Raw genomic sequence first — 72,089 nt, 5'->3', positions numbered from 1 at the left:
CTCATATACCATGTTTGGCATAGTTTATGCGGGTTGGATTAACTCTTGGTTTACTCTTGTGTATAAGAACATTTTGGTAATTACGCAAGGTTACATAAGGGATAGTTGTTGGGAACCTGGGATTACTATGTTCCCATGCCCCAAATCTTGTAGAGTGCACACATCTATCCCTATGCATCTCTAAATCTATCGTAAGAAAATAAAATGGCAATAAAAACCTATATTAACTATAAATATAGAGATATGAACCCCATACCTAGATCTGAATGTTCGAAGATCAATTCCTTGTAGTGAAGAACATGTTTGAATAGTCTAGAGGTCTCGTACACCCAAGATCTTCAGCCCGATGACTTGAACCATAATCTTGGCACTCCAAGGTGTGGGCTTTGGAAGGGTGAAAACTTTGGTTATCTTTTTTTCTCTCTAGAGGTGGAAGACAACTAACTTAAGTCATTAGGAAGCCCTAACCCTTTAAGGGGGTATTTATAGAGTTGCCCACTAGGCTTAAGTGACTTGAGCCCATGAAGACTTTGGTCACTTAATCTAGCCCAAAACGGGTCCTCATTGATTAATTAACCACATAGAACCATCTAATTAATCAATTAGCCCAATCTAGAGATCTTATTCATTATTCCCTATGCAACCTTACGTAATTACCAAAACACCCTTATGCACAAGAATGAACTTAGAGTCAATCCAACTCTCATAAATTGTGTCATCATGGTATATGAGCTCAGAGCAGGGATCACGAGGAACCATAAGAGTACTAGCTCCCTTAGAATCCAATTCTGAAGTTGATTCAACATTCCACTAAAGAGAATCAATTGCACTCTAGTACCCTATGTAAATAACAACAAAATAAAACTCGGATGTGTGACCTACTATCCATTGCCTAAAGACTCCCCATTAACTGGTGTTTGTAATCTAATAAGGCAGTGTTATCATTCATCAAGATTACCTCTCAAATCCTTGAGTTATAGATTTCACTTATTATGTGATCAATTGACATACTCTAGCTCTAAGGAGCATATGTTGAATTCCACTAAAGGAATTATTGTGACCATAGATTCCATGATCATATGTCATTTGGATCATCCAAGGGAATGCACTGTCTCAATCCCTTAAGATATCACGGTGCCTCTATTAAGAATACCTATTGTCATAAATCTCCATTGATAGTGACCTAATCCATAGGCATTTATGACCACTTTAGGGTCTCACCCATAGGTTAACATCTCTTGTTGATTTTGGCACAAGCTCAATATCCTCTCAAGGTTGAGAGTCCATGCAGTATGGTACCTTGGTGAATCATGACAACTAATAGCCTTGCGTTATAAATCACCATAAGTATTATCCAGTGTGCATCACATACACTAATGCACTCACCATGGGAAACCTATTCCGATTGCTAAGATAAGTCATCTCTCCAATTAGGAGGTGGTGCACTATAGTCTCTATTGGAATGCCCAAATCCATAAACCGATTGTGGATAACTTATATACTTACAAGGAACCCAAGACTTATATATTTTATGTAGCTCCTAATGCACACAAGTCATGTACAATGTAAGAGACATAGGCTTAATGCTTAAATCAATGTCAATACACCAAAATGATAACAAAATGATAGTTAAGTCTAACTTTGTTACATCATGTCTTTCTTTTAGGAGCTCAATCCCAATAAACTCCTTCAAGCCCCAAAAATAGACTAGGCACCACAAAAAGATTCTACTCCACAGTTACATCACCTCCCTATACTATCTCACAATAAGGTAACACTTCATCTCTATGTGTTTCCTCTTCTAGTGGTACATCTATTATTTAGACTATGCCATTGTCTCACTATTATCATATAATAGGATCTTAGACAATATAGCCAAGAGAACTACCCATAAGTTAAAAGGCTTCCTTTGTTGCTGTAAAAGCAATAAAAACCACTTAAAAAGTACGCATACTAAAAGGTAGACCTATGAAAGTCCTCATTAGACTAAAAACCCAATTTCTCGGTATAAAAGGATTACTAACTCATCGCAAAGACTCACAAATATATAATACCTTATTCTCCAAAGATACTTGAGAATATGTTTGACATCCGCCCAAAGCTCTAATTCATAAATGGACTAATATCCACTAATTATTCCTACAACAAAGTAAATATTTGGTTTAGCACATAGAATCGCATAATTAAGGCTATCCATTGCAGAGGCATAAGATACCGCCTTAATGCGATCTATCTCCACAGATGTCTAAGGACGTTAATATTGAGAAAGACAACTTCATTTACATTATGTACTTGAGCAAATGCTCATCAATGTAGGTGGCATGGTGCAATTTTCATATTCTTGCAATCTTAACCCCAAGAATATATTGTGTCTTTCTCTAGATTTTTATCTAGAATTGAGTAAACTACTAGATCTTAACTACTAATAATATCCCTACATCATATCCAATGAGTAGATTGTCATCTACCTACAAGATCTAAGAGTATCATAAAGCTTCCATGTAGACTTCTTGTACACACAAGGCCCTTTGCTATAAAAATGTTTGGTTGCTATATCTCATAAATGAGACACACTGCAATAGATAGGAATAATCTGATGGATTTGAGTATGACCACTGTTAAAAAGGTTTTCTATAGTTGAAACAAAGTTTCAAACTATAACCTTTAGTTATAGTCTTTGCCATATAAATCTCAAGCTTTCCATCTACTCTTGTGTTCATTTTGTATACCAACTTACATCTATGGGTTTTATCCCTTTAGGTGCTTCTATAGAAACCCAAACTATGTTAGAATACAAAGATTCTAACTGCCTCTTCATAGTTCCTTGCCTTAAGTGAACATAAACATTGCTCACTACTTCATCATAATTTGTGGGATATAAACTTCCCACTATGATGAGGTACTGGTGTATTAGAAATCATAGGAATGATATGTTTTTACCTTATTCCTTATCATATAGTTTTCATAAAAAAAATTTGACATTTGTGTCAATAAATGTCTTCTAATGATCCTGATTATAAAAGTAATAACCCAAAAATCTTCTTAGATATCCTATAAACTAATATAACTCTTAAGAAAAAGAGGTATTACATAGTCTATAAGACATATCCCCAAAAGTATCTAGGAAAATATAAGAAACCTATCCATGATCTCACTATGTCCATCCAAGTTTGATATCTTCTTTCGATCTCTCCATTTTGTAATAGAGATAGAGATCGTGGCACACATAACTGGGAAATAATCTCATACTCTAACGGAAAGAATCAAACTTACTAGACATATCACCTTGATCTAATCAAAGTGACTTGGTATGTATACCCGATAGGTTATTCGATCCTACCTTAAATTCAATGAAAGAATATAAGGCATCGAATTTCCTATGTACATTTCCAAACCTAGAGTAATCATCACTAAAAGTGATGAAATACCCATACCCTCCCCATGCATGAACACTAAAAATTCCATAAATGTCAGTATGCATTAACTCCAAACATTCCTTGGCTCTAGTCCTCTTGGTCATTTTACCATCTATACTGGATTCGCACATCGGAAGATCATTTGGAATCAAAGAGTCTAAACTTTACTAGTCTTTGAATCCTATTTAGATTAATATGACCTAAATTTACATAACAAATGTTTAATTAGTGCTAGGTTTAATCCCCAGATTTGACTATTTTCATCACTTAGCAAAGTGATAATAAAATACATACAAAAAAAGAAGATGTTACCTCTCATTAACTTGCACAAAAACTAAGGTAAGTATAATCCCGACATTTAACCTTATCACTTGTTGAATATCCTATAAGGACTTATGGACCATAGGCCTAGAGTCTATCAGCCATAAATGGTGAAATCCACCACTAAATATTCAACAATGGGAAAATGGTGTATGTTTTCCTTTTTCCTTTAGGTAAAGTGGGCATTCCTTTTCTAGTATCTTAAAAGTTCGCAAAGGAATCACTTGCCCCTGAGCTTGTTCTCTTATTCCTTCTCTTGAACTTTTCTTATTTGGTATTGTTCTTTTTCTTCTTGAAAGAAGAACCTAAAGAACCTTTGACTTCCATATGAACAACTTATAATCTTTAAGAATCCCCTTAGCCATCTTAAAGGAAAATGGCAAGGTCTTTAAGATGATATGAATATTGGTGTTCATAACAGTCTTAAGAGTAGTTTGTCAAAGCTAACTTTACCCTTATCACCAAATAACCATTGCAAGCTAGAAAAAGAATATTACAGTCTCTAGTAATAGATATGTGTTGCTATTGCAACACATTATCCAAAGATCCAAGTATTAGACACTTAGTCTTCTAATCCGTTTAGTCCCACCTTAATACACCACCCTTTTTTTTGTTAGATTAATTTATAAGGAATAGTTAGCTTTTCCTAAACTAGCTTCTATGCAATTAGTTATTATATCAAGAATAAAATTAGTCCAATTGATTAGTTGGGCTTAGTCTATTATGAGAAAGACAGTGATAATAAAACCAACATGATATCTTTAACAAAGAACATAACCGAACATATGACATAATTAAGCATTCAAGGCATTTAGTAATTAATTTAGCAAAAATGTAGTGCTCTCAAACTACATATCCTTTTGCAAGTTATCCTAGTATCATAAGAATCAAGCCTACAATGGGCAAGTCATGACTTATTACTAATTAGAGACCCTCTCAAATTAACCATGAAGGTTATCTAAAGGCAAGATTAACATACCTTTTATTTGGCTCATGGACTATGCAAGTGGGACCGTGGTAGGCAATTCGACCACTTTATATCCAATGATAAGTGTATAAACTTTGTCCTTGAATTATCAATGTCACCAAGGAATCCCACCGGTGGGTGGTTACTCCCACTACAGACATGTCAAGTCTCGTCCAAATAGAGAGTCCATATCCCTTGATTCCTATGGCCTAACCCACCTGTGGGTGGTTATGAACCTAAATCAAGATGGGCTTGACAATGGAGGCCATAGGCTTGACTAAGGATCTCTCCCACTTAATCTTTTTAGATAAATTAGAGCATTTTAAAACCATTGGTAATTTCCCTGATAAATAAATTATCTACTTTGAAAATTTTCCTAATTGAATAGCTAATGTAATAGGAGAATATGAACATGAAAATTTTAAAATTTTCATGAGAGTAATTTTAAAAAGAATTTTGATAAAATATCCACTCTCAAGATTTTAAAATCTATTTTCATAAAATTCTCCTTTTATACACAATTCCAATTAATAAATATTTTATTAAGGAAATGTTTCAAAGAAATTTATTTCCATCAAATTACTAAGCCTTTTGATAATAATATTTTAATGATAAATTATCTCTAATTAATATTTTCAAAATATTTATTTTCCAAATCCTTTATTTACCTTTTAAATTAGGACTCTTGTGTTAAAAGAATATTCTCTCATTCTTTATCATTGAACTACCTAAACAAAATGGTTTCCTCCTTCTCTCTGAGGGTGAGAACCTAGAGGACCAACTATAGGTGTAATTTTCCTTCTCTCATTGAGAAAGAACAAGGAAACCCCATAAAGTTTAATAAACAAATATTTCTAAAGAAATAGCATAAATATTTTATAGCTATAGTTTTCAAAATATTTTATATCTCCATTAAATTAATAAAAGTTTCCAAAAAAAAAATTGGCAACCTTTCTTATCATAAATTCTCTATCATGAGATTCCAAATCCATTATTTATCTTTTAAACCAGGATTCTTGTGTTAAAATAATTGTTCTTTTATTCCTTACCCTTAAACTATCCATATCTAAACTATTTCCTCCTCTCAAGAGGGGAGAGCTTGGAGGATCATATAGGTGTAATTCACCTTCTCTCAAGAGGGGAAAGCCTAGAGAACCACTTATACCAAAATCAAAAGGATAGTTCCAAAAGGAATAACATTCTTATTAGCAACAACCAATTTAAATAAATAATCTTGGAAAAATCTTCTCATAAAAATTTACTAAGAATACCAAAATACTTTTCTTTAGGTTTTAACACTTATTTTGATAACTTTCTTAATTATAAATTATTTATCATGAATTTTCAAACTTAACTTATTTTCTTTAAATCAAAATGATGTGCAAAATATGAAAAATGTTATTTTATAAAGATTTTGAAAAACAAGAGCTTTTTCTTAAAAGAAAGATTTTAGTCTTAGAGATCTCAAAAATTTGAGAAGATTTTAAATAGAATTAAAATCTCCAAGAATTAATTTTAAAAGGAAAATAAAGCTCTTAATCCTTTTCCAACTTATCTTTTCTTAAAATAAAATTTCTTAACCATGAACATTCCAACTTAAATAAGTTTTCCAATTTTGAAAAAATGCATGAAAATTTATTTTCAATTAAGAATACCAAGATATCTTAAGGCCACATAAGCAATTAATCAAGATAAAATATAATAAAAATAAGAGAATAATTAAAGAGAATATTTCTCATAGCCTTTAGGGATCCTATTGCATATTTGGTAATTAAAAATGGATTAAATCCAAATTACCAAAATAGTCTTGCAACCAAAGATTAGGGTTAGTAAAATTGAAAAACCTTAAAAGATCCAATTGCCACAATAAAAATAAATAAATAAATAAAAAGTCGAAGAATAGGTCCAAAAAATGAGCACAAACACCCAAAAGCAATTGGACTCATATGCAATCCCATAACAACATGTTCTATGTGCAATATTACTTCAATTGGTCATATCTTTCTCATTTCAACTCCAAATTAGGATATGTTTGAAGCATTGGATTCATGACATTCTAAGCTTCAAAACATATGTGATTTGCCCAAATAAACTCACTATAAGTAGCCTCAATTTTTGTTCAAAGTTGACGTCACTGTGCTACCATGCACTTTGTGCAACCTTGTTTCAATTGGACATATATCATTCATTTCATCTCTGAATTGTGATTCATTTAAAGCATTGGATTCCTAACTTGCTAAGCTTTAAAACTTATATGACTTGCCCCAAGAAACTTAATATAAGTAGCCTCGATTTTCACTCAAAGTCGATATCACTATGCTACCATGAATCTCAAAATAAGAACTTCCAAGAAACCTTATTTTTCTCTTGGGTCATCATAGAATCTCAAAAAGAAACTTCAAGATTCCTTCTTTTCTCTTAGGTCACCATAGATGGATATAAAAAACTAATATTCTTACAATAATAAAAATTCCTATGCTCCTATAAAGGAGTTTACAACCCATCTATGGAAAAAAAAAATTATAACCAAATAAAAATCTTATACCCCTTATAGGTTGTACAACCCAATCTAGAGAATCAAAAGGCATTAATCATATTCATTCATTAAATTGAATCAATAACAATTAATAAGATTCACTCACAAATTTAATTTTATCCTCAGGGGTTGTGGATTAAAAATAATACCCTGCAAAATAGAGTTAGCATATCCTAAAACAGTTCTAACATGCTAGAACCTATCCTAGGACTCTAATACCAATTGTTGGGAACCTTGGATCTCATAACGTGCGTCTATCTATCCTAGGCATCTATAAATCTATCACAGTGGAATAAAATGACAATAAAAACCATTATTAACTATAGATCTAGAGATATGAACCCCATATTTGAATCTGGATGTTCGAAGATCAATTCCTTGTGATGAAGAACATGTTTGAATAGTCTGGTGGTCTCATACACCCAAAATTTTTCACCCGATGACTTGAACCACAATTTTAATACTCCAAAGTGTGGGCTTTGGAATGGTACAAATCTTGGTCATCTCTCTCTCTCTCTCTCTCTCTCTCTCTAAAGGTGAAATATGACTAACTTTGTTAAGTATAACTTTGTTATATCATGTCTCGTTTTTAAGGGCTCAATCCTAACAATAGTGAATAAGGTTTCTAGATTGAGCTAATTGATTAATTAGATGGCTCGATGTAGTTAATTAATTAATTAGGATTTGTTTTAGGCTAGATTAAGTGAACCAAGCTCATGTGGGCTTAAGTCACTTAAACCCAATAGAGGAACCCTATAAATAAGCCTTTATGGGGTTAGGGTTTCTTAATGGCCTTTTGACCGTTGTCTTTTAGATCTAGAGAAAGAGTGAGAGGCTAGCCATCCTATCCTTCCAATGTCCACTCTTTGGAGTGCCACAAACATGGTTCGAGTCATTGGATGGATGTCGATCTAGGAACATCCAAATTGCAAGTATGTGTTTTAATCTCTAGATCTATATTATTCTATGGTTTTTAAAGCCATTTATTTCCATTTTGTTAGATTTAGAGACTTCAAGGGATAGATACATGTATCCTAAGAGATCCAAGGCATGGGAATAGAGTAATCCAGGGTTCCCAACACCCATGACTTAGATCTTCTGGGCAACTCTTGATACCCAAGTCATGTACAATGCAAGTAATGTGGGCATGTATGTTCAAATAAAAAATTAATGCAAAAGGGATAATAAATGGCAAACCAAGAAATATAAATAAACAAATCTCTATGTGTTACATCATTTCATGCTTTCTAGGACTCAATCCCAACAAGAAAAACAAGTGTGATGTTGATGGAAGCTACTGCATTTGAGTATGGCACTACCACAGTTGTGGATGCGATAACATTGATGTCCTCTAATGAACCATATCTAATTTTAGAGGAACCACAATGTGCACAAAATAAAATCACATTTTTTTTTTTATTTACATGCATATTCTTAGAAATAATACTAAAATATTTTGATATAGGTGAAGTAACATGCCACATTATATGCTCTATACTACATGAGTAAAGTAAAAGATAATCTTGTTGTTTTTTCAATGCAAAGCGTTTCCAATGTCAACCACCAAGCTTTTATTGTTACAATAGGCAAGTAGTGTGTTCTATATCTCAAGTTCCCAAAGTCATATAATTTATATATTTCTCAAAGTGAAGAAACTTTAGAGTTTTGTCGATATATTTGAGCTTATAATAGCATATTTACAATATTTGGAGTAATGTTGGACAAAGAGTTTGCAACTTCAAGAAAATGGTTCTTTTTTATTTGGAGTTTCATGTTATGCTCTTGGGTGTTTTATGTGGGTGCATGCAATGGCCATGAAATTCCCCTTTCTTATTTATAAACTCTAAAAAAAAACTCCTCAATTTCAATCCCTATCCACTAACTAGAACATTAAATGTGGAATATGAGAAGTTCCTAGGCAATCAAGGTTTTTGGGAATGAATTTTTCTTTCCAAAAAATTTCTTAAGGCATTAACAATTATAAACTATTAGTACGATGCTTGAAAAAAAAAACAATTAAAAAGATTGGTTTCTCAAAATTTTGGTATATGATTTAATTAGAAAAAAATGACTACAATCAATCAAATTACTATACAATTATACCAGATTTTTCATTGCAACCTTCTATTTCCAAACCAAAACAATTTCTTCCTTTGGAATTAAAAGAACACAACGACTAACATGGTAGCTAGGTCATCTCTATAGAGATCTAGACCAGATTATTAATGGTAATCAAATGAGCTTAAAAAGAAGATCTAGTATACAAAACAATAAAGAATGAAAGAATTATGAATTGAAATGATCAGACATGACAACCGATTATGGAATGAGAATATTATACATTAATCTACTGTACCTTAAACATTGACATCTAGAGAAATCTTATCATAAAATAGCTATTCATTCTTCTAACACTTAGGATAAGATTTCTTGTTTCATAGTTTTGCATTTTTCTAACACTTAGGATAGGATTCCTTGTTTCATAGCTTAGATATAAGATTATCTTTTAGAAAACTAATAATCTAGCATTCTATGATAAGATCCATTCTTATTTCGATTCAAAACATTAAACAAATGCATTGCGCACATCAAATAAATTATTTAACATGATTCAATCCAGTTTTACAACCAAGCATTGGAAGGATTCAAGCTTAAGATAAAGAAAAAAAATTCTATAAGATTTCAATTAAGAACATTACAAAGAAATGCATCTTTTTATTCTTTAATATTGTATCATGAAAGTTCCTCAAGAGATCAATAGGTCATTAACTTTCCAAAGCAATATTTACAAACTAGATCTTGTTTGGTAGCTAATAAAATCTAAGAAGATCTCTCAAGAAAATTACAAACTAACTCTCTCTAATTTTAAAATCTAATCATATATCTATATTTAATGACTAGATAACATACTATTTATAGGCATCTGACTAGTTTTTATCCCAATCATAACTTATCACATACATAATATGATACATAAGAGAATCTAACAACAAAATCTTCACTTCTAAAATTCGTAATCAACTCTTGAGAATAGATTTGATACATCCTTTAAAATTGATACCAACTTTAATACAAGATCTGATTCTTCTCAAGGTTTCATATTGAATTAGTATAATTGATGCATGTCAATATTCACATTCTTGTATCGAAATGATTCTACATATTGAATTGCATCATCCAGTCTTTTAGTATCTTATTTGCTAAATTTGATAGCATGCGATAGAGATCGATACAACTTTCGCATATCAAAATAGAATTTTAGATATCAATTCCTTCATCTCCAACTTCTAGTGAGTTTATTGATTTATTGAAATTGAATTCGATAATGGTCGATACAACCCGATATCAGTTAACTATATCTTCAATTATGGAAATGTATTTTGATAGACATATTGTAATTGGCTAGAAGGTATTCTCTCCATATTGAAATGCTAAAATCAATATCACTTAGGTGTCGAAATCTAAGTTGCTTCATCAATTCAATACATTACTAATTATTGATATTCATATTGAAATGTTTGTCTTATTTTATCGTCATGCATCAAAATGCACTTTTTCATCAACTAGTAATCAATTTCTAAATATTTTGCCTTCAACTACTTGCAATTTAGTTTCAATATTGTTTCCTATTTTTCCAATTAATGTGAAATAAAGTCCTTCAATTTTGCATAGAATCTTAAAAACTTCCAATATTAATTCAAAAAGAGATTCTAAACACATATTTGATAAAGTAGTTGAATTGTGTGAAAATATATTGAAAATATCATCAATTAAGTCTCTCAAATTATACATTTTACACACAAATCAACTTTCGCAAACTTATACTTTCCTAGCCCCTTAGCAAAGCAAGAAAAAAAAATTCCTTAACTCCCTCAAAGCTAAATTGTGCTTGGTCTAAACTCCAATAGTTAGTTCATCATTCAAGAGATCTTTATGCAAACAAGTCTTTGGTTTAAACACTAATTGTCTTAATCAAAACAATTTTCCAAGAGTCTTTTTAAGTAATATAATTTGAAAATTTCAAAGTATCCACACATAATAAGTTTTCCAAGAACCAAGTTCTTCAATCAAGAAAAATTTTAGTCACTTATTCCTTTTTTTTTCATTTTATTTGCTCTCCTTTTAGCTAGGAAAATCTCATTCTGTGGCTTAAAAGAGATCAATCAGTAGCTCCAAGGATTCATCCTAAGGTACCAGGTATTAAGGACCTTAAAAGGCCACTTACTCTAACAATTGCCCAACTTTCCATTTTTTTTTTCAGAGTGATAACTAGAATAGAAGCTTCTCCCCTAAATCTATCAATTACCTTATCCTTAAGGTAAAGAAAATAGATGGGAAAAGAAAGTTTGCCAATTAATTCCAGTAGCAATCTAGTAAGCAATTAATAATCAATTTTGGGAAGACACAAAATCAACAAACAAAATAGAGATCAAAACCAGTAGTAATATATAAGCCAAAGGTATTGAACAAAAGTATCCAAAAGTAGATTCAATACAAAAGTAGGAAAATAAAAAAAATCCTTAGAGCAACATAAAAACATAATCCAAAAACTATAAGTACGATCACTTAGAAATGTAAGAAGAATGATCCTTCTCATAGTTAGCTCATGAAATAGAAGTGGGAGTTGGTTGAATCCTCTTTGTAGTAGCGGGAGAAGCAGGGTCAACAACAACAGGCTCCTCCATAGTCTGACTAGGAGCAACAACAAAAATTGGTATTGTTATAATCACAGGTGAAATAGCAGTAGTTGTGGACACAATAGTCGGACTTATAAGTGAGATTTCAATTCATCCCCACTAGGAAGTATTTTGACTACCTAGTGCAAGTTATTTTTAAAATTTTAAAAATTAAAGACTTTTTCAGGTAATTTGTTTTTAAAAATAATTTTTTTATTTTGATTACGTAAAAAACACAAATTGTAAATTTAATTTATATAATGTGAATTAAATTTAATTCACATCTTATTAAAAAAAATTACTTACAAATAAATAAAAAATAAAGAGTATAAAATATGAATATTAATAATATAATAAAATTATAAATTATATTTTTTTTATAAATATTATAAATATATTGATATTAACATTAATTGATTTATTTTGTAAAAATAAATAAATAAATAAATAAATAATAATCTAAAGTTAATAATTTCTAATACTATTTATATGATTTTATAAATCAAAATTAATAATTGTCAATACTATTATATTTTAAATGAATATAAAAACAAATAAAATTTAATTTTTTTAAGGTATAAATTAGCCAAAATTTTCATTATATATGTATATTTATTACTCAATTACAAAGATCACATTTTGAATTATTTTATTTAATCTATAATTAATTAATCATATTTTTTAATTTCAAATTGTTTTGAAAAATTACAAAATTTTATTAAAAAATTAAAAACATTAATTATGTTTATTATTTTTCATAGTGATTATATATATTTTTTAGACATTATTAAATTTATTAAACTTACTAATAAATTCGATACAAAGTCCCATTTGATTTGAAATTTATTTTCTCAATGAAAAAAAAAATTGGAAGAACAATTTTCTATTTTACTTTGTTTTTAATTACTTTGTTTTTAAAAATTGTTTCTAAAGAACAACAACCAAACATTATTATAAAATTTTAGAAACAAATGTGTTTCTAAATCACATGCCCAAATAGGTTTTTATTATTTAAAAAAAAAAAAAAAAACTCTCAAGGATTTTTTAAATGAAAATAAAAAATTATTTCAAACTATGTTATTTTGAGATTTTTTTTTTAATAAAAATGATTTTAACTCATATATACTAATATTATTGATAATTTATTTCTTTTCTTCATTTTCATTTTCATTTTTACTTAATATTGAAATGGAAATAAATTATCATTCCAACCTCATGTTCATATATGCATCTAAACAAAAGAATTATAATTATCAAATTCATTCCTACTCAAGAGGGAATAAAAATAAAAACAAAATATTCATTCTTGTTCCTCATTCCCACATAATAAACATGTCATTAATAGTGATTCATAGATTTTCATTTAGGTGGTATTTGTTTTTTGGTTGAATAAAAAAAACCAAAATATTTGGTTTTTTCTATTCAACTAAAAGTAACATGATGATATCAACTGATATAACTAAAATGAACTTATTATCAATATGTTCAATTTAGTTATGTTGGATGATATCAACATGTTACTTTTAGTTGAATAGAAAAAGTCAAATATTTTGATTTTTTCTATTCAACCAGAAAACAAACAGTACTTTAGTCTTTAAAATGATAATATGATCTTGACGATCACTTATATTTAATATTTTTAAATAATAAGATAAATAAGATTTAAACTTTCAAATAAATGTAAAAATGAGTAGTTGTACAACTTTCTTATTGTCACGCTCCCAAACCCACTCCAAGGGCATGACAATCATTTCACACTTCAAGCCCAAAGGTTCAAAGTAGAAATGACATAAACATTGACCTTGTAATCGGAAATTACCAATTACCGAATTCCTGTTCAAAGTAGTAGAACAAGATTCTATAAAGCTAACACAACAACCAAAGGGTTATTATCCAAATAACTCCAAACTCAAATAATTTAAGTGGAAATTCAATTTTAACATCTAAACAATGTTCAAAATAAAAGTTTGAACCAAAATCCTAATAAAGAAAATTCCCCAGGCCTAGCCATCACTCATTGCCCGAACTGAGAGTACCTGAAAAATTGTCAACGAAGGGGAATGAACTCAAAGCCCAATAAAGAACATCAATACAGTTTTATAGATCAAACGTTTTAAATTATAATGATAAGCATGAAATATAATATATAATCATTTTCCCAAAAACTTTTGAGTTCGACATGCTAATACATTCAAAACTTCTCAACTAAAACATTTCATATTTATGTCAAAACAATTTCATATTTATAATAAAATAATTTCATATCAAAACCAAATCAAATACATTTAAAATATTTTTACTCTAGTTATCAAATAAAAAATACCCAGTAAATTGGTTTCGGGGTGTCACACTTATAATTTAGCATGATTTCTATTTATTTAATTTTTTTATTGATTAACAATGCCATACTTTTGAACCACATATTTAAAGAACGTGTAACATGTGATAAGGAGAATAGGAAACCACACGTTCCATAATAAAATTTAATTTTAAATTGAATACAAAATACTCTTTTAGGTTCGTAAAATTTAAAACTTCACATATTGGTAGGTAAAATTTAAATTTCCCACTTTAATTAAAAGTGTATTTGGTAGTAATTTGAGAAAGTGTTTTTAAATCTTCTAATACTTGAAAGAAAAAAAATTTCGAGTGTTGAAAAAATTAAAAGCACTTTCTAAAATCATTATGAAATCGAGTTTAAATTTTATTATTTTACATATATTACAAGTAAAAAGGAAAAAACTAGATGTTGGGTCCACCTCTTCATTGTGGACTAGACCAATTGAGGGCTTTTGGCCCAAAAGAAATTAAATAAAAAAAAAAGAAAAAAAAAGTGGCAAAATGTAAAAAGTGATGTAGTGAGGAGTTTTGAAAAAAGAAAAAGAGAAAGAAAGTTAGAGTTTTTGGCGCATTTGATTGAAAATCAAAGGGCAAACTTTGTCCATTTTGGCTCAAATTTCATGTGGTGAATCCTTGCAACAAGCTCTACAAATTCAACTGTTCAGATCTTGATTTATCCTCCCTATGGTGCTTTCTTGAAAAACCCACTTTGGTGAGATCTAAACTTTTCTTTGTTGAAATACATCCGTCTCTTCATTGTGTACTAGACCAATGGAGGGATTTTGGCCCAAAAGAAATTAAACCCAAAAAAGAAAAAAAAAAGTGGCAAAATGTAAAAAATGATGTAGTGAGGAGTTTTGAAAAAAGAAAAGGAGAAAGAAAGTTAGGGTTTTTGGCGCATTTGATTGAAAATCAAAGGGCAAACTTTGTCCATTTTGGCTCAAATTTCATGTGGTGAATCCTTGCAACAAGCTCTACAAATTCAACGGTTCAGATCTTGATTTATCCTCCCTATGGTGCTTTCTTGAAAAACCCACTCCATCTAGTAGATGATGACATAGATGTTGGTTAGCCAAGAAATCCTATTCTTGATGTTGTTATGAGCATCTAGTTATTCTAAAGAGAATTATTGTGAACCCATTATTATTATTGGTGATAGTGGAAGTTTGACTTCGGTCCCGTGGTTTTTTCCTGCATTGGGTTTCCACGTAAAAATTCTTAGTGTTCTCTTGGATTATTTTATTGCTTTTGGTGCTTTCGTTGATATTTATTTTATTTCTCTTGTTAGATATTTGATGAAAATCTTATTTTAGGCACACAAAGAAGGGAAAATAATTATTTGTTATGTTTGTTTTTCTAGTTTTTCCCAACAGACTGGTATTAGAGCATTAAGTTGTTTGGAGTTATTTACTTGTGTGTTAAAATGGATGAATTAGATGGCATGATAAAATTGAACTCATCAAATTATTCCACTTGGAAGTGTATGATGGAACATTTGCTCTGTTGTAAAGATTTATACATGCCTGTTAGACTGAAAGAAAAACCATCTGATATGGATAATGAAAATTGGGATGTCCAACATAGAAAAGTCATTGCTTATATTAGACGGTGGATGGATACAAATCTACATGAGTAGATTTCTAATGAAACCAAAGCTGATGTTGTTTGGAAAAAGCGTGAAAACCTCTTCACGAAGAAAACATCAGGAAACCAAACTATTCTGATTAGAAGACTTGTCAATTTGAAATACATAGATGGGAGTAATTTGGTTGAGCATATCAATTCGTTTCAGGGTATAATGAATAAGTTGGTTCCCATGAAAATGAACATTGATGATGAGATGGAAACATCATTACTTCTTAGCTCCTTGCTTGATAGTTGGGAGACATTGGTGGTAACAATTAGTAATTCCACTCCAAATGGGATTCTAACTATGGAGATAGTTAAAGATAGTTTGTTGAATGAAGAGGCTAGAAGAAAGGGAAAAGGTGAATCTTCTTCTAGAGTACTTGTGACTGAAAAACAAGATAGGCATGAAAAACAAGAAAGATGTGGAAGAAGGGAAAGTAGAAATTCCCATGGTTCAAGAGGAAGATCTAAATCCAGAAAAAAATATCAAGTGTTATCACTATAATAAGCTTGGCCACATGAAGAAAGAGTGCAGGATTTTGAAAAGAGAATAGAGTGAATGGAAGAAAAATAACTAAGAGACTAATATAATAGCTGCTGAAGGTGATATTGTGATTGTTTGTGATGATGGTTGTGTCAGTGTATCCTAAGATAGTAACTAGGTGATTGATTATGGTGCCTTATTCCATGTTACTTCCCATAGTGATTTTTCATTTCTTACAAAATTGGTGATTTTGGTAATGTCAAAATGGGAAATAGTGGTGCATCCAAGATTGTGGATATTGGAGATATTTGCTTAGAGACTAGTATTGGGAATAAACTAGTACTCAAGGATGTTAGGCATGTTCCAGATATTCGCCTCAACTTGATATCCACGGCAGACTTGATGATGAGGGATTCACAAACTTTTTTGCTGAAAGCAAATGGAAGCTCACCAAAGGTTCTCTAATAGTGGCAAAGGGAAAGAAACTGAACACTCTCTATGTCATAGAAGCTAAACTACACAAAAAAGATATCAATGTTGTTTAGAAAGATACAAGTATTGACCTTTGGCATAGGAGGCTTGGTCACATCAATGAGAAAGGACTTCAAACTCTTGCTAGAAAACAATTCTTGCCAAATTTTCAAGGTATGCCTCTTAAAACTTGTGGTCATTGTTTAGTTGGAAAAACACATAAGAGTTGCATTTCACACATATTCCCCATCTAGAAGGCCAAATATTATTGATTTAATTTACACTGATGTCTGTACTATGCAAACTAGAACTGTTGGTGGTACACTTTATTTTGTGACTTTTATTGATGACCATTTAAGAAAAGTTTGGGCTTTTGCTTTGAAAACTAAAGACTAGGTGCTAGATGTCTTCAAAGAACTCCATTCCACAATAGAAAGAGAAACAGGAAAAAAGTTGAAGGCCATCAGAGCAGATAATGGTGGTGAATATAGGGGTCCATTTCAAAGCTACTACAAACTTCATGGCATCAGGCTTAAGAAAATTGTACCTAAGACCTCTTAGGAGAATGGTGTAGCATAAAGAATGAATAGAACCATTGAATAAAGGATTAGGTGTATGGTTTCTCATTCCAAGCTACCTAAGTCCTTTTGGGGAAAGGCTATGAGAACAATAGTTGATTTGATAAACCTTTTTCCTTCAGTTTCTTTGAAAGGTGATGTACCTAAGAGAATATGAACAGTGAAAGATGTCTCATATGACCACCTGAGAGTATTTAGTTGTAGAGCATTTGTGTATGTTCCCAAAGATGAGAGGTCTAAGCTTGATGTCAAGGCAAAACCATGTATTTTCTTGGGGTATGGTCATAAAGAGTTTGGGTACTGGTTATAGGATCCAATGAATAAAAAGTTAATCAGAAGCAGAGATGTGGTGTTTCTTGAAGATCAATTACTTGATGATATTGATAAAATTGAAAAGCCTAAATCCTCTATTAATATTCCCATTCGTGTGGATCCAATTCCTCCATCTGTTTTACAAGATGATCATGGGAGAGTTGCACAAGAAGCACATGGTGAGAATGTCAATGATGAAGCTCATATAGTTGAACAAGAACATGGTGAGACAATGATGAAGTCCCTACATTTGATGATGTTGAGCCAACTAAACAAGTAGAGCAAGCCTCTCCATCACCACCAATTGAGATTTCATTGAGAAGATCTATAAGAGAGTGTCAACCTTCTACAAGATATCCTCCTAATGAATATGTAATGTTTACTGACAAGGAGAGCCAAAAAACTTACTAAGTTGTTTTACATGAGAAATAGAAAGAGTGGGTGATTGGAGCCAAAATATGCGCCCTAATGGCATATATTCAAAGTGATTTATGCACTATAAGGCACTCAAATCATCTAAATTCACCCAAATTGATGCTAAGGCCCTAGCCATGGGTTTAACTTTTATTTTGAAGATATATATTAGGTTTAAGGAAAGAAAATGGCACAAGTTGAAACAATATTAGATTTTTAAATATTAAGAGATTAAATGAGAAATTGAGTGAGTCAAGACTCATGGACAATAAGGCATGAAGCAAGATTCATTAAGTTTGCATGGAAATTTGGAACTCAAAATTTGGTGGCAACATGTACTCTGACTTTAAGGTAACATTTAGAACACTTTCTCGAAGTCCATTTTAGGCAAACTGTATGTCATTTCGAAGCTCTAGAAGTCAGCAACCCAATTCTTTAAACGGTGTGTAAATCAGAGTTGAAAAAAGGAAGTTATGTGCATTTGAAGAAAACTGGTCAGAGAGGAAAAATGAGTTCGAAATTGACAACTTGAGTTCGAAATGGTTTTTAGCTATTTAAAACCCAAAGGAATGCAAGGAAACTTTTGGAAAAGGCTAAGTTCAAATCCTATTACTTGTTTCAAGTAAGAGGCACACATTTTGAACCGAAAACAAGGAGTTTTTGCATGGGCAGTGGGTAAGTTCGAAATTCCTTATGAATTTCGAACTCATTATGCTGATTTTTGAACTGAGCTTTTCTCTTCCACTTATGAGTTCAAAATTGATTTTGAACTCACCTAAATTTCGAACTCAGCCATGGGTGATCAAGTTTGAGCCCCAAGACATGTTGAAACGAGTTCCAAAGGCCACTATCCAATTCAAAACTCTTTGTACTTAATTAGAACTCGTAATTTTGAAGCTCTTTTAGGTTTTTATTACTTTTCCTTGTAGTAAGTGGCCAATGAGAGGGTGCCACATGTTAGGTCATTGATGACTCTATATAAACTCTCTTATTTTTAAGTTTTGGGGAGAAGAATCTGGATCTTGGATCTTTTTCGGGAGTTTGACATTTTGTGCGGAAGAAGACGAGAACTTTGGTTTGTTTCATTTTCTTCTTTATTAAATATATTGTTTTTAGTTTCTTTTTATTCAAGTTATGGATTTTTACCCTATTATGAATTGTGAATGTGACATCATCCCCATGAGACGCTAAAAAGCCAACTTGGGGCTTGAAGCATGAAAACCTAGGGTTAAATCTAAAGGGAAACAATGGGTAAATTATTATAACAATGAAATTAATTATTGGTTAGGTGAAAATTTATCAATTTCTTTTATCCTATCCTTATGAGTTAGTTTAAGGAATGATATGGTAGGTTATTACTTGATACTAGTGATTCTTGGTAACTCTTGATCATTAGTTATCTCGGTCTTCCTTATCGTTATTTGCCCTAAAACAAAGTTATAAGGAGTAGGAAGGGTTAAAAAGCCAAATCTTAAACCAATAATCAATCTCATTCATTTGATGGTTTTAAGAATCTGTTTAAAAAAGGAAAACTTAGGTTTCAGATGCAATTTTGAGTTATAGAACTCAAGTTGACCGCGAGCGGCCAAAGATCCCAAAACCCTAAGATCACTTTATTTAAGAAACCCTTGTTCTCTCTATTTCTATACCTTAAGTTAGATTGTGGAAAGTCTCAAACTTGAATCGATGGAATTAAAAATAAATATTCATTTTGGTATTAATTTAGTTTCATTCATTTAATCTCATTTCATGAAAGATAATTCCTAGATTGTTTTTCACTTTAGGATTCAAACGAAATCAATTCATTTATTCTAGTATTGACAATTTCCATAAGTCAATCCCTGTGGATGATACCCGGAGTACTACAAAAGTTGTAGTGACTTTTTCTCTAGTTTTTTCTTGACTAGAGTTGCTACGTAAAAAGACTTAGTATTTTGGACAACACAGAAGATCGATCAAGAAATTGGCGTCGTTGCCGGGGATTGGCAACCATCATAACTAGGATACAATGCATTGCTTTGTTTTAGTTTGTTTAATTTTGTATTTCTTTGTATATATTTCTTCTCTATTTTCAGCTTGGTTGGGAAAGAGATCTTTCAGGTAGACTTCAAAGAACAATTGAGGAATCTTAATCTAATATAAAGGACATTGAAGAGTCCAACAACAACAACAACATACCACGACCACCTATATAGGACCAAAGAACTATGAAAGCGTTTGTAAATCCTCCTAATTTAAGCACATCATCATGTTTTCTGCTACCTTCAGATCAGGATCATGTCACCATTCAGCTTCAAGTGGTATCTCAATTACCCATTTTTAGGGGCACAGAAAATGAAAACCCATACTCTCACATCAAGGAATTTGAGGACATCGTTTCAATTTTTCAAGAAGCCAACATTCCTGTGAAGATCTTCCACATGAAGTTATTCCCCTTGTCATTGAAGGATAAAGCTAAGACTTGATTAAAGAGTCTTAAACCTTATAGTATCAGAAATTTGGGTGATCTACAGTTAGTATTTTAGCAAAAGTTCTTTCTAACCCATAGGACTAGTGCACTGAAAAAGGAGATGTTAAATTTCAAAACCATGGAGGATGAGAAATTTTTTGCTTGTTGGGAAAGATTTAGGGAGATAGTTGCAACATACACCCCATCATGAATTTGACAACTGGATGTTACTATCGTATTTCTATGAAGGCATGTCACCACCAATGAAACAACTTCTCGAGACTATGTGTGGAAAAGATTTCATGAATAAAAACCCTAATGAGCATTTCAATTCCTTGATTATGTTGCCGAGGTATCCAGAAGTTGGGAAGAACCAATCATCAAGCGCCTAGAAATAGAACAGTGAATAGGGCAAGAGCTTACCAAAGGGTTTAGATGTCCAAGCAAAGATTGCCACTATTATAAGGAGGTTAGATGATTTGGAAACTAAGAAAGTTCAAGAGGTTAATATGGCTAATGAGGGAACAATGTAACTGTGCTTGATATGTAAGTCTATGGAACATGATGTGCATTTCTGCCCTACATTACCTGTAGTACAAGACATGTTCTTTGAGTAGGCTAATGTTATTGGAACTTATAAACAACCAATGCACAACTCTCTATACTCTAACACTTACAATTTGGGTTGGAAAAATCATTCAAATATGTCATGGGGAGGTAACAATAATGACCAGTTCCAACATCCAGGCAATCAGTATCAAGGTTACCAAGCTAATGGACAACAAAGATTTGCACCTCAAGGAATACTATCTCAAGGTTTTCAACAGCAATGACAGATTTTACCATCTATATCAAGCTTGGAAAACATGATGAAGCAGTTCATTCAACACTAAGATAAGATTAATGAGGATCAAGAGAGGATTAATGCTCAAACATCATAAGAAATCTCAAATATTCAAGCCACTCTCAATCAAATCACTACAAGCACATCTCATGAGAAAGGTAAGTTATTTGCTCAGCCATAACAAAATTCGAGAGGCATATGTGATATTTCAGAAGTAAGGAATGAAGAATGCAAAGCATTGATTACACTTAGAAGTGGAAAATGAAATGAAATGACCTAGAAATCCAATGGTTGAAGACAATGGCACCAAAGAGAATGGTCCAAACTTGGGAAAAAAAAATGGAACTTGAAAAAGAATCAAAGAAACTTGAAGAAACCATTTTGAGTAAGGAAAATGATAAATTTGCTTATCTTTGCCATTTCCCACAACACATAAAAAACAAAGAGTAGGAGACAAGACCTTAGAAATATTGGAAATGTTGAAGCAAGTTAAGATAAATATCCCTTTCCTAGATATGATAAAGCAAGTTCCTGGTTATGCAAAGTTCCTTAAGGACTTATGCACAATAAAGAGAAAGATTAAGTTAAGTAAGAAGACATTCCTTACCGAACAAGTAAGTGCAATCATTGAGAATAAAGCTCTAGTGAAATACAAAAATCCAAGGTGCCCTACCGTTTTAATGCAAATAGGGGATACATATGTGGAGAAGTCTTTACTTGATTTGGGAGCTAGTGTGAATCTCCTACCATACTCCATTTATAAGCAACTAGGGTTAGGAGAGCTCAAGTCCACTACTTTGACTTTGTCTTAGGCTTATCAATCTATCAAAGTACCTAGAGGAATAGTAAAGGATGTGTTACTACAAGTTGACAAGTTCTATTATCCTATGGATTTCGTGGTACTAGACACTAAGCCATTACACAAGGGACTAACATATGTACCTATCATTCTTGGAAGACCCTTTCTAGCAACAGTGAATACCCTTATCAATTGTCGAAACGAGGTAATGCAACTTTCTTTTAGCAATATGACATTAGAATTGAATGTATTCAATTTGAGTCATCAACAAATTAATCATGAGAAAGAAGAGAGTGAAGAAGTATGCCAAATAAAAAGTCTCAACTAAAGGCTCACTAACCAGATCTTGCAAAATATGGAACCAATGGTTAATTCAACTTCATCAATTGAAGGAGTGCAAGGTAGAATGTTGTTGAAAATTCCCAACAAATGTAAAAAACATGGAATGAATGGGAAGATGAACTTAGGTGTTTTGGAAGAAGAACTATACGAGAGATGGAGAAAAGCAAGAGATAAGTTGAAATTCCATCATGGCAAAAGGAACAAGAGGAGAAAGTTCAAGCTAAGCAAGATACAAGTTCCTATTTTTGGTCCCATCACCATACTCAATCCCAAAATCGGCCATAAGTTTAAGGTGAAAGATCATTACTTCAAGTCCCTTAGAGAGCGAGTGTGGCCACACGAGGAAACTCTCCATCTTGTTGATGGAGAGATTCCAAATGGATGAAGTCTTTCTCTAATCTCCTGTAGGTAAGATAAGGTAGTTTATTCTTATTTTATTTTATTTTCTTAGCATTAGGTTTGTAATATAATTGCCTAGCCAAATTTTGAGTGGTAGCCAAAATTTTTGAAGCCATGTTGATTGAAAAAAAAAATGTATGTGTACCCTACGAGGGAGCTAAAGAGGTAAAGCCTTACATGTTTCAAGGATGGTAAAGCTTCTAAAGGTATGTTGTTGCATGGTTATACCCTTAGGTTTCCTATGTTTGGCATGTGAGTTAGTTTGCAAATTTGTGATTAAGAAAACATAGATTTCAAATATTGCAATTGTGATTTGCATTGTCTTATTTTTTGATAAGTTGAATTATTCAATTAAAAACATTGCAACTTTGATGCATCACAATGCAAGTTTTTAAATCTGTGATAACTCTTGCTTAAATCAAAGGCTTTGGAGAATAAGTTGGGTATTTAGGCTTTTGGAATTCAAAAATCATCAAACTTGGGGTGGAAACACATAAGGAGAGCTTTCATAGTGGTCAAGTTAAAAAATTCTATGAATTTCGAACTCATGAGTGGCCATTTTGAACTCACTTTAATGTGGAATCACATAAGGCAAGCTTTCATAGTGGTCGAATTGAAAAATCCTATGAATTTCGAACTCATGAGTGGTCATTTTGAACTTAATTGAATGACGAACACATAAAGCCAATTTTCATAGTGGTTGACTTCAAAAATTCTTTGAATTTTGAATTCATAAGTTTCCATTTTGAACTCATATTAATGAGTTCAAAATTACCCTGTCCATTTTGAATCCACCAGGTTCATTTCGAACTCACCTCGTAAAATTCGAATTCATCTTTTGCAACCTTAAAATCGACTCTCTCTTCCTTTGTTTTCCCCCAAATTTCCTTTTTTACAAGGCTTTTGATCTTCCAAGAGCTTCTAGGGTTGTTTTCCATTGATTAGGAGCCTCCAACGACAAATAATTGCATTCAAAGGTAAGCTTTAACCCTCATTTCGAATTTTTCTGGACATTATTCTCAAATTTAGGTTTTTTTAGTTGAAATGCATTCAAATATCCATAGGATTGCAATTACGCATTTCATACATGTTTGCTTGGATTCGTTGTATGCTTCTCATGGTTCACTATGACTAATAATTCTATATTTTACAATTTTTGGATTTTCCTGAACATCAGGGATATTAAAAAACCATCCATTTGTTAGAAAATTTGAGTTTAGATTTGTGAAACATGACATTGGGGACTCATTGAGAATGCTATAATGTTTTGATATTGTGACGCTTGAATTTTTATTAGGATCACCATCCATGTTTGTATTATTGATATTTTCATAATGTGTTTTGGGTGTCCCTTAGCCCCAATTTATGTTTTGAATCCCATTCATTGATGGAATATAGAATTATATTTTGAATTTTGAAAATCTACTAGCTTGAGATGAACCATGGAAAATAATACTCGAGTACATACTTTCATTGGTTAGGTATAAAGTGCATCTTAGGACTTTTTATTTTATTTTATTTATTATCTATTTTACAACAATTTTCTTAACTCATTTTTATTTTTTATTTTTTTCATTTTCTTCTTATTTTTATCCTTTCAGATGGGATGAGACAAAGAAAATATGGTGGCTTATGAGAATACACAGTCTTTACTCATGGACTCTGATTCCTCAACCTTGTGGCAAAGCACAAGCACACTGATTCTATTGCACATTTGTGATTTTTCTTATTTTGGCCTTACTTGGTGCCATGGTTATCATTTTGTTTCTTGTATGTCAAAGTGGACAACCTCTTAAAGTAATCATCTATCATCCTTCCTTATTTTATTGTGTTCTTCACATTGCAAACAATGTGCAATTTAGGTTGAAGAGAGAGGTATATTTTTTTTTCAAAAAGTTACATACTTTTTTTGGCTAGTTAATGTGATTCTCGAATTGCCTCAGCGACTCATGGTTTATTTTGCATGAGAATGCTTTAAATAGCATTATTTCTTTAGAATTTGAGAAGAGATACCGTAAAAGTAAGAGTATTAGTTCACTCACCTTTTCTTTTTATAACTTTAAGTGCAAAAATAGTTAGGTTGAATCATTGGGATACTTTCAATTTTTCTTTGATGGTTGTTTTCTATTTAAGACTCAAAGCACACACAAAGCATGTGTACCCTTATGATATCTTGATTAAGATAATTTCTTTAGCTTAAAAAGAGTTGTTCTTAAAAAAAATGAAGAAATAAAAAAATATATACATATATATAAAAAAAAATGAAAATGATTGATTTAAGCTTGAGTAATTATCCGAGGGGATAATGGCCTTGTGTCTTCAAGCCTTGATGCCTAAAACCAACTGGTTAGAAGTCATCAATATCTTGCTCATTACACAAGCTAAACTCAGTTTTGAAAAGAAAACAAAAATGGAATAAATGTTTGGGAAATTCGACCTTGTTGTCCCTTGAGCTAGGGTGATACTGAGAGGTAGGTGGCCAATAAAGGTCCTCAATACTTGGTACCTTGGGTGAAAACTCAGGAGTTGCCAGTGGATCCCTATTAAGCCATATAGAATGAGATTTCCTAACCTAAGAAACAAAAATCAAAATAAAATTTTATTCCCTCTTTAACTTAAAGAATGACGAAAACTGAGCTTAAGAAAGAGTCTTAAGAAGAATACTATGAAGGAAAACCTCAATTAAGCACATGAGGTTTAGGTGGAAAGAGCTAATCAAGGGAAAATCAAGAGACACTAAAGGGAATGCTAAACATGGATGCATGACTATGTATAAGGAGATAAGGTGAGAAAACTAAGAGATTGCATATCTTGTATCATCTTGCTCAATTCTAGGAAACTTGACTACTTGGGTATCTTGTGTGAAACATTGCTATGTTGAGTCACTATAGTTTCATGAATTCCATTACATATTTTTCATTATTTTTTACTCTTTTTATTTGCTAGGGGACTAGCAAAGTTTAGGCTAAGGGGGATTATTGGAGCCAAAATATGTGCTCTAATGGCACATATTCGATGTGATTTATGCACTATAAGACACTCAAATCATCTGAATTAACCCAAATCAATGCTAAGGCTTTAGCCATGGGTTTAACTTTTATTTTGAAGATATATCTCAAGTTTAAGGGAAGAAAATGGCACAAGTTGAAACTATTTTAGATTTTGAAATATTAAGAGATTAAATGAGAAATTGAGCGAGTCAAGACTCATAGATAAAGAGGCATGAAGCAAGATTCATCAAGTTTGAATGAAAATTTGGAACTTAAAATCTAGTGGTAGCATGCACTTTGAATTTAAGGCAGCATTTGGAGTACTTCCTCAAAGTCCAGTTTAGGCAAACTATATATCGTTTCGAAGCTCTAGAAGTCAAGAACCCAATTCTCCAAATGGTGTGCAAATCGGAGCTGAAAAGAGGAAGTTATGTACATTTAAAGAAAACTAGTCAGAGAGGAAAAATGAGTTCGAAATTGACAACTTGAGTTCGAAATGGTTTTTGTTGAATATAATGTATTTATAGTGTATAATCTTTCCTTGTTAATATAGGTCACATGTATGGTAGTTAGGACTCCTAGCCTTGTATATATATATATTTCTCAATTGTAAGTAGATATTACATGAATGAGAATTAAGGTCTTTCTTCTTTCTCTCTCTCTCAACATGGTATCAGAGCCAAGGGAGAAAACCTAATTCTTTTCAGTTTCCTGTGTCATCAACTCCGGGAAACCTTTCGGTGACCGTGTTTCATTCCGGTCACCTTTCCCATCTCCTAATACTTTCGGTCAGTTGGATCGTCGTCAGAAAACACTCACCGCCGACAATCTTTTTCGGTGAACTTTCCGACGACGTCTTTTTTCGACACCGACCATACCAGAAGGAGCGCCTGGAGAAGATCTCCAACTTTTGTGAAGGCACCGGAACCAAAAGATCATCCACGCACCGTCCACGTGCAATTTTCCGTCCGACGACTGCATCTCACGCGCCGACGCGTGAGGGCGCGTGAGGACTTTCCCGGCCACGCGCCTCCTCCTCCAGCCTCGCCTGACGCCAACTAGCCTTCCTTCATCCCTGGTTCTGCCATCCGAGCTCTGCACGTACCTCTTTTAGGGTTTTTTGCCTCCACCGACCCTCCAAACAGTTTTTTCGACAAGCTTCGGCTATTTTTTCTCCATCCTAATCCCTGCACGTGCCTAAGGAAGTGTTCTTCTACCTTTCTGGTGGTGCCACGCCGCGATCTGAAGTCGTCTCCCTTTCCAGTGGTGCCACACCGCGATCTGCAGCCGTATTAGGGCTCTCTTCGATCCAAATATACTTCATTCTCCAGATAAGTAGATATGGCTACTAAAACTTCCATTTTTTCCTCTATTATATCTGGATATCCTATGATTACTTCGGAGAAATTGGTTGGCAGTGACAATTATCTTTCCTAGTCTGCCTCTGTTGAACTTTGGTTTATGGGTCAAGGATATGAGGATCACTTGATTACACAGGAGGCAGATATCCCTGAAGTTGACCGCGTACAGTGGAGGAAGATAGATGCACAGTTATGTAGTGTATTATGGCAATCGGTTGATCCCAAGATTCTTCTTCATCTTCGGGCCTACAAAACTTGTTTTAAATTTTGGACTCAGGCCAAAGGATTATATACGAATGATATCCAGCGTCTTTATAAGGTGGCTTCTGCTATTGTCCATATCAGCCAACAGGACTTGGATCTATCTACTTATATTGGCCAAATTGCCTCTCTTAAGGAGGAGTTCTTGACCGTGATGCCTCTTACTCCGGATGTTGGGGCTCAACAAACACAGCTTGACAAGTTCTTCATGGTTCTTACTCTTATTGGCCTCCGTCCGGATCTTGAGCTTGTCCGCGATTAGATTCTTGGTAGTTCATCAGTTCCGTCCTTGGATGATGTGTTTGCTCGCCTCCTCTGTATCTCCTCCACTCAGACTTTGCCATTTGATAGCACTTTAGATTCTTCTGTGTTAGTTTCTCAAACTAGCTCTCAAGGAGGCCGCAATGATACCCGAGGTAGAGGTCAACGTCCTCATTGCACCTATTGCAATAAACTTGGCCACACTCACGATCGTTGCTATCAGTTACATGGACGACCTCCTCGCACTGCCCATGTGGCCCAGTCCTCTGATTCTCCGCTGCCTCAGCCTCCGAGTTCTTCCGCATCTCAGGCTTCTGTTGCCTCTGTTGCCCAACCTGGTAATGCCTCTACCTGCCTTACCCACACATCTTCTCTTGGACCCTCGATTCTAGATTCTGGAGCTTCTGATCACTTATTTGGTAATAAGGATATTTTCTCCTCTATTACTACTATCTCTGCTTTACCTACTGTTATCTTAGCTAATGGTTCTCAAACTGTGGCTAAAGGTATTGGTTTGGCCCTTCCTCTGCCTTCTCTACCTCTCATTTCTATCCTTTATACTCCTGAATGTCCTTTTAATCTTATTTCCATCAACAAAATCACTCGTACTCTTAATTGCTCTATTACCTTTTATGATAAATTTGTGACCTTGCAGGACCGGAGTACGGGGAAGACGATTGGCATAGGACGTGAGTCTCAAGGCCTCTATCACCTCACCTCGGATTCATCTCCTACAGTTTGCATTTCCACTGATGCTCTTCTCCTCATTCACAATCGTCTGGGCCACCCTAGTCTCTCCAAGTTCCAAAAGATGGTCCCTTGTTTTTCCACTTTGTCGTCGTTTCCGTGTGAGTCATGTCAGCTTGGGAAACATACTCGTGTCTCGTTCCCAAAGCGTTTGAATAATCGGGCAAAGTCTCCTTTTGAGCTTGTCCACACTGATGTTTGGGGTCCTTGTCGGACTGCGTCTACTTTAGGATTTCAGTATTTTGTCACTTTCATTGATGACTATTCTCGATGTACTTTGTTATTTTTAATGAAAATTTGAGCTGAGTTATTCTCTATTTTCCAGAAATTTTATGCTGAAATCCAAACCCAGTTCAATATTTCTATTCGTGTGTTACGCAGTGACAATGCCAGGGAATATTTTTCAACCCCATTTACTTCATTTATGTCTCATCATGGGATTCTTCATCAGTCTTCTTGTGCTCATACTCCTCAACAAAATGGGATGTCTAAACGCAAGAATCGACATCTTGTTGAGACAGCTCGTACTATCCTCCTCCATAGTAATGTTCCTTTTTCGTTTTTGGGGGGATACTATTCTTACTGCTTGTTATTTGATTAATCGTATGCCCTCCTCTGTCTTACACGATCAGATTCCTCACTCCCTTCTCTTCCCTGACCAACCACTTTATTTCCTTCCTCCTCGTGTCTTTGGTTGTACTTGCTTTGTTCATATTCTCACTCCTGGACAAGATAAGCTTTCCGCCAAAGCCATGAAGTGTCTCTTCTTGGGATACTCCAGACTTCAGAAGGGTTATCGTTGTTATTCCCTTGAGACTCATTGATACTTTATCTCCGCTGATGTCACCTTCTTTGAGGACTCACTATTCTTTTCCACCACTTTTAAGTCTCTTCCTGTTTCTGAAGTCTTGCCTATTTCCATTGTCTCCCCACCTGATGCTATGCCTCCTCGACCACTTCAGGTTTATCATCGTCGCCCTCGTGTCGTTGCTCCTCTCCCTTTTGCTGAGGCACCTGCTGACTCACTTTCTATCCCTTCGGCTTCACCTGCCCTGGCTCTGTCTTCTCCTAATGACTTACCCATTGCTGTTTGGAAAGGTACTCGTTCTACTCGTAATCCTCATCCTATTTACAATTTTTTGAGTTATCATCGATTATCTTCACCCTATTCTGCTTTTGTTTCTGCTATATCCTCTGTTTCTCTTCCAAAGAGCACCCATGAAGCTCTTTCCCATCCAGGCTGGTGACAGGCAATGGTGGATGAAATGGCTGCTCTGCACTATAATGGCACTTGGGATCTTGTTGTTTTACCCTCTGGTAAATCTACTATTGGTTGTCGTTGGATCTACGTAGTTAAGGTTGGTCCTGATGGTCAGGTTGATCTCCTTAAGGCCCGCTTAGTTGCTAAAGGCTATACTCAGGTTTATGGTTCTGATTATGGTGACACATTCTCTCATGTTGCCAAGATTGCTTCTGTCCGTCTGCTTCTCTCCATGGCTGCTATGTGTTCTTGGCCTCTTTATCAGTTGGATATTAAAAATGTCTTCCTTCATGGTGATCTTGCCGAGGAAGTTTATATGGAGCAACCTCCTGGTTTTGTTGCTCAGGGGGAGTCTGGTTTAGTGTGCAGGTTACGCCGTTCTCTATATGGCTTGAAACAATCTCCTCGAGCATGGTTTGGCCGTTTTAGTTCTGTTGTTCAAGAGTTTGGCATGCTTCGCAGTACAGCAGACCATTCAGTTTTCTATCATCATAACTCTTTGGGGCAGTGTATTTATCTGGATGTTTATGTGGACGACATCGTCATTATAGGCAATGATCAGGATGGTATTCAGAAACTAAAGCAACATCTTTTTACCCACTTTCAGACCAAAGACTTGGGGAAACTCAAGTATTTCTTGGGAATTGAGATAGCTCAATCCAGTTCTGGTGTGGTCCTTTCCCAAAAGAAGTATGCTTTAGACATCCTGGAAGAAACCGGTATGTTAGACTGTAAACCGGTAGACACACAAATGGATCCGAATGTCAAACTTGTACCAGGACAGGGGGATTCTTTAGGAGACCCCGGGAGATATCGACGGCTCGTAGGTAAATTGAACTATCTCACCCTAACTCGTCCAGACATTTCTTTTCCTGTGAGTGTTGTTAGTCAATTCCTACAGTCACCATGTGATAGCCATTGGGATGTTGTAATCCGCATTCTTCGATATATCAAAAGTACACCAGGCCAAGGTGTGTTGTACGAGAACAAAGGTCATACTCAGGTTGTTGGTTACACAGATGCAGATTGGGCTGGCTCACCCACAGATAGACGTTCCACTTCAGGGTACTGTGTTTTTATTGGAGGTAATCTAATATCTTGGAAGAGTAAGAAACAAGATGTAGTGGTCAGATCTAGCGCTGAAGCCGAGTATCGAGCTATGGCTTTGGCAACATGTGAACTCATATGGTTGAGACATTTTTTTCAAGAGTTGAGATTTGGAAAGGATGAACAGATGAAACTCATCTGTGATAACCAGGCCGCATTACATATTGCATCCAATCCAATCTTTCATGAAATGACCAAACATATTGAAGTTGACTGTCATTTCATTAGAGAAAAGATCGCATCAGGATGTGTTGCTACAAGTTTTGTTAATTCAAATGATCAACTAGCAGACATCTTCACTAAATCTCTCAGAGGTCCTAGGATTAAATATATTTGTAACAAGCTTGGTGCATATGACGTATATACTCCAGCTTGAGGGGAAGTGTTGAATATAATGTATTTATAGTGTATAATCTTTCCTTGTTAATATAGGTCACATGTATGGTAGTTAGGACTCCTAGCCTTATATATATATATATTTCTCAATTGTAAGTAGATATTACATGAATGAGAATTAAGGTCTTTTTTCTTTCTCTCTCTCTCAGTAGTTTTTAGCCATTTAAAACTCAAATGAATGTAAGGAAACTTTTGGAAAAGGTTAAGTTCAAATCCTACTACTTGTTTCAAGTAAGAGACACACATTTTGAACCGAAAACATGGAGTTTTTGAATGGGCAGTGGGTAAATTCAAAATTCCTTGTGAATTTCGAACTCATTATGTTGATTTTTGAATTGAGCTTTTCCCTTCCACTTATGAGTTCAAAATTGATTTTGAACTCGCCCAAATTCTGAACTCAGCCACTGGTGATCGAGTTTGAGCCCCTAGACACGTCGAAACGAGTTTCAAAGGCCACCATCCAATTCAAAACACTTTGTATTCAATTAAAACTCTTAAATTTTTAAGTTTTTTTAGGTTATTTATGACTTTTCCTTGCAATAATGGGTAAATTATTATAACAATGAGTAAATTATTATAACAATGAAATTAATTATTGATTAGGTGACAATTTATCAAATTCTTTTATATTATCCTTGTGAGTTAGTTTAGGGGATGATACAGTAGGTTATTACTTGATACTAATGATTCTTGGCAACTCTTGATCATTAGTTATCTCGGTCTTCCTTATCATTATTTACCCCAAAAAAAGGCTATAAGGAATAGGAAGGTTTAAAAAAGCAAAATCTTAAACCGGTAATCAATATCATTCATTTGATAGTTTTAGAAATCTATTTAAAAAAGGAAAAATTAGATTTCAGATGCAATTTTGAGTTATAGAACTCAAGTTGACCGCAAACGGCTAAAGATCCCAAAACCCTAAGATCACTTTACTTGAGAAACCCTTGTTCTCTCTATTTCTATACCTTAAGTTAGATTGTGGAAAGCCTCAAACTTGAATCAATTGAATTAAAAATCAATATTCATTTTTTGATTCATTCATTTAATCCAATTTCATAAAAGATAATTCCCATATTGTTTTTCACTTTAGGATTCAAACGAAAACAATTCATTTATTCTAGTATTGACAATTTCCATAAGCCAATCCTTGTGGATGATACCCGGAGTACTACAAAAGTCGTAGTAACTCTTTCTCTGGTTTTTCTTGACCAAAGTTGCTACGTCAAAAGGCTTAGTATTTTGGACAACAGAGAAGATCGGCTAGTGGGGTAAAGCCTTACAAGAAGAGATGAGATCCTTGCTTGAGAACCATACCTATGACTTGGTAAAGTTACCTAAAGGCAAGAAAGCTCTCAACAACAAATGGGTTTATAGATTGAAAACTAAAAATAATAGCTCACAACTAAGATACAAGGCGCGGTTAGTTGTGAAAGGATTTGGTAAAAAAAGAGGTGTTGATTTTGAAGAAATATTTTTTCTAATAGTGAAAATGTCCTCTATTAGAGTTGTTAATGCTCAATTGAATTTGGAGATTGAACAACTTGATGATATAACTGCATTTCTTCATGGTGTTTTGGAAGAAGAAATTCATATGGAGCAACTAGAGGGATTCAAAGTCAAGAGTAAGGAGAATTTTGTCTACAAACTTAGGAAAAACTTATATAGGCTCAAATAGGCACCTAGACAATGGTATAAGAAGTTTGATTCTTTTATGATTAATCATGGGTACAATGGAACCACTTCAGACCATTGTGTGTTTACAAAAAGGTTTTCAGATGATGATTTCATTATTCTCCTGCTTTATGTTGATGACATGTTGATCATTGACCATGATGCTAGCAAAATAGAGAAGCTAAAGAGATAACTAAGCAAGTCTTTTGCAATGAAAGACTTAAGATATGCTAAACAAATACTTGGCATGAAGATATCCCATGATAGGAAGAATGAGAAGCTTTGGCTATCTCAAGAAGCTTACATTGAAAAGATTCTTGAAAGATTTAATATAAGCAAAGCTAAAATAGTTGGTTCTCCACTTGTAGGTCATTTCAAGCTTATTTCCAAGCAATGTCCAACAAGTGAGAAAGAAAATGAAGAAATGAGCAAAGTGCCTTATTCGTATGTTGTTGGCAATTTGATGCATGCAATGGTTTGTACAAGACCAGATATTGCTCATGCAGTTAGGGTTGTTAGTCGATTTCTCTCTAATCCTAGGAAGGAACATTGGGCAGCTTTGAAATGGATATTAAGATATCTAAGAGGTACTTCTAGGATGTGCTTATGTTTTGGCAGTGGTGAACCTATTTTAAAAGGGTATTCAGATGCAGACATGGCTGGTGATCTTGATTCTAGGAAGTCCACTTTAAGATTCTTGATGACCTTTGCGGGGGGAACAAGTTACAGATATGTGTTGCTTTATCAACCACAAAAGTAGAACATATAGCGGTGACAAAAGCATGCAAAGAAGCTTTGTGGATGAAAAAGTTCTTACAATTGGCCCCGCAACAAGAAAAATATATTATTCATTGTGACAATCAGAGTGCTATTCACCTCTCCAAGAACTCAACATTCCATTCAAGATCCAAGCATATAAATGTCAGATATCACTAAATTCGTGATGTGCTTGAGTTGAAAGATTTGCACTTAGAAAAAGTGAATATTAGTGAGAATGGATCAGATATGTTCACGAAGTCTTTGCCTAAGGAGAAACTGGAAGCTTGAAGGTGAAGAATAGGCTTGCTAGAGCCCACCATATGAAGCGGAGGGGGAGATTTGTTAGGTCTGCCTCTTCATTGTGGGCTAGACCAATGGAGGGCTTTTGGCCCAAAAGAAATTAAACAAAAAAAAAAAAAAAAAAGTGGCAAAACGTAAAAAGTGATGTAGTGAGGAGTTTTGAAAAAAGAAAAAAAAGAAAGAAAGTTAGGGTTTTTAGTGCATTTGATTGAAAATCAAAGGGCAAACTTTGTCCATTTTAGCTCAAATTTCATGTGGTGAATCCTTGCAACAAGATTTACAAATTCAATGATTCAGATCTTGATTTATCCTCTCTATGGTTATTTATTAAAAAACATACTTTGGTGAGATCTAGACTTTTCTTTGTTGAAATTCATCTAGTAGATGATGATATAGATGTTGGTTAGCCAAAAAATCTTATTCTTGATGTTGTTGTGAGTCTCTAGCTATTCTAGAGAGAATTATTATGAATTCGTTGTTATTATTGGTGATAGTGGAAGTTTGACTACGGTTCGATGGTTTTTTTCTGCATTGGGTTTCAACATAAAAATTCTTGGTGTTTGGATTGTTTTATTACTTGTGGTGCTTTCATTGATATTTATTTTATTACTCGTTGGATATTTGATGAGAATCTTATTTTAGGCATACAAAGAAGGGAAAAGAATTATCTGTTGTGTGTTGTTTTTCTGGTTTTTCTCAACACTAATTATATTTAGAAAGTGTTTTGACAATATTTAAAAATATGTATTTTATGATATTTTATAAAATAAAAATTGTTAAGTAAAATAATTAAAAAATATTTTTTAAAATTTTTATGTCTTTTATTTTTAAGAATAAAAGGTAATTTATTTATTTGGTTTTTGCAGTTATGAAAAGTGTTTATTTATTTATTTATTTTGTTGTGGTGAATAGAAAAATGTTTTGGAAACAATTTTCAAAAATGCTAATATTCGACTTAAAAGTGAAAAGGCTCTTAAATCTCGCGATATTTCACGCAAATTACCGTGCAATAAAAAATAAAAAACGGATAAGGTCGGCAGAGACAACAATAAAAAAAAACAGATTTCTTTAAGAAACAGGCCAAAAATAAAAAGAAGTGTGAGTGGGAGAGCATCGAACGCCACCAGGCGACAACACGTGTCTAACGCACCCACGAGCCTCACCAACTCGTGGTCCATACCCACGTGTCGCTCACAGAGTGCCTACTGCCCACGTGGACCAATCACCTCAGGGAAACTGATCGTATTACATCTCTCCCTCTCGTCCACCAGTTCTGATACCCATCCACTCTCTGCCGTCATCGTTTTGATCTCCTCGCCACGTGTCATGCCCTAAGCATCCCTTTTGTTCCAATAAAAATAGTTGTTTTTTTATAAAATAAGAAATAATAAAATAATTCAAAGCTCGTTGGAGAGGACAAAGGCGTCCCTGGAAGCTCCTAGAAATCTATCGTTACAGATCGGAATTAGGGTTTTTGTGTTCGTTTTCGGCGCTGTTGGTTGCTTGCAGCTCAGAGTCTCGAATTTTTCTGCGGTGCTTTAGGTTTTTGGGTGAGTTTCCGGTGGGATTGATGCTGGGAATCATGTTTTGGCTCAAGATTTACGTTTTTGTTTGCCTTCTGGTCAAGGTGGATTGTTTTGGTCTGGTTTGCGTCTGTTTGGTTGACCAGAAAATGTTGGAAATTGGAAAATTTTCGAAATTGCGAATTTTATTTAATTTTATTTATTTCTTTATTTTTTAAGTTCGATTAATACCTAGAAATCTTGATTTTAGCAGAAATTTTAGTTTTTTGTTTGATTCTAAATTCGAAAGCAGAAGCTTCTGTTTCTGGTAGGTGAGAAAATATAAGAAACAAGAAGAAATATAAAAGTTTCGAATTTTTGTGTTTTCCCGACTGATTGATCTTTAAAATTGTGATTTAGCTTAAACTTGTGTTTTCCTTGTTTATGAATCCAGAAAGGGAAATGATGGTTTCTATTTTTAGCTTGTCTGTTTGATTGGTCGGCATCCGAGGAGATAGTAAAATGTTAAAATTTTGAATCTAGACTTTTTTTTTCAGTATATAGGAGCTTAAAATTCTATTTCGCTAGAGTTTATTTTTAAGTTCCATTTCTGAGGAAAAAAAAGAAAAAGAAAAGAAAGCATAATACATGATTTTATTTCATATCTCTTAGTTTTCTCAATGTCCAGCAATCAAAAAGATGGTTAGGGTTTCTGTAATTTATATGGAAACATAAGTAATATTGTATATATTCTTTTCCTAATTTTTGTTTGGCCTGTTTTTTGTTTGGAAAATGAAAACAGAGGAAGGTTTCTCTGTGATAAACATGACATCAGAGCCAATGGCGGTGTTCAAATTTGGTGTGGGATAAAGGATCTTTAAGGAATGTCAGACTTGCAGGTGTATGAGGTAGGTATATCTTTTCAATGCACGTAAGAACATATTATGTTTTTTATTTAGTTGTTTAGTTTTTCAGATGATATTTACATTCTGTTTTGGATTTGGAGAAGTTTACTTGCTTTCCTATTTGAAATATAGGGGTAACCCTGAAAAGGCTTTCCATGTATGGAAATATTTCATTTTCTTGGGTGGCCATTTTTCTCTTATTTAAATCTATAAAATCTTGACTAAATTCTATTAAACATTTCCACTTATCTAAGAAGGTTTGGAGAGTAGCTCCTTTACACATCTTTTGGATGGTATGGAAGGCGAGGAATAGAATGACCTTCGATGATGACATGCTTTCGATCTAGAGACTAAAATATTTTTTTGTTTACTCCCTTTGGTCAAAGACAAAGTTGTTTATAAATAATTATCCTCTAACTTTAATTAGTTTTGTTGAATGATTGGGCTCTTGTTGAGGTTGTTTTAGCCCCTTCTGTTTGGATTTTTTTTTTTTTTCCCTCTTTTGACCGTTTTGGTGGTGGATGTATAGGTATTGTATACTTTGGGTTGCTCTTTTGGCACCTCTTTTTAATATATCTTTTTCTTTACATATATTAAAAAAAAAAAAAAAAAAGAAAGAAAGGAAGAAAAAAATCTACTAATGCTAAGGTTTTCCATGAATTGCTTCTTGTTGGATTATTTGTTACAAACAATTCTCTTATTATACTTGTAAAATTATAAGGATTTACTCCTAATTTCATTAGTTTCTTAGTTATCTAAAAGTAGATTCCAATCTGGAACACATTAATGATCAAAATAATATTATATTAGAAAATTTTAAAAATGTAGAAAGTTTGACTAAGGATGGAATATGCAAAAAGCAGAAACAAAGGACAGAATAGAGTTTGGAAAAAAATTTAGAAAAAAAAAAAAAAGGAATTTGAACTATTAAGTCTAAATAATAGTAAAGAAACAGTATAAAACAGTAGCAAGGAAGCACCAACAAGGACAGTAAAAAGTTGTAGATATAGATGATATATGAATTGCAAAGGAAAACAGGTTGTAGTATATAGTAAGCTGGAAGGCAGTAGGTTAGAAAGAATGTTTTGTAAGAGGAAAGATAAAGAGATAGTAAGGATAGTAAGGATAGATTGGATTGAAGATGTTTATGACTTGTTTAAACTGAAGAATTTATTACTCAGGTGAATTTTCAGTACTATTATTGTGGAAAATTCTGTCTTCTTTTCGAGTCAAATATGACCTAAAAGAGCCAACAAACACAACCAAGAAAATTCAAGCTGCCATAACTTTCAAGTTTCTTATTTTCAAGACTCAAAAACAAAATATCTTTCTATATTCCTTTAGATCTTTCTATATTCCTTCTCTCTTCGTCTATTCTTTGAGTGACTACAGAGATCTACTCCCCTTTTCTTTTCACCTATTTTCTCATTAATCAAGACAATGTGCAAAAGGGAAAATAATTTATATAATATTATAGGAGCAATGGTTTATCCAACTGTTACTCTGTTAATTCTAGACCACATATCTTCATCAAAATTGTAGAAGCCAAGCTTTTCATAGAAATTGGGAAAGCTGTCTTCATCTTTATTCTAATCATAAATTCCGCTAACACTGAAGGATTTGAGCTGTGTTTCTCTGATTTGAAGAAAAATATGGTTTTTTTTCTCACTTTCTCTTCTCAATGTGGTCAAAAGAAGATTGGGTAGACATATTTGGAGAAGTATAGAGAGAGGAGTGTTTGGTTTCTCAGCTTTCTTTCTCTTCTGGTTTGAACATGGAGATGAGGACATGGGACTGGGAGGGAGGAATCAGGGAATGGTAACTATGACGGCTGGGGTTGAATAAGGACAGGGTTTAAGTTTTTTTAACCATAATTTTTTATTATTTTAAAATTTTACAAGGTATAGAACTATATGCATTAAATGGGTTGTACATGGTTTTCGTCTTAGTTGCGTCAACAATTAAATGGATAAAAACAAGTATTCACTTTGAACATGGTATGTTTAATAAACAGGTTCAAGTTGACAATGATTATGACCTGGATATGATTATGCTCAATTAAAACCTGCTAACTTTATGTGGTCTGTGAATTGTGTTCTCAGGTCATGCCAAAAATTGCCACCCCTACTGATGACCCCAAACTTTTCCTATGAATCCCCTTTCTCTAACCTGTAATGGGCCTAAACACCCCCCAAAACCCAACTGAAACTGTCTTTATAATTTTGTTTGGCATGAGCCCGCCCCCCCCCCCCCCCCCCCCCCCCCCCCCCCCCCCCCCCCCCTCTTTCATCCATGTTCCTCAACTCCAGCACTATATTACTATATTATTCCAACAAAACACGAAGCTACCAGTCACCCTCTAAGCATTATCTATGGCTTTCCACTCTTAAAACCTGCTGGCAGCCAAACTTCTGCCCACCTCAAGAGTCACAACATCTAATTTGGATTCTTAAGAGGAACATCCAATTGACCTTGGAAGCCTTGGAGCAAATCAGCTCCCACAGCCCTGTCAATCAGTCTGCTGAGAGCTTTGGTCACTATAATGAACATGGGAGAGAATGGATTCCCTTTGAGTGGCTCCCTATAGCTAAGAAGCCTGATGGGGTTCTACTGAGAAGAACTACAAACCAGATTGAATAAATGCAAATTCTTATCCAGCTAATCCACTTTTCCCTGAAACCTATGTGAGAGAGTAGATACAAAAGAGGCCCAAATCCTACAAGCTTAACATGGTATGAGAGCCTCATTTGACGGGAGTTCATTTGTTCAAACTTTACTGTGTGTTTATTTTCTCACTTTATTATGCCCATGTGTAAGTCCAAATAGAGGCTACCCATGATGAAGGGTGTTGGAGGACGTGATGCATTGTGGGTCCAAATCCTATAAGTTTAAGCTTTTAGGAAAATTGGTTTTCTAATAGTTACTATTCTTTTTAGTTTTCTAACATGCAATCTATCTTTCATAACCTTAAACCTCTGTCCTCCTTTAAGCCTTTATTTAAGCATTCTAAAGTCTGAACTAATCACTGTCCAGAAATCTCAGTAACTTGTTTTTCCCCCCTAGAATTTCAGCAGCGCATTGTCTTTAAGCCTTAGTCTGCTCTACCCTGTACTTCACCTTTTAATCCTATAATTGTTCTTCCAAGATTGGTAGTCTTAAACTTTTTCAAACCTAGGGTCAGTTAACTGGTTGCCAACACTGTTATTCAAATTTGTAAGTGCTATCTTGCATTGTAGATGAAGTTGGCATAATTCTTTTCATTGGTTTTACACTTGGTGAAAATTCTGGGATCTTGTTTACTTACTGTCTTACCAAACTTTGTGATTTAGATAAAGGTTCTTCTGTTCTGTAATAAGAGAAGAAAAATAGATTACTAGATTAAAAGTTTTGGGATCTGGTTCACTTCCTGTTCTTGCAAATTTTATGAGTTAGATTGACGTTCCTTTTGTTCTAAAATGTAGATTGTAAATTTGGTGGATGATCTCTTCATGGTCACAGAGTTTGTAAATTTCTTTGGATGATTCCTTGCTTCTTTTATTCAACTTCTCTATTCTCTTTCTTTTTATTTATTTATTTATTTATTATTTTTTTTTATAGGAACTTCTCTATTGCATGTTACTCTCAAAATATAACACATTATGAGATATATGGATGATACAAATTTACATGAACAAATGCTTTTTCCATATCAATCTAGCAAAATAAAGGATACACTTTTATGCTAATAACCAGTTATGTTTTTTATTTTAAATATTGATTCGTCACATTTGTCTGGTTACTTATCTAGGTATATTATAAATGGGTACAAGAGTTATGTACTTAAAAGGAGGATGTTTGAATAACTTTCCTCTTAAGGGTACATCTAGAGTTATGTTTGTCTTCTGTTTATGTTCTCATGAGCAATACAATCCCAAGAGTAGTGGATGCACTGCATGTGGTACACTACCTGTCTTTCCAATCAGCCATCTTCTTGTTGAGTTATTTATTGGACGTAATAACTCATAGTGGTTCATCTTAGTTATTGTACCTTTTATAAACCCAATTGTACACTAATGTTGTGGTAGCTGATGGTAGTACTCATTATCATTTGGTGGGTACTAATGCACTATGCACCCTATCCTGTCTCTCTCTTGTCAGTTATAGTTCATTCTTTTAGTTAGAACATCAGATGAATCCCTATATATTTTTAATTACATTTACCCCTCCTATGTATTTCAGGATCCCAAGAGAGAGAAGATAACCGGTGGAGGGCATGATTGGGTGGCCTCTACTCTCTTGGTTCCGTTCTAAGAGTGTGTGATGCTACTCATCATTCTAATGTTTTTGCAGCGCACTATCACGTAATCTATAACGTTAGTTTCATCATTTAGTTCGTCTTTTGTTTTAGAATGTGATGCCTTGTGATTTGGGCAAGGGTCACAAATTTATCATTTTTTAGGATTAGTCATCATTAGTCATCCTTTTGAGGTTCTTTGAAAAATATAATCCTGTTTAGCGTATGATTCTGTTAGTGTTTTTCTTCTATTTTTTTTTCTTATGCTATCTTTTTAGTTTTTCATGTTTTATTTCACAGTTATGAAAAACACTTGTTTAACTATTTATTCATGGGTAAATCTGCAGAATTTGACAACCACTTTCACATTTAGTAGTTTGATAATGCTCTTGAAAATGTTGAGAACAAATTTCAAGCTTATTGTTGACTAGGTCAGGAACAAATCATAGGAAGTTCTTCAAACCTTGAACAGTAGCAAAGTGCACAAGAAGTTTTTGAACACTATCTTAAACACTCATATGTAATTAATGCAAAATCTGTATGCTTTATGTTGTTTCCTCATCATCCCTTGTTTTGTCATTCTTGTTTTACTCATGTTGTGTTGTTAGATGTGCTTAAACTTATTGTAGATAATCTTATTTAGTGTTGTTTCATCTTGTGGGGCTGTCCTCTTGTAAGATAACAATTGATTGGGGCATTTTTAGTTACCTTGTTCTTATGAGCTCTCATTGTAAATGAATGGCAGATGGGATAGAACACTGATCTCTTTCTTCTCCCCCCTCACACCATCAGACTTCTTATTGCACTGTGCTCTAAGGGAAAATCTAGAGCAGAGGGTTCTATGTTAGCATGTGCCTTTACAGATTACTAGAGAGGGAATTAAAATTTGTTTTCCTGCAACTTTTTGAAGACATCAAAGGTGTTTTCCAAATTTTCATTCATTTTCAGGAAAAAAGAGGACAATTAATCTGTGTTTTAGATCTGCTCCTTTTAGTGGTTGTTTTGACCATTCTTCTCTGCATGAGCTGTCCTTGATTTTTATAGGATGCTAATACTCTGAAATAATTGGTTTCTAGGTTTTATCTGCTCTTGACCAATTAATAAAAGGATAGAAAAGATTTTTTTAAATTGGTAAAGGTTGGGTTCTTGTTCTTTTATGTGTTCCTGTAACATTCATAAATGTAGCATGATAGAGATATTAGTGAGAACCTTTTAGGACAAATGTAGCTAAAAATGTGATTGTCGCTCCCACTTCAGATGTAACCATTGGTGCAACTGTTGATCTGATGATTCCAGCCATAATTAGTGCCATACATGTATCATGATAGGGATCGTTACTCTTTTTTTCAACTGGTCCTTGTGTTCCTCAAATAAAATCTCTTAATTATTGTTAAGGCTGCTGAAAGGTGGGATATGAGGCACACTCAGTGATGGGTTTAGATCTTCTTTTCTGCATGTCCTTGGAAATTTTCAATTCAAACATCTCACAGATGGACGGAGTGGATTTATCAAATGAACACCATTCCTTGTATGTTACAAGTTATTTCTTCATTGCGCTGTACTCCAATTGTTATTATTCTCCCCTTCTCCATTACCATGACAGGTCTTTATGAAGTAACACAAATGAGAATGAAAAAGGTGTTAAGAGATCCTACTCCTTTCCACGAGGTAGCAGGGGGAGAAGGTAGCATGAATTTGACTCCCCTTCTGTGTAAGATAACTAGGGAAAAAAACCAGTCAGTCGAATTCACCAGCACATGAAATCTGATTGTGGATAAACCCCGTCATCTCTGTGACTGACAATGAGAAATCTCAGTTTAGACAACTGTGGAACTTCTCAATATCCAACTTACTGGTCACATCTGCTCTGGTGCTTTGAAATTTGGAGTCATATAGCTCCATTGGTAGCAAGAACTGCACCAAGGATCCACCTTTTCACAAAAGCATTATGAGATTCAGATGCCACCTTCCTGATGACTTTCCTCAATCCACTGGTCTAGATCTTTACTAGAAGTCTGTTTAGAACTCCAACCAAACTAATTGACTAAAATTTGATTTCCATTGCACTGCTCTTCTTGGGCGCCAACACCAACAAGGCTGCCTTTTCAACCATTTCTGTAGCTTGCAATTTGTGATCCATGCATGTTATCCATGTCTAGACCACAACTGGGGAAAGATTGGAGATTCATTGCCATATGAAAAGATTGGAGATTCACTATTGAAAATTTAGAAGTATCATCCATATTGAGAATATTTTAGAATATTTTATTCTTTGAATTATTTCCTATGAATAGGCTATTCCCTTAAATGGATTTAGACCATTGTATCTGTAAATATGATTATATGCACATGGTTGATATATGAATCATAAATTCATTCTCAATTCATCTTTGTGTTCACGGTATCATTTAGGAATTCATTTACCTTCCCCAAAAAATCATCTTCAGGGGGAGAGTATTGAGAGAGAATATCCTTTTTGGGAAGAAATGGGACCCTTACCCGTGTCATTACCAAGTAACCCACAAAAATCATACTCATAAATGTTACCCATTGTCCAGCCTTTACCTAATGGACCAAGCATTATAGATTCTAATTCAAGGGGGGAACCACTACAAAAAAAAAAAAAAAAAACATAAACCGAGCTACGTGTCTACTCTCGAAGGAAAAGTGATTAGAATAGAGAATCCCAAACATAAGCCAAGCAACTCCTTTGAGTGATGACCCTCTGAATGAAACAGGTATCTTTTCACTGGACCCAAGTTCAATTCCTAAATCTAGTAGTCTAGATAGTGCTTCACATGACCTCAGTGTTCCCATTGCACTTAGAAAGGGCGCACGTTCCTGGACTATGCATCTCATTGCAAAGTATGTCTCATTCCATAGACTTTCTTAGAACTATAAAGCCTTTACTTCTAATCTCTTTAGTGTTCCACTGCTTAAAACTATACAGGAAGCCTTGGGTCACACTGAATGCAGGATAACAATCATGGAAGAGATGAAAGCTATTAAGAAGAATCGTACCTAGAAAATTGTTGAATTGCCAAGAGATCAACGGACCATGGGTTGTAAGTAGTTGTTTACAATTAAATACTAGGTAGATGGAAGCATTGATAGGTATAAGGCAAGACTTGTAGTCAAAGGATTCACCCTAGACTTACGAAATTGACTATTAGGAGACCTTTGCTCATGTTGCAAAAGTTAATTTGATTTGAGTACTACTTATCCCTTGTTGCAAATTTGAGTTGGTTGATGCATCAACTCAACGTGAAGAATGCTTTTGGAAACGGAGAGCTAGAGGAGGAGGTCTTCATGGACCTACCACCAGGTTTTGAAAGCATGCTTGGAGCTGGAAAAGTATGTAAGTTAAAGAAGTTTCTCTATGGACTAAAACAGTCACTTAGAGCCTAGTTTGATCAATTCACCAAGGCTATGAAATGGTGTGGATACCTACAGAGTCAAGCCGATCACACATTGTTCTACAAGCATTCAACTATGGGTAAGATAGCCATACTCATCATATATGTGGATGACATTATCCTTACTTGTGATGATGTAGGGGAACTAAAAGTCTTGAAGAAGTTTCTTGCAAGAAAATTTGAAATTAAAGACCTTGGAGCCCTAAGATATTTTTTTGGCATGGAGTTTGCGAGGTCTAAGAAGGGAATATTTGTGTCACAAAGAAAGTATGTACTTGACTTACTTAAGGAGACCGGTTTACTTGGTTGTAAGCTAGTAGAAACCCCAATGGAGCCCAATCTTAGACTACAACCAACAAGTGCAGATAAGGTGATGAATTGAGAGTAGTATCAAAGGTTACTTGGAATATCTCATACTCGATTGGACATAGCATTTGCAGTGAGTGTAGTGAGTCAATTTATGCACTCACCGGGGGAAGAACATTTTGAAGTAGCCTACCGAATTCTCAAGTATTTAAAAGGAGAACCTAGAAGAGGCTTACTATTTGAGAATCATGGTCATTCACGGATTGAAGCTTTACATCGATATTGATTGGGCAAGAAGTGTTACAGATTGACGATGCACATCAAGCTACTATCCATTTATTGGAGGCTACCTAGTGACTTGGAGAAGTAAAAAGCAAATTGTGGTAGTTAGAAGTAGTGTGGAGGCTAAATTTAGAGTTGTAGCTCATGGGATTTGCGAACTTTTATGGCTGAAAAAGTTACTTGAAGACCTCAAAGTGACAAGTCCTATGCCTATGAAGCTCTATTATGACAATAAAACAACAATCAATATAGCACATGCTTTGGTTCAATGTGATAGAACCAAACACGTAGTTGATTGACACTTTATCAAAGAGAAGTTAGATGGTGGATTGATATGCATGCCTTATATTCCTACAATTGAACAATTGGTAGATGTTTTTATTGAGGGGCTACACAAGGGACAATTCAATAGCATAACTTGGAAGCTGGGTATGAAAGACATTTTAAAGCCAATTTGAGTGGGAGTATGGAAAGATTAGAGATTCACTACTGTATGGAAAGATTGGAGATCCACTGTTGAAAATTTAAAAGTATCATCCATATTGAGAATATTGTAGAATTTTATTCTCTAAATTATTTTCTGTAAATAGGCTATTCCCTTAAATGCATTTAGACCATTGTATCTATAAATATGATTATATATGTACATGGTAGATATATGGATTAGAAATTCATTCTCAATTCATTTTTGTGTTCAATAACTTTATTATTCATAGATTGCATTTGGTGTATTTCTCATCTTTGATTTCAAGTTAATATCCAAGTTGTTTCTTTGCATCTTGTGAATTCCATGAGTTCATAATTTAGATGTGAGTGAGTTGGATTTGTGGTGGGTGTCACATTAAGGGCTGAACACTTAGCAAAATGGAGGATTAAAATACTCTTTGCGCATTAACGAACATTATTATCATCAAATGCAATGAGATTTCTTCCCTTTCGTGGAAGTTGAGAAAGATTGAAGTGAAAGAACATTGTTTACCACAAGAGGAGAGGTAGACCAGCCATGCCAAATGTGTAGGCTGTTGGGAGGTTAGGGTCCAAGATTCTTGTTACTAAGCTTTTGGTGTTGGGTAGGCGTTAATGAAGACTATTAACTAGAATATATGTTTGGTATCCAAAAGGAAAATGAAGGTGATAATGAATCTTTTGTTCAAAGAAGCTTCTAATGTGTTTATGCTTCAAAAGATAGGGAAGTTGTGTGATAATTTTTGTGAATAGCATCTAGGTAGCTAGAAATGTAGAATAGCTAGAACTCCTTGTTAAGGAGGTATTATTATAATTTTGGATTCTAGGTTGTTTTCTTGAGCTAAGGTGGTATATATACTCTTTTTTAGTTTTAACTATTCTAAGATAGCAGAGGCATTGTTTAGATTTCCTTAGTTTATAGGTCTAATGGCTTTATAAAATTTCTTTAGAAAGATAGATTAGACGTCTTTAGGCTAACCTTTTCAATGTCATGTATTTCGGGATATTTTAATTTTATTAAACGAGAGATTAGACCTCTTTAGGCTAACCTTTCCAATGTCATGTACTAAGGGATATTTTAATGTTATTACAAGAGTTTGGGATCGGTGAAGAGGCTATAGGATTACCTTGATTATAAGAGACTTTGATCCCTCTCTTAGAAATGCTACCTTCATGTGGTCATACTTGTTGGAGTCCCCCACTTTTAATAGGTTAAGTAGGTTTTTTATGCCTTCTTTGGATTAGGATGTTAGGCTCCTCCATGGTGTGTAAAAACCCTTGTCTCACATTGTTTCAAGCTATGACCCATTAGTATAGAAATTAATCATTTTAAATCAAGATTGACTTTGTTTAGATTTTAATTCAATCCTTTTAGGTTTTGAAACATGTGGTTGCTTTATCTTGAGTTCAAGGATTGTATTAGTACTTGGTTAGGCGATGGGTTGGGAAGGTTATATATCCATGCAAAATTTGGAAATTGTCATTAAAATATAAACTTAGAAGAGGCTCATTTTTGGATATATCAAGGAAAGAAAGCCATCAAGAGGGGCATTGCCTTCATTTAATCTTATGAGAAGGAAGAGGTTTTGACAAGTTAATTGGGATCTTTAAGGGCTAGAAAGAAAATGTAATTAGAAGATCTAATTTAAGTGGAGAGGTGCATTGGAGGCAGAAAGCCAAAGTTGAATGGGCTTAAGAGGGGAGGGAAGGAGAGGGTGGGGGGTGGTTGCATAAAGCGGGCATGGAAAGTAGATGCAAGAAGAAGAAACTGATCAAATGTTTAGTACATAAGGAAAGGGGTGGTAGATAGCTGAGACAATATTTCAGAGAGATTTTTGTCAGACTTCACCAGAAATAAACTGAAGGTCCTTGGAAATTTGAAGGTTGGGAATGGTTCTATTTCTATGTGGAGTGCTAGTAAAGCAGAGCAACCTTTCACATAACAGGAAATCCAGAAAATGGTCTGTAGCTTTTTATCAATATTTTAATTACATAATGAACGAAGTTCTATTGAAATTTTTTTCAAAATTCTATGATATGGAATAATCAACATGAGCACTAAAGTTAGTTTCATTGCCCTAGCACTTAGGAGTCAAAACACTAAAATTTATAGTTTAGACACATTAATTAGATGACTAAAGTCATAGCAAGGGTGTTGTCTGAGTGCTCAAGAGTGTTTCAGAGAACATTGTTGAGGATCGGAAAATTTTGCATGCAGTCATAGTGGCAAATGAAGTAGTTAGATGAAAAGAGAAGAGGGAGTTGTTTTTAAGATTGTTTTTGAAATATGATCCCATAGACTGAAGCTTTTTGTTGCATGCTTTAGAAAGAAAGATTTTTGGGTGGAGATAGAGATCTTGGATTTATGGTTGCTTATCATATCCTATTTTGCTGTGTTAATAAATGGGTGCGACATAGGATGGGTTAAGGGGTTTAAGATAGGATGATCAAGTTATATCATGGTAGCTCTGTTTTGAGTGGATTGATACTGAGAGTGGAGGAGTATGGTATCCTAGGAGGCTTCTTGGTGCGTAGAATTAGAAAGAGGATGACTCATTTACAATTTGTAGATGCTGCAATTTTTTCCACAAGAGCTAGTGAACACAAAAATGAATTGAGAATGAATTTCTGATTCATACTGCTACCATGTATATATAATCATAACCTATTTACAGAAAATAATTCAAAGATATCAAGGATCCTATAGAAAGATATCACAATGTTCTCCTTGAATTTGAAAATAACAAGAAAAGGGAAAAGTTCCATTGGGACATGAAACAAATTGATAATTGGTTCCAGTTACTTTTCAGGATATCATGGAAGATCTTTGGCCAGATCTGCCAATCTTTCTCAATTGTAGTGCTTTGTGGCCTTTACTAATAACTATTAAGTAAAAGGGCTTGAAAAGCTAGTCAAAAGTAAGTGGAGAAGAATGGTAATCCACACCAGGTTCTTATTTGACTTTTTAGGCACCTTTCATGAGCTGAAATGCTCTTTGTTGACCTTGGTGGAAGTTTCATCCTTGTCCGATTGTATGTGCCAGCAGGAAGTACTAACTAAGTTGCTTTTTTTTTTTTGATGAATAAGAGAATGTATTAAATAGTGCAACTAGCACACAAGAGTAAAAACAAAAAAGAGGGAAAACAAAAAATACTCCCTCCAGCAAGAACCGAACCAATCTATAAAATCAACCAAAGGCATAGTGGGGCTTATAGAAGCGGCTTGTCTTAGATGTTCCTTACATGTTGGTGGGAGGAACTAAAACCAATCTAATAGTTTTTTTATTTCTTAGTTACCTGCACTATGACAAAAAATTCTGAAGCTACGTTTTCTATTGCAACTAGGGAACTATCAAAATATTTTGGCCTTTTCCAAATTGAAAGGAGGAAATTATTTTGAGTTGGTAAAAACATACATAAAAGGCAAAGGGAAATTGAGTCATCTCATGGGACCAATTATCAGCAAAGATGATTCGAAGTTTTTTTTTGGGATGAAGAAGACACTCGAATTATGTCTTGGTTATGGAACTGGAAGTAGCCAAAAATCAACTATATACATGTATGTTTCTCTCAATAGAAAAGGAGATTTGGAAGCCCTTCAACAAACTTACTCCAAAGTGAGAGAGATGTTGCTCCAAATCAAGATTCATTATTCTTTTTTTTCTTTGTTAATAAAAAACAAGATAAGTAAATATTTATAAAGATGAAAACATGAGAAGGATGAGGAGTCCTCCCCATGATTATAGAAAACTTGATCGTAGTAAGGGTGACATTTTCAACCATATAAGGAGTCTATACAAAAGGTTTAGGCTATAAACGTCATTCCTCTTAAGGATTTCCATTCCCTTTTGATTTACCCATTGCAAGCCAATTGAGTTGGATAATGCTTAAGAGGAATGACATTAAAAGCCTTGGTGCATGAGGCTAAAAAAAAAGGAATAGAAGTGAAGTAAATCCCATAACACCTCTGTCATCCTCCTCTTATCCAAAAAATTTGTGCCATTTCTCTTTGGCCACATAATCCAAAGCAATGTGTGACAAGCTATTTGCCCAAAGATCTTGCCTCTATTGGAACTCCTTAAACCCCTATAGGAAATAATCATCATATCACATATACTCCTGGGTAGAATCTAATTAATCCTCGCTTATTTGAATAAATGGTGCAAAGCCTTAAAGTCATCAAACAATGCAGAAAGAGATGATCTATAGACTCTCCACTTTGCTTACATAGAACATACCAATTAGGCTTAAAGGATTTGAAAGGTCTTCTTAACTGTAGCATGTCATTGGTATTTATTTTTTTTGTGCCACTAACCAAACAAAGGCTTTAACCTTAGATGTTAGATTTTCGTATAAATATGGTTGGGGAGAGGAGAACAAAATTTGAAGTATTAGATGAAACCATGAAGAAAGATTTGACTGTAAATAGTCTTGAAGAGGTCAATAACCATGTTCGCACATCTGAGGTGGATGAAGGCAAGTGCACACAAGTAAGGGATAACATGAGTCTTTTAAGGTCTTCAACCTCCAAATCTATAAGGTTGCAACAAAAATTTAGATTCTAAAAAGATGATGAATAATCACCAAGGATGGTTGAAATGGTAAGATTTTTTATTGCGACAACTTTATAAATATATGAAAGTTGTAAACACAAAGGTTGACCCCTCGCCACAAATCCTCCCACAAGTGAATTCTCGCCTTGACAAAAACGAGTGTAACTTGAAAAATCCTAGAACACCTATGCAATGGCCTTCTAAGGACACCTATGTGACCATCTAACTGTAATATATTGGTGTCTCATCCATCAAAATGTATCCCATAAATGCTCAAAATGACTTGATGCCAAAGACCAAAACTTTTCTTTGGGAAATTCCAAAGCCATTTACCTAAGAGAGCACGATTCCTCGGAGAGATTAACCCAAGTCCCAACTAATGAGATGATCTTTTCTACCCTCCCCAACTTTCAACCAAAGAAAATCTCTTTGCAATTTGTTAATTTTAGACGCTACTAATACTAGAACCTTGAAGAGTGAGAAGAAGTAGTTAGGGATGTGGGACAATCATGTCTGAATTAAAGTGATTCTACCTCCTAGAGGCAAAAAAGTCTTTTTCCAACCATCTAATCTCCTCGAAACCCTGTCAATCATTGGGTCCCAAAATGCAACTACCTTTGGAATCCCCTCTAAAGGAAGACCTAAGTAAGTTAAAAGCTAATATGAGACTTTGCATTCTAACGTTGCAGCCGACCTAATAATTAAATCTTGACTTGAGTAGGATTCACAATTCTAAGCAAGATACTCTCTTTGTAATTGAGAATTACAATGTTATTAAAGTTGTGGGTTGTGTTGGATCATTATTGAAAATTTTAAGATGGAATACAATAAAGATGCTTTAATACATCTAGAGTTTGTTGAGAAAGGAGGACTTTTTGATTTCTTAGCTGGCTTGAGTGTGGAATTTTATGAGGTTAGGGTCCAAATTATTAGGAGAGAGACCATAGCATCCCTAAACAATGCCTTTGTAATAATTAGGGGGGAAGGAGGATAATGAAATGTCATGTTGGAAAATAATAATGATCTCATGGAAGGTTCCACCTTGGTTGTTTCTAAGCCATATGGAGTTGAAGGGATTGTTATTGCTGCCACTGCCAATGCCATAAACTTAGGGAGGACTGAAGGTCGAAAGCCAAGGGATAAAGATTCCCAATGGTGTAGTTACCACCTCAAGCTTAGACACACTAGAGAACCCTATTGGTAACTCTTTTGAGGAAGGGAAATTGAGGCAAGGAAGTTTAGGATACAAATCCTAAGCAAATGTGGCTAATATGGAGCCAAAACAACCAGAAAATGCACCTTAACGAAAGATGGAGTTCAACAAGGAAGAGATAAACAAACTTAAATAGCTCATCCCATGGCTTGAAAAACCAGGAGGGTCTTGTAATTTTACCTAGATAGGTAAGTATTCTTTAGCCTTGAGTGCCTCAAAAGATTAGTTTTTAAGCCCGTGGATCATAGATTTAGGGGCTTCCAACCATGTGACAAAACGTGTGTTCATGGGATATTTTCCAATAAAAAAGGGTTATAGATGTTATCATCTTGCTTCTTGAAAATCAATCATTTTTTCCTAATACTTATCTTCAGGGGGAGAGCTTAGGTGAAGATAAGTTTCTCTCTTATGGTTTGCCCTATTTACCTTTTTCACCTAAGGTCGCACCTGTAGGTTCTACCTCCTTATCACCTGGTCAAGAACCCTCATAAAAAATGGATCAAGGGGGAGTTAATGCGACTGACATGCCATTATAGGTTTGTTGTGGGCAGAAACAGCCCCCAACTTGATCGAATGCATGCTCAAGAGTTTGAACTTGAGCCAGGTAATGAACACGCTAACTCCACTAATTTTGTTTTTAGTGTCATTTCTCTTGCTTCAAATTTGTTACTCTCACCAGAAACTCATGGTCAATTTGTTCAAAATGAAGATTCAGAAGAGTTTCTTGATCTCCACCCAATCTCCAATTTTATTTCATTTGAAAACTTATCCCCATCACATAGAGCCTTCCTTACCCCATTAATTCCTATTGAAATCCCTCAAGCGGTTCAAGAAGCACTTAAAAGTGAGAATGGGAGGAAAGTCATGGAAGAGGAGATGTTAGCTCTAGAGAAAAACCAAACTTGGAAAATAGTTGAATTACCAAGGGAAAACAAACTGGTTGGATGTAAATGGGTGTTCACTGTTGAATATAGAGCTGATGGGATGTTGGAGAGATATAAGGCTAGGTTGGTGGCCAAGGGGTATAAGCAAACTTATGGGGTGGATTACCAAGAAACATTTGCTCCGGTAGCAAAGATGAATACCATTCATATATTACTATCCTTGGTAGCTAACTTTGTTTGGTCGTTGCAGCAACTTGATGTTAAGAATGCATTCTTGCATGGTGATTTAGAAAAAGTGTAAATGGTAACACTATCGGGTTTCAATGGAGACTCCAAAAGAGACAATGTGTGCAGATTAAGAAAGGCGTCTTGTGGCCTTAAACAAACTCCCCAAGCGTGGTTTGGAAGATTTGCAAAAGCTATGAATGACATGGAGTTTTGACAAAGCCAAGGAGATCATACACTCTTTATCAAACGTTCACATATGGGTAAATTTACTGTTGTCATAGTTTATGTTAATGATATAATTGTGATAGGAGATAACATTGTGGAAATAGAAAGACTTAAGAAGAAACTAGCTAAAGAATTGGATATAAAAGACTTGAGAAGACTTAAGTATTTTTTGGGGATTGAAGTGGTTTGTGCAAGGACTAGTATTTTTATCTTTTGTGAGTATGAATGTTTTTATTTGAAAACAAGCTTTACTTTATAAAAAAGTCTCTTCAAGGGGAGACAATCACCAGAGAAGATTCTTTTTGAAAAATCTCAGGTTCGTTACTTTTGTTCATACTAAATTCAAATTTAGTGGGAGAAACAGAACTTGAATCACTTGTGCCTACACTAAATTCAAATTTAGGGGGAGAAACACTACTCGAACAACCTCGCATCCAACTTTGTGTCTACTTAAGGAGGAAGAAGGATCAAGGTATGGAAAATCGACCTCCTACAATTCACAGAACATCATATCTAAGTGTATGTACCTTGGAAGAAACAAGTATTCTAACTCCTAAATCTCTTCCATTTGTTATTCCAGCTGCTAAATCTTTGTCCTTAGATAATTCTAGTGTAGATAATACCTCTATTGATGCTCTAAATGTTCCAATTACTATTAGCAAAGATACTAAGGTTTGTACTAAACATCCTATTGCTCAACATGTTTCATATCATATACCATCTCCCACTTTGAGGGCCTTTACTACTAATCTTTGTAATGTTGAAATTCCAAAGGACATACTAAAGGCTTTGGCTATAAAAGAGTGGAGGCAAGCTGTTTTGGAAGAAATGAGGGCACGTGAGAATAATGGGACATGACAACCTGTGGATGCACCAAGAGGGAAGAAACTTGTGGGCTATAAATGGATATTTATTATGCAATACAATGCAGATGGATCTATTGAAAGGTGTAAAGCAAGGCTGGTTGTGAAAGGCTTCACATAGTCCTATGGGATTGACTACCAAGAGACTTTTGCATCAGTTGTAAAACTAAATACAATAAGAGTTCTCTTGTCCCTTACAACCAATTTGAACTGGTCTTTACAGCAATTAAATGACAAGAATGGTTTTCTAAATGGTGAATGAGAGGAAGAAGTTTATGTAGCCTTGCCTCCAGGTTTTGAAAGAAGATTTGGAAGTGTGTAGGCTGAAAAAATCACATTATAGATTGAAACAATCACCAAGTGATTAGTTTGATAGATTTGCTAAGTCCATTAGAAGTCGTGGATATTGACAAAGCTAGGTAGGTCTTACTTTCTTCTACAATCATTTTTTTTTTTTTTTTTTTTCGTTTTGATATACTTTGTTTTGTTTTGTATTTTTTGATAAGCGAGGAACCTTCCATGACTAAACTCTTAGAACTCTCCATGGGGACCCAAACCTTTGGGTGTTGACCAAGCCCACAACAACCAGCATCGGGTAAATCGGGGTGTCATTAGTGGCAAGATTCAAACCTAAGACCATGTGCCTCTTATTGGGATCACACCTTCTAGCAATAACCCTGATCGACTAGGTTCCCATGGCGGGCTTTTCTTCTACAAACATTCTAGTGATGGCAAGCTTGCTACACTAATAGTGTACATGGATTATACATCTTTACTGTATATAATCTATCTAAATTGGAGAGATTGAAGAATTTTCTAGCTGAAGAGTTTGAGATTATGGATCCAAAACCTTGAGGCTCTTCTTTGGAATGGAGTTTGCTAGTTCAAAGGAAAGTATTTCTATGTTCCAAAGGAAGTATACATTGGATTTGCTCAAAAAAACTGGATTTCTAGGTTGTAAAACAGTCGAGACTCCAATTGATCCTACTTGCAAATTAGGGTTACTAAAAGAGATTGTATGTTGACAAAGAACATTTAGAAGGGAGTATAAGAAAAGGCTTAATGTTTAGAAGCAATAATAGCCTTCAGATTGAAGCCTACATTAATGCTAATTGGGCTGAGAGCATAATGGATAGGAGATTTGTTTCCAGTTATTGTCCTTTTGTAGGAGCAAACCTAGTGACGTGGGGGAGCAAGAATCAGTTGTTGTTACAAGTAGTGCTGAAGCTGAATTCAGAGTAGTTGCTCATGGTATTTGTGAACTTCTTTGGTTGAAGAAACTGTTTGAAGATCTAAGAATTCCTAGTAAGAAGCCAATGAAGCTTTACTATGATAACAAGGCAACCATTAACATTGCTCATAATCTAGTTCAACATGATAAAACAAGCATGTTGAAGTGAATTGTCACTTCATCAAGGAGAAGTTGGAAGTTGGACTAATTTGCATGCCTTATGTACCTTATTGAAGAACAATTAGCAAATGTTCTAACTAAGGGACTTCATAAAAGGATGTTTAATTGCTTAATTAACAAGTTGGGAATGATAGATGTCCTTGAATCAACTTGAGCGGGAGTGTTGAAGATTTCAGATATTTAAGAGTTTCTTCTACTTTAGGGCTGAAATAGTTAGGATAATTCAATTTTATTTTGTTGTATTTTGAAAAATGTTGTTCCTAGTTGATAGGAAGTTAGTTGTAGAGTTTGTTAGTTCTTATTTTGTAGCTAGAATTCAGCACATAGTTATATGTAAATAGACATCTATATTCCTATTTTTCTTTATGAAAATAGTAAGAATTTTTCCTTCTTCTCTTAAACTGCATCCATAGGTAGATGATAACACAGTTTAAAGGCTAGAAGTTTCTAATACTCTGAAAAACTGGTTGTTGGGATTTCTGGATGGCAACTCCTTTAGTCTTTGGGATTCCAAAAATAACTAATATTCATCAATTTCTCTTCTTTCTAGCAGGTTGTAGTGTCCATATGATTTGTCTGTTTAGTTTGTGAGGTGGTGGATGCAATCCTCAATGTTTATTATGCTTATGATATTACCATTGCTTTGTTATATTGAACATTTTCTACTTGTAATATTTTCTTTTTATTTCTTTGTTAATTTGTTAGATGATTTTGGAATTGCATTATGGCTGAATTGTTTTAGTGGTATTACAGCTGGAAGATATTGTGTGGGATGATTTTGCTGAGAGTGATGATCATATAGTGCCTCATCCTGGTGGTGAACATGGGAACGAATGTCCAGTTCGGGGTGATAACTGCAAAAGACCGCGATGTGAAGTAATTGGTGTCAATAATAATGCTGATGACAGGAATGCTACTAAATATTTTAGACAGGGAAAGGAGACAAATTTACCAACTCTGAAACACAAAAGGGATAAAATGTTGGAAAAGGGTTCATGGTCTTGCACACCTGATGGTGTATTTCCTGCTTCATGTGATAGTGACTCAATTAAAGAAACGACAACTTTGTCATCTGATGATACTATGATGTCTACTCGTTGCTTCAAAAGTAGCAATATAGAGTCCATTGATAATGAGTTCTGTGCAAATGATCCTATTCTTGGTGATAGATGTGTTGCAGTTGACAATAATCTGTATCGTTATCCGCTCAGTCACATTTCTCAAGCAGACAATGATCTCAGCTTTTTTGATAATGCCCGGGATGAGAAAGAATGCAGTGATCTTTTATATTGTGGGTGGCCTGACATAGGAAACTTTGAGGATGTTGACCGGATGTTTAGGTATTCCTTGCTTCACTTCATTGGAATTTTCTTTCTTTCCTTCTGATTATTGAACCTTATTGTCTAAGAATATATCTCTGGTACATTGTGCTTTCATATATCCTCAGACCCATCTATTAGATATGTGTGTGTATTATATTTTTTTTTTCCCAATCTTGCAGAAGTTGCGACTCAACATTTGGGCTAGGGAGTGCTAGTAATGAAGAAGAGTTGAGCTGGTTTTCGTCTTCGCATACTAATGAAGAATCTGAAGATGCAATGAAGTTGGGCTTTAAGTTTCCTCCTCCTGAGTCAAGTGTGTTAAAAAGTGCATCAGAACAGAATGAAGCTTCTAGGCCAAATGATGCAAGTCCTTCAATTTCTGAGTCAATCAAGAAGAACGTATCCATTGGTTACAAGCCAAGTCCTCAAATATCTGAATCTAATAAGCCAGATGTTCTTAGTCATTTATCTTTCATGGATGGGTCAGAGACGGTAACTGAAAGTAAGGATGATTTCACATCCAAGGAACATGTAAGTAAAAATAATTTCATCAAATTACCACTTATATTTACAGTTTGTTTGATGCAGGAATTTCTCCAATTTCCAGTTTTTTCTTAATTTTTTTTTTTTGTTTAAGAAAAATTGTATTTGTGTTAAAAATTTGTTAGGTTTTTACTGCCAAGTAGTTTGAATAATGGTGCTGAAAGTCATCCATCATCAAGTTGAGTAATGATCAGTGGGATGCTATGTTAGAAGAATTTATTTGTAATCCATGAGAATTTATTTCCCTCCTAAGTTGTTAATTTTAAAGGACTTCCCCAGTTAGTTTTATTGGATGTAAATGTTATGCTGTAAGCATTTTGGACAACAATCAAACCACATTTTATTGTGAGTCTACATATGATTGCATTTGGACTTACGGCATTTGTTGGTATTAACTCTCTGTTTTTGGCAGGCCTTCTTTTCTCTAAAAATGAATTGTAATGGACATGTTTTATTCTTAGCAATTCACTTTTGATGGTTCTTCATATCACCAGTGAAGACTATCCCCCCAAGATGGGTAATGATGAACTTGGTTTATTCTTCAATTTATATGTATATATATGTTCTTTGGTATAGTCTGTCTTGGTGGTGTATTAGAGTTTTTACAATTGAGACTCTCTCCTTTGATTTTCTGGATATCTTTGGAAATCATCAATTAGATGTGCATTTTTCTCTATGTTACCATACCTTCACTTCTATAACTATGTACACTTTGACATGACAGGTTTATTTGCACAAGAAGCAGTCAAAGCATCAGAATCTATCAGAGGGAAAAAGAAAAGATAGATTCACAGAAAATGGAGGTGGTTTTCATCATTTTCCCAACCCCAAGCAATTTGCTGATGTAAAGCTTCCATTTGGGGACTCATCCTGCCAAGTTCTTGCCACCTCAGGCATTCGAAGACAGGAACAAAGTGTTGGATCTGATTCCTTGTGCTATTCACACATCCCTTATACTCATTCTAACTACATTCACCCTTCTGATCAATTTCCAGTCAGTCCAACTCCATCCTGTGTCAAATCTGAAAACAATGGTCACTCACCCTTTTCTCCTAAGGAGTCTTCTTATGCATCAAATATACAGTCCATGGAGAGCTCTCATGATGCTTCATTTGAGGCTCCTGCTATGAAAGTGGATGAGAAGAGAGAGAAGCTGTATCGAAAACAAGGTTTTCAAACCTCTTTCACTATCAGTTCAAAGCACAAGGACTTAGTGGTTCAAGCTGCATGCTATGATCCAATTTCAGTGCAGAAGCAACTCAATCATTCTGAAAATGAAGTTGAAGGTCATAGTGAAGTAGAAGGAGGTAGCATAAGTATTCCAATGGAAATGGATTCTTCAAATGTACAGGACAACTCTTGTATGAGCTCTATGTTGGAAGAAATTTCACTAGAAGCAACTAGTTTCCGCCAACTTCAAAATGTCACGGAACAGGTATACGATTTTAAGAATTGTTACTATGTAATTTGAATTTAGCTACTTCTGAAATTACAGTTATACAGAAAGAATCCATAAGCATGTGCATGTATTTGTAAGAATGTATGTTGAGATACATTTTCTAGTTGTGTTATGCATTATATTTTTCAAAACTTATGCATGTCATAACGTTTCACGAGCACCACCAGAGATACAATGTTTATGGAATGCATGGTTGCTTTGAATTAGACCATTAATCCTGCTTGAGCATGGAGAGTAAACTAGTCTTATCACAATACAGTGTGAATGGAACCAATGAATTCTTCCTTGATTGGACACAAGGAATAGAAAGTGCTGCTGTGTAGTTAGGCCTGAACATTATATCATACATAGTTCTTCCTTCACACACACACACACACACACACACAAGAATTCTTCCTTGATCAGACACAAGGAATAGGAAGTGCTACTGCATGGTTGGGCCTGAACATTGCTAGAAAGAAACACACACACACACACACACACACATAATGCATTTCTCACTTGTGCTTGGGTGCAAACTATGTATGATATAATGTTCAGGCCCAAATAAGTAGTAGCACTTCCTATTCCTTGTGTCCGATCAAGGAAGACTTCTTTGGTTCCGTGTGTGTGTGCGCGCTGTGGGCTGGAGGTGAATCTGGTGATTGGAAAACAAGAGAACACACACACACACACATATATAATGCATTTCTCACTTGTGCTTGGGTGCGAATTATGTATGATATAATGTTCGGGCCCAACTATGCAGTAGCACTTTCTATTCCTTGTGTCCAATCAAGGAAGAATTCTTTGGTTCTCTGTGTGTGTGTGTTGCGGGCTGGAGGTGAATATGGTGATTGGAAAACATGAACAAGGACTAGGCAGTTTTCCTTTTTCTTTTTGGGTGTGTGTGTGTGTTTGGGGTGGAGGTGCTGGGTTTGGTTTGTGTTTGTATCAATTAAAGCATTGCATGTTTACTAGTACTGTGTTGTTTGTTATGTGCTTCGATTATGCTCTATATTTTGAATTAATGAGCTGATCATGAAAGTTTCCAGTTGGATATTAGGACAAAACTTTGCATAAGGGATAGCCTGTATCGCTTGGCCAGAAGTGCTGAACAAAGGCATAATTGTGGAAGTCTGAATAGTAGCAGCAGAGATGATGGGGATACAGGTGGACTATTGATGGCTGCAGAGCCAAATAAGTATGTATTCACTGCTTGGTTTTTACTGATGATGTACTCACTATTAATTTGTTGATATTTACTTAGATGTTACTTCTAACAGTTTTTTACTTTTTGTTTTTTCACGTTAAGAAAATGCATAGGTCTAGCAATAGTCTAGAAGTGCTTCAAGTGTAACACAATGCTATAGCTGGCAATTCTTTTGCTGGCTTGTTTGGCCAACCCAGTCTGGCCTGGAGAAATTTGGCTTTGACAAACTGTCATTTCCTAACTCCTGGTAAGTTCTGAACATGGCAAAAAAGTGCTGGAATTGCCCCACCTTTTCTGACCTAAACCCTGTTTATTATACTGACACAACAAATTCACTGGTTGGTTTGAAAATTTTGCCTAATCCTAAGTTCAGGTCCTGGTAAGATTAGGATGTGCTAAATAGGCATAATCTTCCTTAGTCCAATCTTGAATTGAGGCAATGTCAATAGATTTTGCTTGGAAAGAACTAGGGATTCCAGTTTTTCCAGAATGCCTGACCTGCACTGCTCCTATTACCGTTAGCCATATTGTCAACCCATGATGTAATACCTTAAGCTTTTGCGTCAAATTGTTTTCTTAACATGGTATCACAGCTTTGGTTAACTCACAGTTTTCTTGTTTGAGTTTCTACTTAAGAGACGGGTTACCAAACCTAACAAAATGAGGAAAAAACTGTGATAGAAGACTAATAGGATTCTTATAGTCAAGATCTGATGAAGGCAGTCGATTGATGAGATGAGCTGTAGACCACACTGTCTTTCCTCACTGGGATTTAGGAATGTGTATTTGGAATAATAAGCCTCTTGCTTGTTCTATTAAGTGACTGTTTTTCCTCTCGGCCACTTTATTTATTGGGGTGTATCAATGTATGAAGATTGGGGGTAGGATCTATTCTTTTTGGAGGTATCCCCTTCTCCTAGCATGAAATTGTATGCAAATCATTTTATCGAAGAGTGCAAAAATGGTAGTGGCATAAAACTTATTTTTCATGAGATAAACTCACTTGACCCTTGTGGTATCATCAATAGAAGAGAAAAACTACCTTGAGCCTGAAATATTAAGAATTTGAGGATATCTCTACACATCATTATAAATCAAAGTAAAAAGAACAGAAACCTTTTTATTGCTTAATGGAAAAGGTACATGATGATGCTTAGCATACTCAAACACCTTATAATGTATTGAAAAGGATGACCTAATCTTAAGTGCCTTAACCAAATCTCTTCTTGGGATGGAATTTTCCTAAAAAAAAGGAAATAAGGGTGAAAATATCATTGCTATTAAGTAGAGCCCTCCTTTTCTCCTAGCATGACCAATTGTCCTCCCTATAGGGAAATCCCATAAGAGACAAGGAGTTGGAAGAAGATGACAAAAATTTAGATCATTAGTAATTTGATGAATGGACAAGAACTTTAGGAACATGCAATAGATATTAGAGATATGGAATGGGTTAAAGGGACTGTTCCCCAGCTTGCAGCAATAGCCAGCATTCCATTGCAATTTTAATTTCTGATTTACTGGATAGGGACTGAAATGTTGAAAAAATCTGGGGAATTTGTTGTATCCTCTGTGGCTCCTGAGTCAACGACCTAGAACCCATAGAAGGGCCCCTTGAGATGATAAGAGTCCAAGAAATTCACTTGCCTAGGCCAAAGAACATGAGGCACCGGGCTTCTCCAACTGTGCAAGGAAGTTTTTGGGCTTGTCTATATCTTGTTGAGTCTTTCTTTGTCTTGTTTCCCTTTTCTAATTAAGAATTCTCTTCTGAATTCATGAGATGTGCTTGAGCAGGTTTCTGACTAGATTGACTTCTTCTTCCATCACTTTCATTTCAACCAAACTGGGCTTCCTATGAATTTTCCTGCAAGTTTCTCTAGTGCGCCTGGCTTTATTGCAGAAATTGTACCAAAGGCTATCCATCTCATTTGGTTTTCTTCACCAAATTTCTCACTAGTAACAGCACTATTTTTGCTTTGAAGTCACCAGAGTCGATCCATTTGATGGTATTATCAAGCACAACACAACGATTGTAGAAGGAAAAAGTTGAGTCATTAGGGATTTTGTTTGCAGATAGAGTCTACATTTGGTTCCTTTTTCAGGAAAAAGTAGTGTTGGGACGTCTAGAGATAGAGAATGGGCATACCTGCATATGAAGCTGCATGGGGGACTTTGATCATTTGAGATTTTAAGGCCTTCCCAATTTAGTAAACTGTGGCTGGTTCCTTTTTTTTATAGCAGTTAGTCTGTCTTTAAAAGGAGAAGGGGCTCTTGATTTCTTCAATTTATAAGAAATTTTTTTTAAGAACTTGGAAGGATTTTTGGGTGGAATTGGAAGACCATTTGGTTTAACTTATCCCACTTAGTGTGTAGGGAGCAAATTTAATGTCGTTAGAAGTGGGGTCAAGAAATCATGGGAAACTAGAACTGGCCCAAGTATGTGGGGCTTCAACAGAGTGATCAGGCATTATTTGCTCATTGATCCTCCTCCCAAGAATGCCAATTTCACTTGCTCAAATTTATAGGCAACCATTGTAAGTGGTTGACTTGATTCATGTCTTTCTCATAACAAAGAACCTGCTTCCCAGTGCCTTCAGAAGGATCTCTCTGTCCAGTCTCTGACTACTATTCCATCAAGATAGACATGGATGCACCCATCGTTTACAAAAATTAATTAATGAATGGCTGAAAGGATCCCGGATCATTGATTAGGAGGCCTAAGGTTCAGGTAAAAGTTGCAGTGTCTTAACAACAAGCTGAAAGTCTGGAACAGAGTTACAATCTGAGACCTAAGAAGAAAAAGTGCGAGTCCATTTTTGGGGATATTGTTGATGTGGATGCTTAGCAAAGTACAGTTGGTTTGTGTAAAGAATTGGAAACTCTAAAAGCCACTAAGAAATTGGAGCTAGAGGATATTTTGTTGAAGAAAGAAGTATTTTGGAGACAATAGATTAGAGTTGAGTGAGTTAAGGAGACTCTTTAACATTAAATTTTTCCATGAAGTGGCCTATGGTAGGGGAAAGAAGTTACTAATTTCTAGAACTGGTCAATTATGGATAATCAGGTTAACAATGTCAAGGAGCTCTTCGGTTTGTTTGGTCACCTTTATTTCGGGTCAGTTGAGGAACAGGAAAGGATTGAAGGTTGGATTGTCCCCCATTTCCGATGAAAGAGCAAGCAAGTAAGATTGACCTTTCTAAGATGAAGTAATAAAGGAAACTGCTTTTAGTATAAAAGAATAAGGCACCAAGTCCTGATGAGTCCTCAATTTCTTATGAAAGATCAGGCTAGTAAGAGTGACACTTTTAAGAGGAAGCAATAAATGAGACTATTTCTAGTAAGGAAAAGAATAAAGCTCCATGCCCTGATGAGTTTTCATTCAGTTTCTTTTAGAAATGTCAGCTGACTATGAAGGAGGACTTTCTGAAATTATTCTACATGTTTCATAATGGTTGGTTTTCAGTAAAAGCTATAATAGAACTTTCATTGCATTGGTTCCTAAGAAAGCCTCCACAAACAGGATTGTAGATTTCAGGCACATTAGTTTGGTAACAAGCCTCCACATGATTATTCTCAAGGTGCTACCATGATGTTTTTGATTTGTCTTACAGGAGAACATTTTCCCTTCCAGGGCGCTTGTGGATGAGATACTGATCTTGGATGCAATTGTAATTGCAACCAGAAAAAATGGTAGATGAAAAGTCCAACCAGGAGAAGTGATGATCTTTCAAATTGATTCTGAAAATGTTATGTGTCAAAATATTGTGTGAATGGCCGAATACCTTGGCCTTGAGTTTTGTATATTATATATAGACTTTACAAAGATGCTATACATGGAAAGCAAATAAAAGTAAATAAATCCCCGCATGATTCTAGCCCTATATATGTAAACTATAATCTGTCAAATAATATATGCTAACTGTACAGAATAATAAATGGAGAAATAAGGAAACAATTGTGGGCTAAAATAAGGAAAGAAGTGTGGACAGCAAAGCTGTCCTTTGACAGCCCCCCTCAAATTGATGCAGGTTGATCAACAAGCATCAATTTGCTACTTAGCAAGCAATATCGATGATGAGGTAGAGCCTTGGTGAAGATATTAGCAATTTGTAAGTCAGTGGAAATATGTGGAAGAGTGATAACACGAGCTTCAAAGGCTGCACGGATAGAGTGACAGTCCACTTCAATATGCTTTGTGCGCTCATGATAGACAAGATTGGCCGTGATCTGAATAACACTTGTATTATCGGCATATAGAGGTGTAGGATCGGTCTCAGAAAAATCTAACTCCGCAAGCAAAGCTCGAAGCCAAATGATTTTAGAATAAGCAAGAGACATCGCCCGGTACTCAGATTCCATAGATGACTTAGAGATTTTGTCTTGCTTTTTACTTTTCACAAACATCTTAAACTAAAACTCCCAACGAAGATAGTTTTTTTTGCCATTGAAACGAACAATAGAATATTCTCCAGACATTACGAAGACAGAAATAGCCTAAGAAACAAAAAAAACATCGTCAAAGAGCCTAAATCTGATAACAAACCTCCAAATAATCGAAGATCTCCAAGAGCCTAGAAGCGAAGAAACCCAAAGAAAACTCCAAGATCACACCACAGATGTGTTGTCACAACCACCAAAAAAAAAAAGAAAAAAGAACCCAAAAGCTGGGCTAGAGTCCGAGAGCCGCTAGGGCTAAATCCGAGAGCCACTAGGGCTAAATCCGAGAGCCGCTAGGGCTAAATCCGAGAGCCGCTAGGGCTAGATCCGAGAGCCGCTAGGGCTAGATCCGAGAGCCCCTAGGGCTAGATCCGAGAGCCCTTAGGGCTAAATCCGAGAGCCCTTAGGGCTAAATCCGAGAGCCCCTAGGACTAAATCCGAGAAAACCCAAAGAAAAACTAGAAAGCGTTTAAACTCTAAGTTCAAAACACAAGCTCTGATACCATGTCAAAATATTGTGTGAATGGCCGAATACCTTGGCCTTGAGTTTTGTATATTATATATAGACTTTACAAAGATGCTATACATGGAAAGCAAATAAAAGTAAATAAATCCCCGCATGATTCTAGCCCTATATATGTAAACTATAATCTGTCAAATAATATATGCTAATTGTACAGAATAATAAATGGAGAAATAAGGAAACAATTGTGGGCTAAAATAAGGAAAGAAGTGTGGACAGCAAAGCTGTCCTTTGACATTATGATCATGTGAAATGCGAATTTTCAGATCATGTTTCTTGTAGGAAAGGTTTTCAGTCGAGAAGATGATCGGGAATTAGGGGAGTTTTGACTTTGGTTAGCTATTCAATTCTAGTCTATGGCAGCACAAGAAGATGAGGTAGGCTTCAAAAAAATTGGATTGGGTGGTCCACTTTATCCTTTTCTCTTTACTATTGTGATTGATGTGCTGAGCAGATTAATATATAAAACTCAGGATAAAGGTGCATTTAATCGTTTTGGGTGCTATGGGCTAGAAGATTTAGGTTTGTGGCTACTAAGGTAAGGTTTTTAGAGGTGGTGCAAACCTTGTTTTGATACCATGTCAAAGAAGACATAGATATCCCTAATATTACGCTAACGGAATCCCTAATAGGCTTTTCTTACATAATCCTTTAGGTTGCTCTTCACATCTTTTGTTTTTTATTTAAGTGATAACTCATCCTCCATGTATTTTTTTTTTCTTTTCGATGCAAATAGATTGATATTTCTTATTAAAAAGGGCTGGCCAAAAAGATTCATAATCATACCATTATAGTTTGTTAAGGAATGAATGAAGAACTCAAGTTTATAACATGAACATAAAAGAGACCAACTGAATTTGTAATACTAAACAAGGTTCTTATAGTTGCTGGAATAGTAGACTAAATGCCTACTTTGCCACTGCCTCAACATGTGTTTGAAACCCTTATAAAAGTTTTTCCACCAGAGCGAGACTTCACCAGCAAGAATAGAGAGATGCACTAGGTGGTGGTGTGAAATACCACCTGACATCTGCAGCTGCTGGTGTGATCGTCCGTATAGGGTTGTCTTCCTCACTCCTTAGGTTTGAAGGAAAAGTGTTAATTGATTTTAGGCTTTGGTGGTGATTCCAAGGAGAGAAAGTAATCATGTGGCCCATTGCTGATGAAGTTGTATATTGATATTAAGGTTGTGGTAATCAAGTGCACAACCAAATTTGGTGTGTTTCAACCATGTTGCAGTAGATGGGCGCTAAGTAATTAGTTGCTCCATGCTACATAGGTTGAATAGTTTTTGGAAAATTAGAAACAGTGTATAAATATCTAACCAAGCTGCTGCTTCTTTAACCTTTTATTATTGATGAAAACTGAAAAGCTATGTAGCTACTATCCAAGTTACTCCAAACACTATCTGAGCCAAGATTTCTTAAGGAAAAATCCTTTGCAATGAGATGAAACCAGAAAGTTCTGGATAATCACTTAGTATATTTCTTCTAGGAAATCATAAAAAAATCCTTACAATAAGTAGGTTCTTCTCCTTTAATTTTAGCCTCAACTACTTTTTGATGGTTTCCAATATACAATTAGTAGCCTTTATGTGTTCGTATACTATAGTTCTAGTAAAACTAAAAAAATAAAAAATAACTGACCTTTTGACTTCTAATTTAATAAAAACTTTTCCCATGATAACCTTAGACTATTCAAACTTGCTATCAATTCTTTATTAATTGACTGTATCATTCTCTCCTTCTTAGAAGAAACTCGTCCTCAAGTTTGGTGTTGTTGGAGAGCTCTTTTACTTTATCATGAGTGTGCAAATATAAACTTGAAGTGTAGACTGTTGAATATATTCCCATATGTTTTGGCAAATCAACCGCATAAGCATTCTTCCCAATCTATCTGATGATTCAGTGGGGTCCCATCTTTCTTTTGCATGCTGTGTTGACTGCCTAGCGGTCTTTGCAATTAAATTAGAAGGCTGTTCAGGAGAAGAGAATTGCTGGTAGAAAAATAGGCTCTTAGATGGGCTTGTTGGGATAGGTCAGAATGAAGCAGGAATGATAGCAGAAATGGGAGCAGCAGCTACTAAGGTAACCTGGACCTCATTTATCTAATCCTGGAAGGACAAGGATAGCATTGAGAGGTTGTAAATAAGATGGCAGGTTGGGAATAAACGCCAATTGGAAATCTTTCCTTGCATTGGTGCACCATCACCATGTCACCTTCTTGAAAGCTTTGGCTATGCCTCTTCTAATCTGCATATTTTTTTTACTTTTTATTCAACTCCTCCATCTTCAATCTGATTTCTTCATGCAGTTTTTTCACTAAGTTAGCTATATTTTCGCCCTTTAAGCTATCTCTTCCCATTTCTTGTAATGGAGCTAAATCATAGAGATCCATTGGTTGCTGCCCATAAATAACTTCAAAAGGACTTTTGCTTGTGGTTCGATTCTCTTCATAGTTACAGGCAAATTTGGTTTGTGCAACCAAAGCTTCCCAATGCTTAAGATTTTCTCCAATTGAGCACGTCAATAAATCTCCCAAACTTCGATTGACAACCTTAATTTGTCCATCTATTTGAGGATGATAGGAAGTACCGGATTGCAACCTAGTTCCAAGCTTCTTCCATAAAGTTCTCCAAAAATGAGAGAGAAACTTGGAGTCTCAATCTAATGTGATTGATTTTGGAACTCCATGCAATTGAACAATCTCTCAAAAGTAGAGAATTGCTATATTTGATGCATCCATAGTCTTCTTGCAACAAAAGAGAAAAGCTATTTTTAAAAATCTATCAACCTCCTCAAAGATGGAATCCATTCTCATTAACTGCTAAGCAGCCCCACCACAAAGTCCCTTAGAACTGCAAGAATTAGCAGGGAAGTGTACAAACCTCTATTTTAAACTTTTCCTTTTGATTCCTTGCATGTTTAACAAGTTTGTAAACATCCCTCCTCATTTTTGGCCAAAGGAACTTTTGTTCAATCATAGCATAGTCTTACCTTGCTTAAAATGTCTACCTACGCCTCCATCATGCATGTCTTGAATAATCTTTTCCCTTGAGGGGCAATCTGGAACTTTTTTTTATTTCCTTTGAATAGGAAGTCATCATGTAACAAATACTTTCTTGGCTGCCCATTAGTACAATCTTTCCAAATTGAACCAAAGAAAGGTTACCCGGGTAAAGATATTTGAAGGAATCAAAACCCTTAATGGTAATAGACATACTAAATAACAACAAACTTCTTTGACTAAGTGCATCTACCACTTTGTTATTTGCTCCAAACTTTGTGTTTCATCACAAATGAGAATTGTTGCAAGTAAGAAACCCAATGGGCACGCCTCTTGCTTAACTTTTGTTGGTTATTGAGATGCTATAAAGCTTTATGATCTACATGTAAAATAAATTCTTGATGCATCGAGTAATGCTCCCAATGCTTAAGAGCCTGAATGATAGCATAAAATTTCTTTATCATAAGTGTTGTATCTCCTTGTGTCATTCAATTTTGCTCTAGAATGACACAGGTCTGCCTTCTTGACTTACAACAGCTCCAATCCTAATTTTGAAAGCATCGCAGTCTACTTCAAAGAGCTTTTTAAAATCTGGCAGCACGAATACAGGGGTTGAGCTGAGCATCTCTTTAACCTTCTGAAAACTTTCTTTAGCTTGTTCTGACCATTGAAACCTCTCTTTCTTCATGGAATCAATTATAGGAGCAATTATGGTGGTGAAATTGTTGAGGAAGCATTTATATAATGAGGGTTCAATAGTGTCTTTTCTTTCTATCCTGAATCATGTGTCTTTCTCCTAAGACAGAGAGAGGTAAATAAAAAAGTCAAATCGCACCATCTCTGTAATAGGTAAATGCCTCGTTTTCTCCTGAAGTAGTTGGAATTATCCGTAATAAGATATTGGCTACAATTGAAAAGGTCTTGTCAATAAAATTTCCATTTATCCGCAATCTAGGCATAGGTAGCAATCCATTCTATAATTCTTTTCATTACCTCTTGTGGGAAAAGAATCCCACAAACAAAGCAATTGTATAATATGAAATAACAAGCCACTGAGTATTGGAAACAAGATATATCACTTACTCCTGGTAATTATATTGAAGCGCATAATTGGTTGAAGATCACGAGGCGTTTCGAATAAAAACACTATTTATTATTTATAATTTTTTATATTTCTTATTATTTGTTGGACCTATTAGTCAAACAAATAAAATGGATCATTCCTATGCCTATGGGAAGAACCAATCAAAGAATTTCATTATATCCCTTCTAAGATCATTCTATTTCATTTGGTATCTCGTAGGTATAAACAATACACAGATACATTAGAGAGTATATTTCTTTATTTTCTTATTCTTGATGAAGGGTCTACAAAATGAGTCCAACTTCTAATTGCTTTAACCTTACTGTTATCAACTTTTATAATGAAGTTATTATAGCTACTATCCAAGTAGACTACAACCATGTTACTCCAAACAACTTCAAAGCCAAGGTTTCTTAAGGAAAAATCTAGGAAAAACCCTTTGCATAATAAGCTTTATCTAGAAAGTTCTGGATAATCACATAGTATATTTCTTCTTGAAAATTATAAAATAAATTCTTTTAATAAGTAGGTTCTTCCCTTTTATAATGCTAGCCTCAACTACTTTCTCATGGTTTCCGAAATGCATTTAGTAGCCTTTATATATTCATTTACTATGGTCTAGTAAAACTAAAAAAAAAAAACCGATCTTTTGACTTCTGATTTAATCACAAACTTTTCCCATGCAAACCTTTGACTATTCAAACTTGCTATCAAATCTCTATTAATGACTACATTAATTATGTTCTGGCAAGTTTAGCATTTGTGGGATGCATGCTTTAACTTTAGGACAAGCTTTTTAAGGTTTCTTTAATTGTGGGTACTGAATGAATATTAGGACGTTTTGTGGTCATATTATAACTTTCCCAAAATAATATTAGGGTTAAGAGATATGTGATATTTTCTCCTCTCAATAATTGTTCACACACTATAAATCTTTGAAAGTTGCTTCATGATTTGCACTAATTGTAGTGTTACCCTCATTTTACTAAGAGTTAAAAGTTTTAATTGTAGAAATCACTAATCTTGCATTTTATTAATTATCATATGTGGAATTCCAAAATTGGCAATTATTTTTAGAGTTTATAAAATATTTTAGTAGTTTTGACTTTCTAAAAGACAATAAAAATTTAAAGATGTAGCAGGTGGAATATGTGTCAATATGAACTCCATTCTTTTTGCTAACCCTTGAGAACCAATTCAATCTGCATTAGAATTTTTTTATTTTTTTATTTTTTTTGGTCGAGTATGAAGTTCAGTTTTCTACAGTTTTTTTTTTTTTTTTTGTAAATGATTTGATTTTTCATTTTCTTTTTATTGATTCAGGTGCACTGGGTTTATGGATATGGAAACTGATACAAATCCAATTGATCGGTCTATAGCACACTTACTGTTTCACCGGCCTTCAGACCCATCTATAGTGCCCAATGATGCATTATCTCTGAAGTCTCAAAACATGGTAAGCAGTCACATTTGCATTCTTTATGCTAGACAACCATTTTTTCCCATGATGACTGATTTCTTTGAATTTTATTTACAGATGCAAGGTTCTATCACCAGTCCACCGGTAGTGGCTGAGAAACTGGTTAGTCTGGAAGAAAATGCTGTTGGTTCAGATAAAAATGTAGCTGATCTTGACAAAAAATAATAAGGAATCCTTGACTTTGGCATAAATACAATGGAATTATGTCTATTTTGAGTTGTCGCAGATAGTTATGTATAAATTCCATTTCAACAAGCCCCAGCATGGATGCCGGATTTAATCGCATGCTTTGGATGTCATTGCTGAGATTTGTTTTGTAGTCTCCTGGGCAAGATCTTTATTTGCTTACCTGTCAGTCATATTTGCATCTTAACCTCTTCATGTTAATTATGTCAACCATTTATTAGATGCATTTGTCTTTATGTTTGAACATGTAAAGAACTTGACAACAAGCTTACGCATGTAACTAAGAGTCGGTGACTGACATTCTGTTTTCACTTTTCTCATGTATCTATACGAACCTTTAAAGCTTAGGGATGGTAAAGAACTCATGTAATAAATTTGAGATCATCAAATTGGCTTCAAGATTTTATCTGATCTGTGGTAGTAGTTGCTTTATTAGATTGGGTATTAGTTTCAATTTTTAGTGCAACCTTCATTGCAGAGATTTATTTTTGCAGTTATTAAAGTTCATTGACAAAATGATTTTACCTGTTATTCTGGTTATGTGCCTAATTCAATACTAGAGCCACTTGCTTCTATTGACAATTAGCATCTTATGTTGTATTATTGCAAGCATTTTCTTTGTGATGGTTTATTGTTCTTTACTTTAAGTGGAGGCTAGAAGATGAAGCTGAAGTTAAAATTATAATTTTTCGGGGGTAATATTAGTATTATGAAAGTTCAATTAAACAGCTTTTATGCATAAAAGTAAAATAAAAAAAAATGTGACTGTTTTGTTTCCCATAGCTCTTTTGGATGAATTTCAATGATGAATTGACCTAGAGAAGGGAGAGGGTGTGAATAGGTGTTTTTAAGAAGTTGATATGGTTTGCTCGTAATGATTCTTTCTCATCGAAATTTTTTACCATTGATTACCATTGATGTTTTTCTCCTTCTGTTACTTTCAATAAACTAGCCAAATCACATGCAAGAATGGATACACTTTTATTTTAATAAAACCCTATTTACCTGAATGATTGAGCTTTCCTCTCAAAACAAATTGGGATTTGCCTCTGGCCGGCTATGTCCTCAAATAACAAATCTTCACACTTAATAGGATACACCAACACTCCTAACAAGTAAATTAATGCAATTCACATGCAAATGTAACAAAAAAACTTCATAATCAAGATATACCTCAACTTTTAGCTACTTTAATTACAACTTAAAATATCTTTTAATTTTAAAAACCAAGCTAGAAATTATCAAACCATTTAAAGGATTAAATAATCAAATATTAGCTCAAATTCTCAACTAATCTACTCATTAAAACAGTGTAACTTATTGAAAACTAGATAAACACAAGGAAATAATAAGAAGAAAGGGGGAGAGAGAGTAATACCAAGTCTTGATATAGAAAATCTCCAAAGAGATGAAAAACAAGCGGCTTATAAGATTTACCTAGTGCAAGTTCATCAATCCTTTTTAGACTATTTGAGTAGTACTTTTCAACTTAAGTTATACATCTTCCAAAGTATACTTAGAGTTTACATTAAGTTTGATCTTGACCTCTTTTTGAATCCCAATAAAAAAGAAAATGAGTTTTACCATGATCTAATAACAACAAAAGACAATAATGAAAGAGCCAAACAAATCAAGCTCATTTTAAAATAAAATCTAATCAAAATTGTTTTGAAGTTCAAAATGAGTTGGATTTTCTTGGAAGACAAGCATACCCATGCTTGAAAGGGAAGGGAAGTTCAATGGAGTGTATGTCATGGTTGCCTAGTGTTCTCCAACCTGAAAACAACAATTAGGGTTTATGTAGGGAGAAAAAAACTCAATCCAACAATTGGAAATATCTCACATTGTGAAGTTGGATTGATCCTATTTAAGGTTGGATCTATTTTGAAAAAGGATAAAAGAAATAATAATAATAATAATAATAATAATAAATAAATAAATAAATAAAAGACTTAGCCAAAAAGAGTTATCCAATTACTCCCAAAGTTTCTTTCTAAAAAATATCCAAGATAACCATTAATTTGAAAAATCTGATTAATTCGATCTCATCCATCCACCTCAATTGCATATCTAAACTTTCAAACACTTTCAACACCTTCATCATCATTAGATAAGTAGTCTTAGGGAGAACTCAGAAGACCTAAGTTTGAAAGTACACTTAGGGATTTTTGTTCATAATTGTCAACTTAGCTAAAACGCTCACAATCTAACCCTTTACAACACAAATAAGTACAAGCATACCTC

The 72,089-nt window shown here is 34.6% G+C and overlaps 1 protein-coding gene across 3 annotated transcripts; it reads left to right on the top strand.

Annotated features, from left to right (window-relative positions):
• Positions 1-35,483: 35,483 nt before the first annotated feature.
• On the top strand, positions 35,484-70,256 carry LOC117926966 (protein LNK1). 3 transcript variants are annotated; one of them, XM_034846310.1, is made up of 8 exons: positions 35,484-35,641; positions 36,396-36,501; positions 55,370-55,956; positions 56,118-56,469; positions 57,206-57,916; positions 58,975-59,123; positions 69,503-69,635; positions 69,717-70,256. In XM_034846310.1, exons 2-8 carry the CDS (start codon positions 36,478-36,480, stop codon positions 69,822-69,824), a joined length of 2,064 nt encoding a protein of 687 aa, XP_034702201.1. In that variant the 5' UTR covers positions 35,484-35,641; positions 36,396-36,477; the 3' UTR covers positions 69,825-70,256. The 3 variants fall into 3 exon arrangements, with proteins under 3 accessions (XP_034702201.1, XP_034702202.1, XP_034702200.1); XM_034846309.1 differs by lacking the exons at positions 35,484-35,641; positions 36,396-36,501 and adding an exon at positions 52,289-52,377; XM_034846311.1 differs by lacking the exons at positions 35,484-35,641; positions 36,396-36,501; positions 69,503-69,635; positions 69,717-70,256 and adding exons at positions 52,281-52,377; positions 62,741-62,849.
• Positions 70,257-72,089: the final 1,833 nt, after the last annotated feature.

This window comes from Vitis riparia, chromosome 12 (genome assembly GCF_004353265.1).
Source record: "Vitis riparia cultivar Riparia Gloire de Montpellier isolate 1030 chromosome 12, EGFV_Vit.rip_1.0, whole genome shotgun sequence".
Classification (NCBI taxonomy): Eukaryota; Viridiplantae; Streptophyta; class Magnoliopsida; order Vitales; family Vitaceae; genus Vitis; species Vitis riparia.
This window is presented reverse-complemented; position numbering and strand designations above follow the sequence as displayed.

What these genes read in the sequence shown, in the direction of transcription:
- LOC117926966 (XM_034846309.1), top strand. Translation starts at nt 52,315, where the DNA reads ATGACATGGAGTTTTGACAAAGCCAAGGAGATCATACACTCTTTATCA. An exon ending in TATCAAACGTTCACATATGG is followed by an intron (nt 52,378 to 55,369) that starts GTAAATTTACTG and finishes GTGGTATTACAG; the next exon opens with CTGGAAGATATTGTGTGGGA. An exon ending in CTCTGAAGTCTCAAAACATG is followed by an intron (nt 69,636 to 69,716) that starts GTAAGCAGTCAC and finishes TTTTATTTACAG; the next exon opens with ATGCAAGGTTCTATCACCAG.